This window comes from Triticum urartu, chromosome 3A (genome assembly GCF_056163025.1).
Source record: "Triticum urartu cultivar PI428250 chromosome 3A, HENAU_Tu73, whole genome shotgun sequence".
Lineage (NCBI taxonomy): Eukaryota > Viridiplantae > Streptophyta > Magnoliopsida > Poales > Poaceae > Triticum > Triticum urartu.
In genome coordinates this window covers 637,924,915-637,996,812 of record NC_141875.1, presented here as the reverse complement: position 1 = coordinate 637,996,812, position 71,898 = coordinate 637,924,915, and the positions used below count along the sequence as shown (strand labels likewise).

Genomic DNA, 71,898 nt, shown 5'->3' with positions numbered 1-71,898 from the left:
GGCCCCTCCCCCTCCTCCTCCGGCCGCCCCTCCCCCTCCTATCTCCTCCCTCCCTCCCGTGTCTCTGTTTTTGCAAATCGTAGGTAATTAGTTTATTTAGCAAGTGATTAATATAACTAGCTTATTTATATTAAGTGCTTAATGGACCTAGTTTATTTAGTAAGTGCTTAATAGAACTAGTTTATTTAGTAAATAGTTAATAAAACTAGTTTAATTAGTGTTAGGATTATATATAAGATATTTTGAATATTTTTTTCATATTTTGAACCATTGAAATGCAATGACCATCCATAAGTGGCCTATGTTTTGCCGGAGTGTTGATTAATTTCCGTTCCGGCAAATTTCAGGCGCTCAATGTGTCCTTTTTTAGCAAAGGTCATGCCGGATTTTTTGGGTTTTGCTATCGAGTTATAATCTCTGAATTTTGAACACATGAGATGTTTGATGATGATGGGATCCCGGAGTGCGGGTACTGCTATGATGATCGGGGTGTGTGCGACAGGTTTCCTCACCTGCAAAATGATAGGTTTTTCACCGTGAAGCTGGAAGAGACCTTCGATGTTTGTACGGTATGCAACGACAAGCATTTCATCATAATTAATATCATCACTTGTGCTTCTTTTGTTCAACCTGTAATTTATGGATATTTTTTCAATTCGATTAGTACATCCCGTGCCATGCTAGACCATATGTATTGGAGAAGCTTGGTTTTGGTTTAGATGACTTTGAGAATGTGGAGACGAGGAGGGCTCACTTAAGAACTAAACATGGTTACGAGTTTCTGGTTAAGTTCTATAATGCGGTCGATCGCTCCCATTTCGGTTGCTCTAATTGGGAAGCTCTCTGCAAGGCATATGGATTTGAGGAGGGAATGTGAATAAGATTTGATATTCGTCCCGAAGATTATGATGATGATGATAATATTGACATCTGGGTGGATGTGGATATGCCTCCAGTTTTGCCTAGATGTGAGTTTGTCAAACTAATTTGTTAAGTTCAGTAATTTCTGTTGTTAATTTAAAAATATTTGGTGTTCGTCCATACTAAACTTATTTATTTATAATTTTCAGCTTATTTCTTATCTTCAAGAAATACTCGGAAGGTAGTAGACAACACATACTACAGCTATGACTCCAAGCTTAATTGTGAGGAGAAAGGTTATCTTGTCTCATTCATAGAAGATGTTGAGACCTTCAAAACCAGTCACTCTATCAGCCAAAATTATACTAGATACGTGCCACTAGTCCATACATTGCTTGATGATAACTTCATTGCTAAAAACTTGGTAAGATTTTGTTAATGATGGTAACTTCATTGCATACATTATTCTTAAGTAAACCATTGCTAACTATATATGTTGCTATTTCGTTTTTGAACATAGGCTCCCGAAGCAGGTTGTGCCTGACATGCTATTTACCGAAGGTGATATGCATATGGTTAGCTTACGACCAACTCCTTCGGAGGCTTACCATACTGCATACTCGATTTGTTCAAACGATGGAAGGCTCAAAATCAAAGAATGGAGCAAAGTGATGAATGCGCACACGCAAATAATTGGAGACAAAATGAATGTGCGCAAGCCACAAGTTGGAGATAGGTTTATGTCCACTCTTCATTATGGTGAAGGACCGGTTTATCTGTTTTATAGTATTTTAGCTAGGAGAGAGGAGTAGGTCCTAAGTATTAAGAACAATTAGTTAGTGTTGATTGTATATGACTACAATGTCTTAGATTTGATGGTGATGCTGAGTAGGAGTAGTGACTATGAGTACTATGATGATGAGGAGGACGAGTTGTTATTATAACTAGTGACGAGTTGTTATATGATGTCCCATCATGGACGAAAATGATGATTATGAGGAGTTATTGTTGGGGAACGTAGCAGAAATTCAAAATTTTCCTACGTGTCACCAAGATCTATCTATGGAGAGACCAGCAACGAGGGGAAGGAGAGTGCATCTACATACCCTTGTAGATCGCTAAGCGGAAGCGTTCAAGAGAACGGGGTTGAAGGAGTCGTACTCATCGTGATCCAAATCATCGAAGATCCTAGTGCCGAACGGACGGCACCTCCGTGTTCAACACACGTACAGCCCGGTGGTGTCTCCCATGCCTTGATCCAGCAAGGAGAGAGGGAGAGGTTGAGGAAGACTCCATCCAGCAGCAGCACAACGGCATGGTGGTGGTGGAGGAGCGTGGTGATCCAGCAGGGCTTCACCTAGCACCGCGAGATATGAGGAGAAAGAGAGGGGTAGGGCTGCGCCAAGAAGGAGAGGAACTCGTGTGTTGTGGGCAGCCCAAACCTCAAGTATATATAGGGGAAGGGGAGGGGCTGCGCCCCCACCTAGGGGTGGCAGCAGCCCCCTAGATCCCATCTAGGGGCGGCCAAGGGGAGGGGAGAGGGGAAGGCGCACAAGGGTGGGCCTTAGGGCCCATCTGCCCTAGGGTTTGCCCCCCCTTCCCACTCCCTTGCGCCTTGGGCCTTGGCGGGGGGCACACCAGCCCACCTGGGGCTGGTCCGCTCCCACACTTGGCCCATGAATCCCTCCGGGGCTTGTGGCCCCACTTGGTAGACCCCCGGGACCCTCCCGGTGGTCCCGGTACGTTACCGATAAAACCCAAAACTTTTCCGGTGACCAAAACAGGACTTCCTATATATAAATCTTTACCTCCGGACCATTTCGGAACTCCTCGTGATGTCCGGGATCTCATCCGGGACTCCGAACAACATTCGGTAACCACATACAAACTTCCTTTATAACCCTAGCGTCATCGAACCTTAAGTGTGTAGACCCTATGGGTTCGGGAACCATGCAGACATGACCAAGACGTTCTCCGGTCAATAACCAACAGCGGGATATGGATACCCATGTTGGCTCCCACATGCTCCACGATGATCTCATCGGATGAACCACGATGTCAAGGACTTAATCAATCCCGTATACAATTCCCTTTGTCTATCGGTATGATACTTGCCCGAGATTCGATCGTCGGTATCCCGATACCTTGTTCAATCTCGTTACCGGCAAGTCTCTTTACTCGTTCCGTAACACATCATCCCGTGATCAACTCCTTGATCACATTGTGCACATTATGATGATGTCCTACCGAGTGGGCCCAGAGATACCTCTCCGTTTACACGGAGTGACAAATCCCAGTCTCGACTCGCGCCAACCCAACAGACACTTTCGGAGATACCTGTAGTGTACCTTTATAGCCACCCAGTTACGTTGTGACGTTTGGCACACCCAAAGCACTCCTACGGTATCCGGGAGTTGCACAATCTCATGGTCTAAGGAAATGATACTTGACATTAGAAAAGCTTTAGCATACGAACTACATGATCTTTGTGCTAGGCTTAGGATTGGGTCTTGTCCATCACATCATTCTCCTAATGATGTGATCCCGTTATCAATGACATCCAATATCCATGGTCAGGAAACCGTAACCATCTATTGATCAACGAGCTAGTCAACTAGAGGCTTACTAGGGACATGGTGTTGTCTATGTATCCACACATGTATCTGAGTTTCCTATCAATACAATTCTAGCATGGACAATAAACGATTATCATGAACAAGGAAAAATAATAATAACCAATTTATTATTGCCTCTAGGGCATATTTCCAACAGTCTCCCACTTGCACTAGAGTCAATAATCCAGTTCACATCGATATGTGATTAACACTCAAGGTCACATCCCCATGTAACTAACACCCAAAGAGTTTACTAGAGTCAATAATCTAGTTCACATTACCATGTGATTAACACTCGATGAGTTCTGGGTTTGATCATGTTATGCTTGTGAGAGATGTTATAGTCAATGGATCTGAACCTTTTAGATCCGTGTGTGCTTTACAAATCTCTATGTCATCTCCTAGATGCAGCTACTACGTTCTATTTGGAGCTATTCCAAATAATTGTTCTACTATACGAATCCAGTTTACTACTCAGAATAATCTGGATTAGTGTGAAAGTTTGCATCGGCGTAACCCTTTATGACGAACTCTTTCACCACCTCCATAATCGAGAAAATTCCTTAGTCCACTAGTTACTAAGGATAACTTTGACCGCTGTCCTGTGATCCATTCTTGGATCACTCTTGTACCCCTTGACTGACTCATGGCAAGGCACACTTCAGGTGCGGTACACAGCATAGCATACTGTAGAGAGCCTATGACAAAAGCATAGGGGACGACCTTCGTCCTTCCTCTTTCTTCTGCCGTGGTCGAGCTTTAAGTCTTAACTTCATACCTTACAACTCAAGCAAGAACTCCTTCTTTGACTGATCCATCTTGAACACCTTCAAGATCATGTCAAGGTATGTGCTCATTTGAAAGTACCATTAAGCATTTTGATCTATCCTTATAGATCTTAATGCTCAATGTTCAAGTAGATTAATCCAGGCTTTCCATTGAAAAACACTTTCCAAATAACCCTATATGCTTTCCAGAAATTCTACGTCATTTCTGATCAAAAATATGTCAACAACATATATTTATCAGAAATTCTATAGTGCTCCCACTCACTTCTTTGGAAATACAAGTTTCTCATAAACTTTGTATACACCCAAAACTTTGATCATCTCATAAAAGCATACATTCCAACTCCGAGATGCTTACTCCAGTCCTTAGAAGTATTGCTGGAGCTTTGCATACTTGTTAGCATCTTTCAGGATTGACAAAACCTTCCGGTTGTATCACATACAACCTTTCCTCAAAAATCGTCGAGGAAACAATGGTTTTTGGCATCCTATCTGCAAGATTTCATAAATAATGCAGTAATTGCTAATATAATTCCAACAGACTCTTAGCATCGCTACGAGTGAGAAAGTCTCATCGTAGTCAACTCCTTGAACTTGTCGGAAAACATCTTAACGACAAGTCGAGCTTTCTTAATGGTGATACTTGCCATCATTGTCCGTCTTCCTTTTAAAAATCCATCTGTACTCAACAGCCTTACGACCATCGAGTAGTTCTTCCAAAGTCTACACTTTGTTTTCATATATGGATCCTCTCTCGGATTATATGGCCTCGAGCCATTTTGGAATCCAGGCCCACCATCGCTTCTACATAGCTCGTAGGTTCATTGTTGTCTAGCAACATGACTTCCAAGACAGGATTACGTACCACTCTGAAGTAGTACGCATCCTTGTCATCCTACGAGGTTTGGTAGTGACTTGATCTAAAGTTTCATGATCACTATCATAAGCTTCTACTTCAATTGGTGTAGGTGCCACAGGAACAACTTCCTGTGCCCTGCCACACACTAGTTGAAGAGACGGTTCAATAACCTCATCAAGTCTCCACCATCCTCCCACTCAATTCTTTCGAAAGAAACTTTTCCTCGAGAAAGGACCCAATTCTAGAAACAATCCCATATTGCTTTCGAATCTGAGACAGGAGGTATACCCAACTGTCTTGGGTGTCCTATGAAGATGCATTTATCCGCTTTGGGTTCGAGCTTATTAGCCTGAAACTTTTCCACATAAGCGTCGCAGCCCCAAACTTTTAAGAAATGACAGCTTAGGTTTCTCTAAACCATAGTTCATACGGTGTCATCTCATCGGAATTACGTGGTGCCCTATTTAAAGTGAATGTGGTTGTCTCTAATGCCTAACCCATAAACTATCGTGGTAATTCGATAAGAGACATCATGGTATGCATCATATCCAATAGGGTGCAGTTATGATGTTCGGACACACCATCACACTATGGTGTTCCAGGCTGTATTAGTTGTGAAACAATTTCCACAATGTCTTAATTCCGTGCCAAAATCGTAATTCAGATATTCATCTCTATGATCATATCATAGATATTTTATCCTCTTGTCACGATGATCTTTCAACTTCACCCTGAAATTACTTGAACCTTTCAATAATTCAGACTCGTGATTCATCAAGTAAATGTACTCAACATCTACTCAAATCATCTGTGAAGTAAGAACATAACGATATCCACTACACGCCTCAGCACTCATTGGACTGCACACATCAAAATGTATTACTTCCAACAAGTTGCTTTCTAGTTCCATTTTACTGAAAACGAGGCTTTCAGTCATCTTGCCCATGTGGTATGATTTGCATGTCTCAAGTGATTCAAAATCAAGTGAGTCCAAACGGTCCATTTGCATGGAGTTTCTTCATGCATATATACCAATAGGCATGGTTCGCATGTCTCAAGTGATTCAAAATCAAGTGAGTCCAAAGATCCATCAACATGGAGCTTCTTCATGCGTTTTATACCGATATGACTTATGTGGCAGTGCCACAAGTAGGTGGTACTATCATTACTATCTTATATCTTTTGGCATGAACATGTGTATCACTATGATCGAGATTCAATAAACCATTCATTTTAGGTGCAAGACCATTGAAGGTATTATTCAAATAAACAGAGTAACCATTATTCTCCTTAAATGAATAACCGTATTGCGATAGACATAATCCAATCATGTCTATGCTCAACGCAAACACCAATCTCGATGGTAGAGGGAGCGTGCGATGCTTGATCTCATCAAGCTTGGAAAAACTTCCAACATATATCGCTAGCTCACCTTTAGCTAGTCTCCGTTTACTCCGCAGCCTTTTATTTCGAGTTTACTAACATTTAGCAACCGAACCGGTATCTAATACCATGGTGCTACTAGGAGTACTAGTAAAGTACACATTAACACAATGTATATCCAATATACTTCTATCGACCTTGCCAGCCTTCTCATCTACCAAGTATCTAGGGTAATTCTGCTCCAGTGGCTGTTCCCCTTATTACAGAAGCACTTAGTTTTGGGTTTGGGTTCAACCTTGGGTTTCTTCACTAGAGCAGCAGCTGATTTGCCATTTCATGAAGTATCCCTTGCCCTTGCCCTTCTTGAAACTAGTGGTTTCACCAACCATCAACAATTGATGCTCCTTCTTGATTTCTACTTTTGTGGTGTCAAACATCGCGAATATCTCAAGGATCATCATATATGTCCCTGATATATTATAGTTCATCACGAAGCTCTAGCAGCTTGGTGGCAATGACTTCGGAGAAACATCACTATCTCATCTGGAAGATCAACTCCCACTCGATTCAAATGATTGTTGTACTCAGACAATCTGAGCACAAGCTCAACAATTGAGCTTTTCTCCCTTAGTTTGCAGGCTAAGAAAATCGTCGGAGGTCTTATACCTCTTGACGTGGGCACGAGCCTGAAATCCCAATTTCAGCCCTCGAAACATCTCATATGTTTCGCGACGTTTCAAAAAGTCTTCGGTGCCTCAACTCTAAACCGTTTAACTAAACTATCACGTAGTTATCAAAATGTGTATGTCAGATGTTCGCAACATCCACAGACGACGTTCAAGGTTCAGCACACTGAGCGGTGCATTAAGGACATAAACCTTCTATGAAGCAATGAGGACAATCCTCAGTTTACGGACCTAGTCCGCATAATTGCTACTATCAACTTTCAACTAAATTTTCTCTAGGAACATATCTAAACAGTAGAACTGAAGCGTGAGCTATGACATAATTTGCGAAGACCTTTTGACTATGTTCAGGATAATTAAGTTCATCTTATGAACTCCCACTCAGATAGACATCCCTCTAGTCATCTAAGTGATTACATGATCCGAGTCAACTAGGCCGTGTCCGATCATCATGTGAGACGGACTAGTCAACATCGGTGAACATCTTCATGTTGATCGTATCTACCATATGACTCATGCTCGACCTTTCGGTCTCTTGTGTTCCGAGGCCATGTCTGTACATGCTAGGCTCGTCAAGTCAACCTAAGTGTTTTGCATGTGTTCCGAGGCCATGTCTGTACATGCTAGGCTCGTCAACACCCGTTGTATTCGAACATAAGAATCTATCACACCCGATCATCACGTGGTGCTTCGAAACGACGAACTTTCGCAACGGTGCATAGTTAGGGGGAACACTTTCTTGAAATTTTAATGAGGGACCATCTTATTTACTACCGTCGTTCTAAGCAAATAAGATGTATAAACATGATAAACATCACATGCAATCAAATAGTGACATGATATGGCCAATATCATATTGCTCCTTTTGATCTCCATCTTCGGGGCTTCATGATCATCATCGTCACCGGCATGACACCATGATCTCCATCATCATGATCTCCATCATCGTGTCTTCATGAAGTTGTCTCGCCAACTATACTTCTACTACTACAGCTAACGGTTAGCAATAAAGTAAAGTAATTACATGACGTTTATGTTGACACGCAGGTCATAAATAAATTAAGACAACTCCTATGGCTCCTGCCGGTTGTCATACTCATCGACATGCAAGTCGTGATTCCTATTACAAGAACATGATCATCTCATACATCACATCTATCATTCATCACATCCTTTGGCCATATCACATCACATAGCATACCCTGCAAAAACAAGTTAGACGTCCTCTAATTGTTGTTTGCATGTTTTACGTGGCTGCTATGGGTTTCTAGCAAGAACGTTTCTTACCTACGCAAAACCACAACGTGATATGCCAATTGCTATTTACCCTTCATAAGGACCCTTTTCATCGAATCCGTTCTGACTAAAGTGGGAGAGACAGACACCCGCTAGCCACCTTATGCAACTAGTGCATGTCAGTCGGTGGAACCAGTCTCACGTAAGAGTACGTGTAAGGTCAGTCCGGGCCGCTTCATCCCACAATACCGTCGAAACAAGATTGGACTAGTAACGGTAAGCATATTGAACAAAATCAACGCCCACAACTACTTTGTGTTCTACTCGTGCATAGAATCTACGCAATAGACCTAGCTCATGATGCCACTGTTGGGGAACGTAGCAGAAATTCAAAATTTTCCTACGTGTCACCAAGATCTATCTATGGAGAGACCAGCAATGAGGGGAAGGAGAGTGCATCTACATACCCTTGTAGATCGCTAAGCAGAAGCGTTCAAGAGAACGGGGTTGAAGGAGTCGTACTCATCGTGATCCAAATCACCGAAGATCCTAGTGCCGAACGGACGGCACCTCCGTGTTCAACACACGTACAGCCCGGTGACGTCTCCCATGCCTTGATCCAGCAAGGAGAGAGGGAGAGGTTGAGGAAGACTCCATACAGCAGCAGCACAACGGCATGGTGGTGGTGGAGGAGCGTGGTGATCCAGCAGGGCTTCGCCTAGCACCGCGAGATATGAGGAGAAAGAGAGGGGTAGGGCTGCGCCAAGAAGGAGAGGAACTCGTGTGTTGTGGGCAGCCCAAACCTCAAGTATATATAGGGGAAGGGGAGGGGCTGCGCCCCCACCTAGGGTTCCCTCCCTAGGGGTGGCGGCAGCCCCCTAGATCCCATCTAGGGGCGGCCAAGGGGAGGGGAGAGGGGAAGGCGCACAAGGGTGGGCCTTAGGGCCCATCTGCCCTAGGGTTTGCCCCCCCCCCTTCCCACTCCCTTGCGCCTTGGGCCTTGGTGGGGGGCGCACCAGCCCACCTGGGGCTGGTCCCCTCCCACACTTGGCCCATGCATCCCTCCGGGGCTTGTGGCCCCACTTGGTGGACCCCCGGGACCCTCCCGGTGGTCCCGGTACGTTACCGATAAAACCTGAAACTTTTCCTGTGACCAAAACAAGACTTCCTATATATAAATCTTTACCTCCGGACCATTCCGGAACTCCTCATGATGTCCGGGATCTCATCCGGGACTCCGAAAAACATTCGGTAACCACATCCATACAAACTTCCTTTATAACCACATACAAACTTCCTTTATAACTCCGAAAAACATTCGGGAACCATGCAGACATGACCAAGACGTTCTCCGGTCAATAACCAACAGCGGGATCTGGATACCCATGTTGGCTCCCACATGCTCCACGATGATCTCATTGGATGAACCACGATGTCAAGGACTTAATCAATCCCGTATACAATTCCCTTTGTCTATCGGTACGATACTTGCCCGAGATTCGATCGTCGGTATCCCGATACCTTGTTCAATCTCGTTACCGGCAAGTCTTTTTACTCGTTCCGTAACACATCATCCCGTGATCAACTCCTTGATCACATTGTGCATATTATGATGATGTCCTACCGAGTGGGCCCAGAGATACCTCTCCGTTTACACGGAGTGACAAATCCCAGTCTCGATTCGCGCCAACCCAACAGACACTTTCGGAGATACCTGTAGTGTACCTTTATAGCCACCCAGTTACGTTGTGACGTTTGGCACACCCAAAGCACTCCTACGGTATCCGGGAGTTGCACAATCTCATGGTCTAAGGAAATGATACTTGACATTAGAAAAGCTTTAGCATACGAACTACATGATCTTTGTGCTAGGCTTAGGATTGGGTCTTGTCCATCACATCATTCTCCTAATGATGTGATCCCGTTATCAATGACATTCAATGTCCATGGTCAGGAAACCGTAACCATCTATTGATCAACGAGCTAGTCAACTAGAGGCTTACTAGGGACATGGTGTTGTCTATGTATCCACACATGTATCTGAGTTTCCATCGATACAATTCTAGCATGGACAATAAACGATTATCATGAACAAGGAAATATAATAATAACCAATTTATTATTGCCTCTAGGGCATATTTCCAACAGTTATATGACAATGATATATTATGATGATAGGTTGTTAATGATATTATGATGATGATGAGAAGTTATTATGTCATTGGGTGAAAGAACCGCCGATTAGTTTCAAATGGATGGATCCAAAGTGACCATTGGTTACTTTGGATCCATGCACTTGAAACTAATCCAAGGTTCTTTCACCTAGTGATTTAATAACTCATTACGATGTAAAAACAATCTCTAAATTGCTAATGTATGAAAAATTGTATACATGTATATGAATACGACCTAAAATTCAAAAGAAATGGAATAGGGAATAATAGTAGTAGCGGTTGTTTTCGAAAGCGCTACTAATAATTAGCAGTAGCGATTGACTTGGAAAGCGCTACTACTAAGTAGATATAGCAGTAGCGAGTGCCAGTAGGCGCTACTGCTAAGCATTAGCTGTAGCGCCTTATCAGTAGCGCGCTTACCCACGCTACTGATAGGCCAAAAACCAGTGCTACTGCTAGGCTTTTCCCTAGTAGTGTAACGTAGCGGTGGGAGAACTACTGCGATTGTGTCCCGGTTCTTCCGGACGAGCACCTCAGTAGAGAAAGCCGAAAACTGACTGTCATGATAAGGCGAGAGACTGGTCGCTGTTCGAGAGGTCTCAAGTCCTTAAAGACTTTTTCCGCTTCGGGCGAGGAGTCGGACTTGTCCGGCTTAGGCATGTATAGCGCCCCAAATTCGGCCCTCCGAATACCAGGGGCTTCGCCAAAATATAAAATTATAGACTTCTATGGCTAAGTGAGAGTGATAAAGCATTATAGTCCGATTGCCTGGTTCATTGCACTGAACACCTCCCTTGACGGACCCAAAATTGGGGTAAAGAGTGCTCCATTTTATCTCGAACACCCCAGTACTAGTTACATGGGGGCAGAACCCAACGACTGGCCAACTCTCAGATTTTATAAACGGCCACACAGAAGGTAATATTTTAAATTAAGAAAGCGTTGCATGGCGCATATGAACTCGTTTCATATTACAGGATCACATGAGCATGTTCATTCAAAAATTACATACTTGGCACACTCATTCGCCACTAGGCAGGAACCCTTCAGGATACTCTCATAATAATTCTCGGGGCAGCAATGCTCCTTGCCCTCCGGCGGCCCCTCCTTCACCAGCTTCACGGCGTCCAGCTTCGCCCGGTGCACCTTCGCCCGGGCAAAAGCCCTGCGTGCACCCTCGATGCAGACGGACCGCTTTATGACTTCAAGCCGTGGGCAGGCTTCCACAAGCCGCCTCACCAGACCGAAGTAGCTGCCGTACAGGGGCTCGCCAAGCCACATCCGGACTATAAGGCCCCTCATGGCCTGTTCGGCCGCCTTGTGAAGCTCGACCAACTGCTTCAGCTGGTCGCTCAAGGGCACCGGGTGTTCGGTCCCAGTATACTGAGACCAGAATAACTTCTCCGTCGAGCTCCCCTCCTCAGCTCGGTAAAACTCCGCGGCATCCAGTACACTGCGGGGAAGATCTGCAAACGCTCCTGGAGAGCTCCGAACTCGGGTAAGAAAAAGGAAAGTCTCCTTCGCGTTCTTGCTTTGCATAACGAATGCCTTACCCACTGCTATCTTCTTCACCACGTTAATCTCCTGGAGGGCCTTGTGGGCTTCGGCCTTGGCGCTCCGGACGCTTTCAAGCGCCTACGCGAGCTCGGACTCTCGCGTCTTAGAGTCAAGCTCCAAGACTCGTGCTTTTTGGCGAGAGCCTCGAGCTCTTGCTGCACCTCGCCTACCCGGGCTTCTTGCTTCTGTCGTTCAATGCGCTCCTTGGCCGCTTTGTCTTCGGCATCGGACAATGCCTTCCTCAGGGTCGCCACTTCGGTCGTGGCCCCTGGCAAACCCATGATGATCCTATTACTTTACACCCGAACTTCTTTTTAAATATATAGACAAAGGTATTACTTACCTTTGTTCTCCTCGAGCTGCCTCTTGGTAAGGCCGAGCTCAGTCTCGGACCTCTCCAGGTCCTGCTTCAGTGCAGAGACCTCCGTAGTACGTGCGGCAGCGGCCAGCAGTGAAGCCTGCACATACACATAGATACATTCTGATTAGACTCCTGAGTCATCATTTGATCCTCTATTCGGCTTTTCTTTTTGAACACCGAACAGAGCATCAGGGGCTACTATCTATGCGGTAATATTTTCTTATATATGTATATTTTGATTACTTACCTCAAAGCCTGTTAGGAGGCTGGCGCAAGCTTCGGTCAGCCCGTTTTTGGCAGACTGAACCTTCTCGACCACCGCACTCATGATAGTGTGGTGCTCTTCGTCGATGGAAGCACTGCGAAGCGCTTCCAGCAAGTTGTCCGGTGCCTCTGGATGGACAGAGGACACCGGCACGGATGGTTGGCCCCCTTAACGGGGGACTGCCTACCGGAGTCCGGAACCATCGAAGGTTCCGGCGCAGTGTTCGGCTGGGGGCCGAACTCGGAGCCCGTAGGAGCCTCGCTCCCTTGGCACCCAGGGTCCGGGAAGTCGCCTCAAGGCGCCCCCAGGACCACCTCCCCTTGGCTTGGTGCCTTTTGAGACAACACCTCGGCGTTGTCCGTAGGGCGAGGGGTGGAAGCGGTCGGGAGAGAACCACTGTTCATATCCAACGAGTCCAAAGAGCCGCTCGACGAGGATACGTCGAGATGAGCTCGGGACGGACTGCATAATCATGTTCGGCATGAGGAGAGGTAGTGCAATAAAACATACCATGAAGTACTATGGTGTCCAGACACTTATGACTTCCCCAGGGGCTTGACCATGGGTAGCCACTCGTCGCCGCCGTCGGCGGCCGTCGTGGCGCAGTCCGGAGGAGGGTCCTTCCCTTCTTGGACCCTTCGGCCTCCCCGGATGGGTCGGCCTTCCTTTGCTTGTCTCCCCCGGCTGGGGGGGAACTTTTCTCCTCCTCCTCCTCGTTTTCGTGGGAGGAGTGCGCGTCAGAGTCAACGAACAATGAGTGCGATACAACCTTGCGCCGGAGACCCTTTCGGGTCCCCGCGGCCTTCTTCTTGGCCTTCTTTGCCGACACCTCGTAAGGTGACAGAGTCAACAACTTCCTTAGAAGAGCGTCTGCAGGATCTTCGGGCAGAGGGGCTGGGCAATCAAGCTGCTCCGCCGTCTTTATCCAGTCCTGTTAATGACATGGAAGCTTAGATCCTACACATAACTAAACCGGGGCAAATAAATACCCTGAGAGATATAAAAGCCTACCGAATTGGCGCGGCGCTTTGCGCTGAGTCCGCGGTCCTCGGTGAGGGAGGGAGGAATCTCGGCGCTCTTGAACAGCACCCTCCAGACATCCTCGTGCGTCGTGTCATAGAGCTCTCGCAGTGTCTGGTTCTTGGCCGAGTCGAACTCCCACAAATCAAATGCCCGTCGTTGACACGGAAGGATCCGGCGGAAGAGCATAACCTAGACCACGTTGACAAGCTTGATTTTCTTGTTCGTCATGTTCTGGATGCAGGTCTGGAGTCCGGCCAGCTCTACGAAGAACCCCAGGACATGCCCTTCTCTTTCCAGGAGGTGAGCCGCGTGGGGACTCCGGGTCGAAATTTGGTGGCCGCCACCCAGTTGGAGTCGCGCGGCTCGGTGATGTAGAACCACCCCGATTGCCACCCCTTTATGGTCTCCACGTAGGAGCCTTCGAGCCAGGTGATGTTAGGCATCTTGCCCACCATGGCGCCTCCGCACTCTGCCTGCTGGCCGACCACCACCTTTGGTTTGACATTAGAAGTCTTCAGCCACTGGCCGAAATGGGGCTTGATGCGGAGGAAGGCCTCGCACACAACGATAAACGCCGAGATGTTGAGGATGAAATTGGGGGTCAGATCGTGAAAATCCAGCCCGTACTAGAACATGAGCCCACGGACGAACGGGTGAAGGGGAAATCCTAGTCCGTAGACAAAGTGGTAAGAAAAACTACCCTCTCATGGGGTTCGGGTGTAGGGATGATCTGCCCTGCATCTGGCAGCCGGTGCGTAATGTCCGTGGCCAGATATCCGGCTTCCCGTAACTTTTTGATGTTCTCCTCCGTGACGGAGGAGACCATCCACTTGCCTCCTGCTCCAGACATGCTTGGAGTGGTTTGAGAAGAAGAACGCGAGCTTGGGCGCTAGAGCTCGAGTGTGCGGAAATGGGTAAGCAAGGAGGAAGAATGCGTGGGTGAAAAGAGTAAATCCTTGTCCATTTATAAGGGCGGAAGAGGCGATGTGTCTCCCCACTTGCCTGGTAAAACCGCTTATTCCCCAGGCGTCGTAATTGATGGCGCGGTTGGGTTACCCACGTCCGTATTGATGAGATATAAGGGGAACACGATCTCTGCTTTGACAAGACGTGTCAAGAAAACCGCCTCGCGATATGTGCGGTGCTGGTTGAGAAAAACGGTTCGAATAATGACCGGGCCGTGGCGTGATGTCATGATGTCAAAACGTGTCAGCGGATTAGATTGGTGGAAATATTATTCTCTCTATGGTGGTATGTGGAACTTGTTTTGCAGGACCGGACACTATCCGTGTGTTCAAACTCTTCCATGGAGTATTCGGAGGAGGAACCCGCCTTGCAATGCCGAAGACAATACTGCGCGTCGGACTCATCGTCATTGAAGCCTAGTTCAGGGGCTACTGAGGGAGTCCTAGATTAGGGGGTCTCCGGACTCATCCTTTGGCCGGACTGTTGGACTATGAAGATACAAGATTGAAGACTTCGTCCCGTGTCCGGATGGGACTCTACTTGGTGTGGAAGGCAAGCTAGGCAATACGGATATGTATATCTCCTCCCTTGTAACCGACCTTGTGTAACCCTAGCCCCCTCTGGTGTCTATATAAACTAGAGGGTTTAGTCCGTAGGACAACAGACAATCATACCATAGGCTAGCTTCTAGGGTTTAGCCTCTACGATCTCGTGGTAGATCAACTCTTGTAATACTCATATTATCAAGAACAATCAAGCAGGGCGTAGGGTATTACCTCCATCAAGAGGGCCCAAACCTGGGTAAACATCGTGTCCCCTGCCTCCTGTTACCATCTGCCTTAGACGCACAGTTCGGTACCCCCTACCCGAGATCCGCCAATTTTGACACCGACAGTATGCTTCTCCATCTTTCTCCCATTTATATCTGAATTTTCTCTAGCCAGTGGGTTGCATGTGTGCTTGCAATGTGTTAGGGGATCCGTCCTTATTAACCAAAGGCAACGGCTGATGCAGTGACTTATAAAAAAAGAACCATTTTTCCACTTATCGATTGCATGAGGGTAATTATTGACAACTTTGAGGGCAATCTGATGATGGAAGGGGCGAAACACTAATCCCTTTATTAGTGGGTATATAGATCATATAACTGGTGAAGCCAATATGAAATAAGGTTCTCGCCGCCTAGCCCTCATTCTGGTGGTGCTTCTAGCATCATCGGAGAGTGTATGCTTCTCCCTCTTTGTCCCATTTCTCTCTGAATTTTCTCTAGCTAGTGGGTTGCATGTGTGCTTGCGATGTGTTGGGGGATCCGTCCTTATTAACCAAAGGCGATGGCTGATGCATTGACTTGTAAAAAAAGAATTGTTTTTCCACTTATCGGTTGCATGAGGGTAATTATTGACAACTCTGGGGCAATCTGATGACGTAAGGGCAGAAACACTAATCCCTTTATTAGTAGGTATATAGATCAGATAACTGGTGAAGCCAATATGAAATAAGGTTCTCCCCACCTAGCCCCACTCTGGTGGTGCTTCTAGCCCCCATTCTGGTGGTGCTTCTAGAATCATCGGAGAACGTATGCTTCTCCCTCTTTGTCCCATTTCTCTCTGAATTTTCTCTAGCCAGTTGGTTGCATGTGTGCTTGCGATGTGTTGGGGATTCGTCCTTATTAACCAAAGGCGATGGCTGATGCATCGACTTATAAAAATAATAATTGTTTTTCCACTTATCGGTTGCATGAGGGTAATTATTGACAACTCTGGGGGCAATCTGATGACGGAAGGGCAGAAACACTGATCCCTTTATTAGTAGGTATATAGATCAGATAACTGGTGAAGCCAATATGAAATAAGGTTCCTCCCACCTAGCTCCACTCTGGTGGTGCTTCTAGCCCCAATTCGGGTGGTGCTTCTAGCGTAATCGGAGAGCGTGTGGAGATTTGTCATCTTTGTTTGTGTGTCTACAGGTTGGACCCTCCGATCTACGCATCTCTTCATCGACGGTGGTTGCTGCTCTAGTCCGCTTGTCCAATGAGGTCTTAGCACGACGACTTTTTTACTGTCTACTACAACAAGGTTTGCCCCGCTCTGATGAGGGAGGCACGATAATGGCAGCGCGCCTTCAGCTCGCTCCAGTGAATGTTTTAGCAAGTACTCCCCATGTAAACTAATATAAGATCTTTTAGGTCATTAAACTAAGCTGTAGTAAGTGATTTAAAGATCTTATTTTAGTTCACAGATGGAGTAAGTCGGAGCTTAGCCCCTCTTATATGACAAGAGGATTCTCCTAATTTTCTTGTAGCTGTCTTATCAAACGATATAAGTGTTTTGCCTGATGAATAGAAAACGCGATGAAGCCTTTCCATTTAAAAAAAACTGGTGAAGCGATATCAAATTCGGGTGCATTCTACAATGAGTAGATCACCCCCGATACACGTTCTTATTACAGAGAGCTGATTAACCATCCTATTCCTATGTTAGAAAGATGTACATATCAGTCACTCTGTTGGTGTTGGATAGGGGCAGAAGGAGGAGGGAGGCAGACATCACACCGGCATAGTCCATTATAGTTGCAACTAGCACTCCAATTGCATTGAGGGCACGCGTGCCCTTCCCCATTCACATGCTCGCGGCAAATGTGCAGGCAACCTACCTGATCACACGGTAGCGGCGTCTTGTGAAGTGACGCTGCACAATTGTCCGCCTTCACTGCAGCCTCTGCAGAAGAACAGAAAAAACCACAATACCGTGAATAATGTAAAGCGTATGATTGTTTGTCGAGTCGATGAAGCGATGAGATGCATCATCGTAAGAGGAATACCTGATGCCAGCACGAGGAAGGCGACTGCCAGGAGCAGCGTGTGTGCAGTCTTCATCTTTAGGAGAAAGACTTGGTTTGTCTGGCTCGATCTGAGTTGCGAGGAACAGACGAGATGGCAAAAGCCTTTTTATAGTGATACTGAAATGATAAACCAGGAACCGTTTCAATGCTGAATTAATAGGGATTAACGAAATTAATTTCTGGACACTAATGCATTCTAAAGAACGTTAATTAATTCTCCCTATACGCCTCGTATCATTAGTACTACGTCCGTTTTCAAATATAGTGAAGCAATATGAGTGAACATATACTCTAAAAGACCTCTATATACATCCGAATCCGAATGTAGTTCTATAGTGTAATCTCTAAAAGAAGACTTATACTTCCTCCGTCTCAAAATAAGTGTGTCAACCTTAAGAGGGTGTTTGGATACGTTTTAGTCTCATGACTAAAAGTTGTGGGACTAAAACTTGCTAGCCTCAGCCATGGTTGGATCCAAATACTAAAGAGACTAAAATCAAGTTAATGAGCATTTATTATCCTCCAAACCCTCCAATTCAGAACTCGACTGTGTTAAAGGAGGGAATTAAATAAGCAGAGAGAGACTAATCCATATTTTAGTAGGGGTACCCCTGACTAAAAAATTTAGTCTTAAGACTAGTTTTAGCCCCTCTTTAGTCGGGGATGCTTGGAACTTTAGCCTTTTAAAGAGACTATTTTTAGTCAGACTAAAATAAGTCCCTTGGATCCAAGCACCCTCTAAAGCATCTCCAGCCGTTGGCCCCCTAGGCGGCGATTTTACGCGCCTCCTGGGGGTGAGCCGGCGCTAAAATCGGCGCGGGGGCAAGCGGGTTCCCGCCCCGGACGCGTTTTTTTTATTAAAAAAACTAAATTCGGCGAAGTTCGGCAAAGTTTGGCTAAAATTCGGCAAACTTGATATTCATATTCAACATGTTCAGTGTTTTACATAAATTATTTAAAAAAACTAATCTACGGGGCGAAGAACTCGATCAGCGCGGCGAAGTCGCCGATGTCGCCGCCGTCCTCGTCGTCGTCGGCGGCCTTCTCCTTCTTGACGGCGCGGCCGCCCCTGCTGGACCCCTGCCCGGCGTCTTCATGGCGGACAGGCGGTGGCGGCGCATCGTCGTCCTCGCTGTCGTCGAGGACGACGATGCCTCCCTCGTCCCGGCCACGGCGACGAGCTTCGAACCGCGCGAAGGCGGCGCGCTGGCGCTCCCTCTCCGTCTGCACCCAGTCGTCGCGCGCCCATTTGAGGTCTGCTTCATCGTCGAGCGCCTCCTCCTTGATGGGCTCCGTCTTCACGACGGGGAGCCCCAGCTCCGGCTTGACGGCGGTGAGCCCCGGCTCCGTCTTCGGCTTGACGAAACGCGGAGGAGCCGAGGAGGTGGCACGCCGGCCGCCCTCGTTGATGACGATGTCGGCGCTGCGGGTGCGCCGGCCGAGCGGCGTCTCCGTGGCGGGCTCTGCCTTGACGCCAAAGAGTGCCGGCGAGCCGGAAGAGTGGCAGGAGGAGCGGGAGGAGGAGGAGGTGGCGAACCTCCTGGGCACCCACGGCCCGGCGCTCCGGCGAGGGGCCGGCACGGCCACCGCGGCGGGTTGTTGCCGCCCTCGAGGCGTGCGATCACCTCGTGCAAGGTGCGGGCGGGGACCCCCCACTAGACGCGGCGGCCGTCGCCGTTCTTCGTGCCGCCGACCACCGTCGCCCAGTTTGTGGACGCCAGCCTCTGCGCCTGCCGCCGATGGAAATAGTCCGTCCAGGCAGCGTGGTTGTCAGCAGCGTACTGGGGGGGCGCTGCTCCTCCGACAGAGACGCCCGCACGCGGTCGACCTCGGCGGCGAAGAGGCCGGGGCGGGCGTCGACGTCGGGCACAGGGGGGATGGGGACGCCATCGTTGCTAAGCTTCCACCCCGTCGGTCCGGCGCACATGTCCGGCGGCGCCGAGATGTTCGCCTCGAAGAGGCCACGACTCGCACTCCTGGAGCGTGCGGCAGCCGAAGCCGCTGGCCGCCGCGGCGTCGTCGGGGAAGCGTTCGGCCATGGAGAGAGAAGGGGAAGGGGAAGGAAGGGGAGAGCGGCAGAGCTCGGCGGCGGAAGGGAGTGACGGCGGCTGGTTTGGGCTCGGGGGTGGAAGGGAGGGACGGCGGCTGCTGTGGCCAGCAGCGAGGGAAGCCTCTGTTTATATAGCCCCAGACCGTGTGAACGCATGACAGAAGTGGAGGCGTCGCCGCGCCTACTCGCCCGTGACGCGTCGCCGGTGAGGAATCAATGGCAAGGCTGACCGGCGGCAGCCTTGCCATTGATTCCCCGCGGGAAACCGAGGCGTTCTGGGAAGGATGAGGCGCGTGCCGCTGACTCGGCGGGCCCGCCGAGTTTTCACGCCAAAACCCCTCGTCCCGGCGCCCCCGAGCGCCCCCTAGCGAGTCGGGTTCAGCCTCGGGCCGCCGGTGCCGATTTCGGCCCAATCCGGCGAAAAACGGATTCCTGGGGCAGGACTGAGCCGAATTTTTGGCGCCGGTGCGGCAAAAACGTCTAGGGAGGGCCTGTTGGGGCCGCGGCTGGAGATACTCTTAGTATAACTTTATACTAAAGTTAGTACAAAGTTGAGACATTTATTTTTTATTTTGGGACAGAGGGAGTAAAAATTTGGTCTCCTCCTTATTTTGACAAGACTTGCAAGATTATTTAGGAACGGAGGGAGTAAAAAATTTGGTCTACTCCTTATTTTGTCCGAGACTTGCGAGATTTTCTCTCCGGTCCAATGAAACTATGATGAGATAACCGGTGCATGATAAGGGAAATACCAGCCCAGAAAATGTGCAGAAAATGAACTCTGCTTCGGTACAATCTCCCTAGAAAAGTTTATAGATTTCAGTGCAGATTAAAGGCCAAGATCAGAGATTACACCTTCAAATAAAAAAGGAGTATTTAAATTAAACCCGAGCTCACATGCTCCCAGATAATTTGTAAAGTCGGAACAAAAATAGTAAAAAAAAAAGAAAACTGTTTTTTGTGGTAAACATTGATGAATGTTTTAACTGCCTGGAAAATTTTGTGATGAAATGACATTCTTGGAGGTCCGGGCAAAAAAATTGATGCTCCGAAAAGACTATTGTTGTAAGCATTTTAGAGCATCGATTTGGTTTTTTTTGTCCAAACCTTCAAGAATGTAATTTCAGCACAAAAATTTGCTGGTAGTCAAATCATTCATCAATGTTTATCGCAAAAATATTAGAAATTTTATACTATTTTTTGGATTTTACTGTTCATCAAAGAGCACGTGAGCTCAGGATCAAAAGAACACTTTGCTTTTTGCATCCAAATCAATCTATTCAATACATTTTATGTACGGGCTAATATGGCGATAGCATTTTTAAGTAACTTTAAGATTCGTGTATACTTTTATGGGATGTTGTACCGAAGCAAAACTCCACTGTAGTTCTTTTACAACCCCCCAAAAAAGGAGAATATTACAGAATATACCTTTGCTTCAGCACCACGCGACACACTTCATCATTCAGAGCCGTTTGCTTGGAAACACGAGATATAGCTATATTTCTTATTGGTTACCTTGGCTTACATGTTGTCCACATACTCACCTCAATCCCTCGTTGTGAAACAAAAAGATGTCCCAGTACAGCCAGAACCCGAAAAGGAACTCAGTGGCCACAAAGTAATACAACCACAATGCCTCAGCCTGACTCACTTCGTTCCACATTGGTGTCGACGAGTTTACACACTCTTCCAGAAGAGTCCACAAAGCCTAGGATTATTCTTGTATATCGACGGGTTATCAAGCGTCTGCCGCTGTTTCCCTATATGTATCCTCTCCCTGATAGATTGTTGCTCGAGGGTTCAGATAACTTATGCTCTTCAAATCCGCAAAGCTTAGAGGAAGTTTCTCCCGTAGTTGGTTCTCAGAAAGGTCCGAGGATTCCTACTTGATACTGTTTTTCCCCAATCGGTGTCGGCGACTTGGCAAGGCATTATGCATGGCCTTAATATTCTTAAAAAGGAATTCTTTGTAGGGTGGTTGATGGATCAAGTATAATTGGACAAATAATTAGATTCCAGGGAACTCTGGCCTACAAATGATGGGTAGAAGGAATAGAACAAGTCTCAACTCTCAAGTGGGTGTCTGATTTATTCATGAGTGGGTTGAGGAGTTGGGATGAGAATTTGGCTACACATCTTTTTCAACCCCATGATGCAGAGACTATTTTAAATTTGTGTTTTCTTCCTTCGGGAGTTGGAGACTTTCTTGTGTGGCACTATGAGAAGAATCATTTTGTTCGTAGTTGAAAGTGTGTACAATCTTGCTTCAAGCCTCCAGGATTCTATAGGGCAATATAGTGATGTCCTGAATGGGGAAAGGAGAATGTGGGGTATTATTTGAAAAGCCAAGGTTCCTCAGAAGATCAGAATTTTTATCCTACTGTGTCATGTCAAATAACCTTGGGGTTCAGGTTAATAGAGTTCCGCATCATCAAGTTACTTCAGGTATGTTCTTTATTTGAAAATACCTTTCATGCTCGTATAAACTGTCCTAAGGCTCGGCCTTTGCGTATGGCTTTGAGGTATGTGCAGAATATTCCGGGGCAAGAATACTCCAAGTTTTCAGGGCCAAATTGGTTGCTTATCTTGCTAGATCAGTTTAGCGTGCCGCTTGGTGAGCAAATTATATTCCTATCCAGGACAGTTTGGCATCTAAGGAATGATTTGATTTTGGGAAGAGGGAGGAATCTGTTTCAGGCTCAGCTATCTTTATCGATAATTATTGGGCGTTCTTTTCCTCTTGCTAGTCCAATGTTGAGGTTGTTCCTGATAATAAGGGTAAGGGGTGTGGATGCTGAATTGAGGCTTGTCCCCACTGCGTTGATAACTCAGGTGGTGTGGCAACCTCCCCCTGATGCATGTATTAAAATGAAGTTTTGTGGATAGTATTAGCGCCGTGAGTGTGGGGTTGGTTGCTAGGAATTCCTCTGGTGAATTCATCATTTCATCTTGGGAGTTTATTGGGTGTTGGACTAGTCTGGATGAAGCAGAATTTCGAGTGTGCCTCGCAGGCCTCTATATTGGTATATCTCTTAACAATCATATTATTTTGCAAACTGATTGTACTTTTGTGGTGTCTTTTCTTGCAAATGAGAACCTAGACAGGTCATACCTCATTGATCTGAAGAAGTAAGCGTTGAGTATCTCCAAGGTTCTACCTGGCTTACACATTTCTAAGATTAACCGTCAAGCCAATGTGGTGGTGCATCCGCTAGTGAAGTTAAGTTTTGATAATATATTGGGTGGGATCCTTGTTATAGTTTTCCGCTCTATGTGGCGTATACTATAAGAGATGATTTGTAATAACATTTTTAATTAATTAATATATGGTGTTTTTTTAAAAGAAGTCCAAGGATTCCAGCAGTACCAGGTTGCCAGTGTCTTTGGGAATATAACCAAATAGCTTATTCCCAGATAAATTGAGGTATCTCAATCCAAGAAGGTCGTTAGCCCTTTTAAGATTTCTTGTGAAAGAGAGTTACCAGATACGTCAAGACCTGTCTTGGCTGCTATACTCAGATGGTAAATATGATCCACATTCTCCCGAACTATATGAGTATGCACTTGATAAATATATTGGTGAACGTATATGCAATGCTTTCCTGTTCTTGTGACATGCCAGTAAAATACGTAAAATCGTCGGGAACAGGTTAGATGAGCTTGTTCTTTGACAAGTCCAGCACCTAGAGTTGGTGAAATTGTAACATGTGGTGGGGTGCAGGGGCATTGCTAGGCCCCGGGTTGCCAGGGCCATGGCCTAGGGAGTGGAGAGCATTTTCTTCATTGACTGTAGCTACAATGACGCTACAACAGCTACCGTATGTACAAGGTTGGCCCATGGCGTAGGTGGATCTTGTTTACGGCACTGGTCGGGTATGGTACCAACAGATATGTTTCATGATAAGCAAAGAAACATGTGTTCGGGCATGCTCATGCTTAACCAAGAAGGTATTGTACGAGACAAATTATTGCCTCCAAGATCTAGAATCCTAAGATTTTTGCATTTCTTAAGACCCAGAGGAAAGGTTTATGTGAATTGGTTATTGGTCAGGAGTAAATATTTAAGAAGGAAGCATTGAGTATCTCCAAGCTTCTACCTGGCTTACACATTTCTAAGATTAACCATCAAGCCAATGTGGTGGCGCATCCGCTAGCGAAGTTAAGTTTTGATAATATATTGGATATGATCCTTGTTATAGTTTTCCGCCCTACAATGTCATTTGTTGTGAAGTCAATATATTGTAGGGTTGAATGTTGAAGTGTATATGTGGACTACCCAACCCTTTCTTTAGTTCATACTTTTGCTTGTGTTGCCTAGTGCATGAAGCTTAACATGGTATCAGAGCCTAAGGTCTTAATTTCAAGTCCCGGCTTTCGCAATTTATTCAAAAATTGTTGATGCCCATCTTTGTGTCCACGTATAGGCCTCTTGAGCTATACCTTTGAGTCTATTCACATATTGACTTCTCGTGTCACACGTGAGAGGGGGTGTTGAAGTGTATATGTGATTACCTAGCCCTTTCCATCAGTTCGGACTTTTGATTGTGTTGGCTAGTGCATGAAGCTTAACATGGTTTCAGGGCCTAAGGTCTTGAGTTCAAGTCCTGGCTTTCGTAATTTATTCAAAAATTGCTTTTGTTGTGAAGTCCCATATCTTCCAGAGGATCGTGGGGAGCACTTCAAGCCAGGCGCAAGTGTCCATCTCGATGGGTGAGCCAGAGATCTTGAAACCTTGGTGGTGTGGTTAGGCTGAGCTGGAGCCAAATCCGAGAGGCAATCAGACAGGCGATGAAGACACTGTGAGGTTGGTTGCATGGGTGTTACTTGTCGTGCCAAGATATCCAAGGCAGTAGGGGAGTGAAGTTGTGGATTAGGTATTTGAAAGCAAACTTCATTACAAGACAATATGTTTTGTGTAGCTAGATCTTTGATGGATAGACCACCAAATTCCTTAGGTCTGCAAACGTTTCTCCATGCGACGAGGCACTTGGACCCTGCACAAGATTCCTCCCTGGTCCAAAAAGGCTCTTCTGATAGTGTTAATAGCATTATAAAAATTGGTAGTTCGAAAATATAAATAAAATATGTTGCTAGAGAGTCCAAAACCGAAGAGATCGGAACAAGTTAACCAGTGCGAGAGAGTAGTTTGTCACACCAACTAGGAATATGCTCATGCAATTGGATATGATGGGATGCAAAGCAAAAGCTGGTAACTTTGGGGGTGGGTGAACACGGTAGTCCTAGGTAGGTTTGGGGGAAGCTAGAGATAGCATAGCCTAGGTGTCGAGCAATTGAAGCTGCAGTGTCATTGTCGATATGCAAGGGGGCGAACATTGTCTTGGAGAAATTTATGTTTAGTCCAGTGGCCATAGCAAAATCATCATGCATCATGAATAGTCGAGCAGTTGCATTACAAGAGGCATAGGCCATAATCAGAGTGTCATCCGTCATACTAGAGAACGAAGAGTGGAAGGTCAGGGTAGACTAGGTGTCCTAAGTGATTATAAGGCAAATTGGCAAAGCTAAGAACCATTTATTGTAGTACAACAGTGACAATGATGAAGAGATAGGGAGAGGGGGTCTTCCTATCGCAGGCCTTTCTTGAAGGGAATCGAGTTGTCGGGAATGTCGTCAAGAGGACTGAAGTTTTTCGGTGGTGAGAATATCTTTGATTCATGAACAAAAATGGGAGGGGCGGGAGGGAGCCCGATGTCACAGATAAGGAGGAGAGTGTGTTAGGAAATAGAGTCAAAAGCTTTCCTAAAATCAAGTTTGATTACCACTAGTAGAAAACAGGGCTTTGGTCACGGCTCAATATACACATTAGTCCCGGTTGCATTACGAACCGGGACTAATGTGAGCATTAGTCCCGGTTCGAGCAGTTAAAGGCATTAGTCCCGGTTCAAATGAGACCTTTAGTCCCGGTTTGAGGCACGAACCGGGACTAAAGGGTGCGATGCCCTTTAGTCCCGGTTCGTATCTCAAACCGGGACTAAAGATTAGACCTTTAGTCCCGGTTTGAGACATGAACCGGGACTAAAGGGTGTGATGCCCTTTAGTCCTGGTTCGTGTCTCAAACTCTACCCCCCCCCCCCCCCATGTATCGCCATTTCACTTTTGAAAAAAACAAAAGAAAATGATAAAAACTTCAAAAAATAAAATCCTTCGAGATGTAGTTATATTACTACATCTACTTGTTAGGAAAATTAAAAAAACTTAAATTTGGACATGTTTTGCAAAAAAGTGTCATGAAAAAGTAAAACGGCTATAACTTTTGCATAAGAATATTAGTGTTACTAAATAATTATTTTATATTTTTTGAATTTTGGTCAAATCTGGTCAAACTACTTATTCAAGAAATATTAGTGTTACTAAATAATTATTGTTTTTTAGAATAATAGTTTCAAACTCAAACAGTGAAACATGTGACTTCAAATTCAAGCTAAACTCCTGAGGGTTAATAGGATTGACATCTTACTATTGTCAGGAAAACAACAAGTGCAGACTTGGAAACGAGGGAGAATAGAACCCGGAAGTTAAGCGTGCTCAGGCTGGAGTAGTGAGAGGACGGGTGACCGGCCGGGAAGTTACCATGGTCTTGGTCTTTCATTATGTGGCATAGATGAAGTTTTCAGTGATGCATGTGCCAGAGATGAAGCCCATTTGGTTAACATGGATGAGTAAGGGTATACATTGTTTGAGTATTTCATCAACAATTTTGTGATGCCTTTGATAGGGCGATTTTGTAAGGCTATAGGCTATAGGTCGGAAAGCATCAACTATCTGAGCCTCTTCTTCTTTTGGCAACAGACCATGATAGATCAGTTGAAACGTTCAATGGAAGAAGCAGAGTTTGGCAATTCTTGAAGAAGGGGATGATTAAGCATTTTATATTTGGGCAAAATTTTGTAGAAAGCCGGGCCAAAACCAATAGGGTCCGGGCTGGCATTTGGGTTCATGTGAAAGAACGCATCTTTGATCTCCTCAATGGAGAAAGGCAGGTCGAGATGTCTAAGCTGCGTGACTGCGTCAGGGTAAAGGGCTTGGAGGTCGAAGTTCTAGAAGATAGAGGTCGGGATGCCTAGAAGATTGTGATGGAAATATTTTAGAATGAGGGCATTGTGTTCATGGGAGAAGAATCTGAGCCTTGATCATGGAGAACTTGAATTTGGTTTTTCCAAAAGCGTTGGGAGGTCGATACGTGGAAGAATTTGGTATTTTTATCGCCAGAGATAACACATTTGATTTCAACCTATTGATTTAAAAGTATATTCTTTCGCAGATGCCTCTTTGAAGAGCAAATTTGACCACTTTCGTGAGGTTAATGACGTGTTGACATCGAGTTTCCCTAATGTGGGTTGGGTTCAGGGTTTTAGCCCAGAGTTTTAGGCGGGAAAGACATGTTCGAAGTGTTTGGGCCAAACGGGTCGAGGCTAATGATGGCTCAACATTTTGTCACTTTTATAAGAGGGTTTCGATATGGTTTTCACAGGGTTTTCGGTATTTCTCGCGTCTTTCTAATGCTAATCCTTCGGGAAAGAAGATGTGCTGGAATAAACATATTTGAAAGGAAACCAATCAATATCCTATCAAAGGAAGTCATTTGAAGCAACTTTCCTTCTGGGCGAAAATTCAACAAAGCATCCTGAGCAAAAGACATCACATGGTACTACGAGCGATCCCGCTCGTACCAGCGGTCGTGCCACGCGGGGCCAGCACCACTTCATCAACCCAAGCAATTTTCATGAAGGGACGTTGATCATCAGAGACAGAGAGGCACCGCCACACCATCCAGAACAGAGGGAGAAGAGATCCGGAGAAGAAGAACCACTAGAGATACGATCTTTCTTCAGCCCATCTCCATTTCCACTCATCGCAACATCACCGTAGAGAGAGGGATTCCAAGTTATAAGATTAGGATTTATAACTCTATTCATACTCATCTTGGGATTGAGACTTATTTAACCATTCATCTTATTATGATCTTTGTGATATTATTGAGATGATTTCCCTTTGCTTGATCTCTGAGATGTTTGTTATCCCCTCTCATGCGTGGATTTCCCTTTGCTTGATCTCCGAGAATTTCCTCCTACACTCATAAAGATTTGGAGCAATTCCTCTGAAGATGAAGTCGTTCCTGGTTGTCCAAATAGCCCAGGACGTTAGGATAATGATATCCATGAAAAAAGGCTGATGTAGGCTGTCTTTGCGGGAGTCAAGCTGTTCCTGAATGCTTGAAGTGGTAGGAGACCAATTGTGGCACGGATAACGCCAGCATAGCTTAGCAAAATCACATTCGAAAAATAGATGGTCTCTGGTTTCCAAAACATAGATAAGAGATCATATGGCCCTCTGATCATAGAACATAGATGGCTAAAATAGTTTGGGACCATGTTAAATTTCTACAGTGCAAAGCAAAAAATATAGCTCACTTCATATATAATCTCATATCACCTGTGGAGCAACAAAAATTCTACAATGAGTAGTAGATCACACTCGATCTACCATTACGGCATCGTTCTTATTACAGAGAACAAACTATCATATATCAGAAAGCTAGTACTCCCACCGTTCGGAAATACTTGTTCTAGAAATGGTTGTATCTAGACTTGTTTTAATTCTAGATACAACCATTTTTAAGACAAGTATTTTCGAATGGAGGGAGTAGCATATAGAGTACTATATATCGGTCGCTTTATTGTTGGATAGGAGCAGAAGGAGGAGGCATGCAGACATCGCACGCGCATAATCCATCTACGGTGCAACTAGCATTCCAATTGCATTGAGGGCACGCGTGGCCCATCCCATTCACATTCTCGCGGCAAATGTGCAGGCAACCTGGGAGATCACACGGTATCGGCGTCTTGTAAAGTGAGCCTGAACAAATGTCCGCCTTCACCGCGGCCTCTACAATCAAAAACCAAAAAGAAACATGAATAGACTGAAGCATATGGTTGTTTGTCTAGTTGATGAAGCGACGCGTCATCATAAGAGGAATACCTGATGCTAGCACGAGGAAGGCGACTGCCAGGAGCAGCGTATGTGTACTCTGCATCTTTAGCTAGATGAATAAGGATGAGGTTTACACTGCAAAATCTGCATATGTTTGCCAGTTCTTTGGCCACATTGATGCGCCCTCTCTGCACGCGGTTTGGAAGGTTAAAGCTGAGCCCAAGGTACGATTTTACTTATGGCTCCTGTTACAGAATCGGAACTGGACTTCCGATCGGTTGATGGCGAGGGGATGGCCTCATTCGGCACAATGCATGCTGTGTGACCAAGAACCTGAGACGACTGCGCACATTACCCTGCTGTGTCCTTATGCTCGGGAGGTCTGGTTCTCTTTCCATCGTTCTGACGGAGCCGCTGCAGAGGCCGGCTCAACGAACATCACTATCAAAGGTTGGTGGTGACAGGTATGGGCGCTACACAAGAGACCCGAGTTAGCTCCTGAGATTACCACGGGGGTTTATATTGCCTGGAACCTATGGAAAGAAAGAAATAGAAGAATTTTTGAGGGTAAGAGATGTTCTCCCGAGACTGTTGCTGCTTTAGCTAGAGAGGAGATGAGTCTGTACAGAGAGGCTTTTAGATAGTGTTTGCCTCTTCCCATCCTTTCTTCTTTCTTTTCTTTTTTGTTGAATCTGAGCGGCCACTCTTTGTATGAGACACTGGGATCTTTGATCCTTTGCTTCCTTCTTATATGAAAAGGCAGAACCACTGCCATTGCCCGTCAAAAAAAGAAGGAAGTCTCGTCGATGGTCTTGTCTGCTCTAAGTTGCAAGGAACAAACGAGATGGCAAAGCCTTTTTATAGTGCTGATGAAGTGAGACGACAAATCACGAACCATATCAATGCTAAATTAATACTGGCAATTTTTTTGCGGGAATTTCTTTTTGCGGGTGTGGGAAAAATTAATACTGGCAATTAAGGGTACATAATTTGTGGACACATACCCGTAAATGCATTTTAAGAAATATCAATGCACAACGTTTCCAAATACTACTATTGTACAGCGCCTACATGCCAATGCCCCGCAAGCTTGATGATCGAAACTAGTGCTTGGGGCGCCACCCTGAACCATATGACGCACGTTTCGCCGCACGCTAGATGACTTCATACCAATTGCATTTTTGTTCGTCTACTTATTTGTTCCAAGATTTGCGAGATTTTCCTCCAGTCCAACGAAATTATGACAAGATGACTGGTACATGAGAATGGAAATACCAGTCCAGAAATGTGCAAATAAAGAATAATATATCATTATCAAATCAGCAATGCATATATGTACAGAATTAAGATTTTCAAGCTGGTGATAACAAATTTGTTTGCTTGGTACTTGATGTGACAAAACGAATACTTGGGCGAGGGCCAAGAAGATAAGACACCCAACGCCAACTTACAGATTCCTTGCTACAGAGCGGAAAGATAAAATAAAACGACAAAGCTAAAATCCTGCCGTCCTGGTTTTTGCAACAGATCCGCACGATGTGGATTGCCTTCATTCTCCATCAAACGGCGCTCGCGATCTTTTCCGACGTCATCGCTATAATCTCGCACCATTAGTTGACTTACCGTATTAAACGGATCATGATTGGCCCGCTCGACAGAATCGCACGTGAGGCCCAACTATCGCCTACTTTTTTTTCTCTCGAAAATCTTGGTGCGAAAAATAAATAAAAGTGTTGGCGATCTTTTCGCGTTGCACTTTCCCGACATCATCGCTATAGGCATTTCCTAAACGGCGCCCTCTGCGCCCGTTACTGTTGTACTAGTAAGTGTGCACGTGCAACGCACGTCTATTTAAACTAATAAGTGTGCACATGCAACACGCGTCCATTTGGATTAACACATTATACTAAACTTAATACAAGACAATTTATTCATAAATTTTAAATTTCCCTATAATACACTATCTCTTATTGCCAACTCGTACAAATAATTTGAAATATCGTTTCTCCTTAATCAACATGTCTCCTGTATTAAAAGACCACCCAGTGTTCCCAATATATAAAACTTAAAATTATTTAGAAGACTCATCATGATTCTTCATATGCACAGATTTATGCAAGTATAATCACACATGAAAATGTCACTTAGGACAAGCTAAGGAACCGTTTCAGTGCCAACAAACTCCAGTCAAGAATTATTTTTACAATTGAGTGTCAACCACAATAGTGGGAAGAGATCTCTATGGTTTGTTGAAAAGAGGAAGCCATTGTCAGATAGAGAAGTGTAGAGATGTCTTGACTGCATAGGATCAGCTGTGAAAATAAGACAAAAAAATGCTAGCGCGGTCCCCACTTGAAGGGCGTCGGCGGTGGGTGGTTGTCAGCGTGGGAGTTGTGAACGGAGCTAAAGTCGACGCGGATGCCGGTGGTTCCCGGAGAGCATGCCAGGACGTGGACGAAGTCGTTGCAGTCAGTAGAAAAGTGATCTGGCCTCAAGGCAGAAGACGAAAGCGGCGACGGCACCTGTGTGTGTTCGGAGGAAGCCGCAGCTCCTCCTCGCGTGTCTCCCACTGTGGCTCGCGTGGGTGGTGGGCTGATGACGGCAGGCGACTCGCGATCGTGATTTCCTGATAGGAGACGATATGATGCGCTCGCAATTAGTTTCCTAGTAGTTAGATGCGTTCGTGATTAGTTATCTAATAGGATGAGTCCGTGATTAGTTTCCTAATGATTAGATGCGTCCGTGATTAATTTCCTAATAGGATGCGCGTGATTATTTTCCTAATAATAAGATCCACCCGTAATTAGTTTCCTAATAATTAGATGCGCCCGTGATTAGTTTTTTAATAGGATGTGTCCGTGATTATAATTTCCTAATTGACCATGCGTGGACTTTCATATTTTCCTTCACAGTGGAGTACGGTCAGTCAATGTAAATTGCTAAGTGCACACAGAGAATAGATTAGGTTAAGGCTAGCCGTTAGATTGAGTTTAGTGGGACTAATTATGCGGTGGTGATGTATCCGTGCAGGTTTTGTGGGGTGCACTTAGAGAAGATAATGTTTGCTCTTTTCTATGGTTTGTTGAAAAGAGGAAGCTATTGTTAGATAGAGAAGTGTAGAGATGTCTTGACTGCATAGAATCAGCTGTGAAAACAAGACAAAAAATGCTAGCGTGGTTCCCACTTGAAGGGCGTCGGCGGTGGGTGGTTGTCAGCGTGGGAGTTGTGGACGGAGCTGAAGTCGACGCGGATGCCGGTGGTTCCTGGAGAGCATGCCAGGACGTGGACGAAGTCGTTGCAGTCAATAGAAAAGTGATTTGGCCTCAAGGCAGAAGACGAAAGCGGCGACGGCACGTGTGTGTGTTCGGAGGAAGCCGCAACTCCTCCTCGCGTGTCTCCCACTGTGGCTCGCGTGGGTGGTGGGCTGGTGACGGCAGGCGACTCGCGATCGTGATTCCCTGATGGGAGACGATAGGATGCGCTCGCAATTAGTTTCCTAATAATTAGATGCGTTCGTGATTAGTTATCTAATAGGATAAGTCCGTGATTAGTTTCCTAATGATTAGATGCGTCCGTGATTAATTTCCTAATAGGATGCGCGTGATTATTTTCCTAATAATAAGATGCACCCGTGATTAGTTTTCTAATAATAAAATGTGTTTGTGATTAGTTTCCTAATAATTAGATGCGGCCGTGATTAGTTTCTTAATAGGATGTGTCCATGATTATAGTTTCCTAATTGACAAGGCGTGGACTTTCATATTTTCCTTCACGGTGGAGTACGGTTAGTCAATGTAAATTGCTTAGTGCACACAGAGAATAGATTTGGTTAAGGCTAGCCGTTAGATTGAGTTTAGTAAGACTAATCATGCGGTGGTAGATTGAGTTTAGTAAAACTAATCATGCGGTGGTGATGTATCCGTATACATTTTGTGAGATGCACTTAGAAAAGATAATGTTTGCTCTTTTATAAGTAGAAGAATAGATGTGCAGTCGGGCGCACACCCACGTTTCGCACCTGGGCCGGCCCGCCTTACTCTTTTCTTCCCTTTTTTGTAAAATGTTTCAAAAATAGTGAAAAGATGAGATTCGAACCCTCCACCAAACAGGTTCCATACAATACGTCAACCGCGCTAACCAACAAGGACCGCGTCCATTTTATGATTGATAGCATCTTTTATTGTTCTTCAATTAACTGACGTGATTCTGGTTTTTCTGGCCGGGTTTCTTTTGTTTTTTTCTTTTTTCAATTTCGCGAACTTTTCTCGAGTTCACGAACATTTTTTGCGAATCTTTTTTCAAATCTGATGAACTTTTTTTAAAAATCAATGAACTCCTTTCAAAATGTGATGAACTTTTTTTTAAATCGATCAACTTTTTTCCAAATTGATGAACTTTTTTTTGTGAACCTTTTCTGAATTCGTGAACTTTTTTCACCATCGATGAACTTTTTGCAAATCCGATGAACTTTTTTGTCAGAATCAATGAGCTTTTTAAAATTTTGATGAACTTTCTCAAATTCAATGAACTTTTTTTAAAATTCAATGAACTTTTTTCAAATTCAGTGAACTTTTTTCAAATTCAATGAACTTTTTCTTTAAATTTGATGAACTTTTTCAAATTCAATGAACTTTTTAAAATTCGATGAACTATTTTCAATTTTGATGAACTTTTTTCAAATTCGATGAACTATTTTCAATTTGGTGAACTTTTTTCTATACGGATGAACCTTTTTCCACATCAATGAACTTTTTTCAATCTGCACTATTTATGAGTTCTTTTTCGGAATTTATATTTAAAAAAATCTATACAGCATATATATGTTATCTGCAGTATTGAATGTGTTAAATAGTACAGATTCCTGGTAGCAAACAAAACGTCGTGTCTGGTCTACTGGCTGTCATGGCGGAGTATTACTCTATGGGTGCCGGGTTCGATTCCTCGTGTGCACGGAATTTTTGTTTGCGTTTGTTTTTCCAGCAAGGGTTAAATAGTACAGATTCCTCGTGGTGGGCCGGCCCACTAGGCACCGCGCGTGCGCGCCGGTTTACCTCGGCGGCGCTTAAAGCGCCAGTTAGGAGCTCCCATCGCTATAATCTCGCACCATTAGTTGACTTACCGTATTAAACGGACCGTGATTGGCCCGCTTGACAGAATCGCACGCGAGGCCCAACTGTCGCCTACTTTTTTTTCTCTTGAAAATCTTGGTGCGAAAAATAAATAAAAGTGTTGGCGATCTTTTCACGTTGCACTTTCCCGACGTCATCGCTATAATCTCGCACCATTAGTTGACTTACCGTATTAAACGGACCGTGATTGGCCCGCTTGACAAAATCGTACGCGAGGCCCAACTGTCGCCTACTTTTTTTTCTCTTGAAAATCTTGGTGCGAAAAATAAATAAAAGTGTTGGTGATCTTTTCACGTTGCACTTTCCCGACGTCATCGCTATAATCTCGCACCATTAGTTGACTTACCGTATTAAACGGACCGTGATTGGCCCGCTTGACAAAATCGTACGCGAGGCCCAACTGTCGCCTACTTTTTTTTCTCTCGAAAATCTTGGTGCGAAAAATAAATAAAAGTGCTTGGTTTGGGAATCAAGCCAAGCACCTCCCGACTTTATACCGACAGCGCTTGCCATCTCACCACCTATACAATCATCATGATATCTAGTTCCATAATGATTTTGTACCAAGTCGTCTTGAGTTGATCACACCGTGGTAATTTTCTCATGCCGGGAAGGAAGGGCGGGGGGTTGATGTCGATTAATTTTGTGTGAATAGCATGATAACTCACACATCACACACCTGATAATTTATGTAACCCGGTCCTGATAACTTTGGCATGGGGTGTGTTTGTGGGGCGGGGGGAGGGAGGGTTGATGAAATATACCACCATTCACTTTTGTGTGAATAACATGATAATTCACACATCGCAGGCCTGATTATTTATATACCCCGGTGCTGATAGCTTTCGCATGGGTGTGTGTGGGGGGGTGATGAAATATACCACCGTTAACTTTTTGTGTCAATAACATGATAACTCACACATCACACACCTGATAACTTATGTACCCCGGTCCTGATAACTTTAGCATGGGGTGGGTGGGTGTGCGGGGGAGAGGGGGGGTGATGAAATATACCACCGTTAACTTTTATGTGAATAACATGATAACTCACACATCTCAGACCTGATACCTTCTGTGCCTCGGTCCTGATAACTTTGGCGAGTGAGTTGTTTAAAAACATACCCGACAACTTTCATGTAAATATTTTGGTACTATACGCATTGCATACGTGATAACACATGCACAATCACCATAGTAACTTTAATCAGAGCTGATAAGAAGGTTACAAGGTCTATGTCTCGGTAATATCTGTGTAAACAACATGATAACATATGTAGCACATGTGTGATAACTTACTTAGCCGAGAAGTGGTAACTTTTGATCCGGAATAAAGGTCATCGGAACATATCAACATAGGATCTAGTTTCTATGCCCTCTTCGCGGCGTGTTTTTATGTGAAAATGATTTTTGGACCGGACTGAAGGTTTGAGCTACAAAACATTTTGAAGATTCAAAATAAGGGAAAATCAAGGATGACATCAACATTTCAGTCTTCTAATTCATTTGCATGTGGGAGAATTGGAAGACCACTTTTTATGTCCCGGTAATTTCTATGTAAATAAGATGGTAATTTATGTACCATAAACGTGATAACTTATTTAGTCTGGGTCTGGTAACTTTTTACCAGGAAAAAAAGTCATCGTAAGATATCAACATGGGATCTAGTTTCAATCGTCTCGTCAAGATGAGTCTTTTATGTCAAAACAGTTTTTTGATCGGATCTACAGTTTGATCTACAAAATATTTTGAATTTAGAAGTTTATAAGAATCTTTGCTGACATCAGCAACTTCGTCCTATATGCATGCTTATATATGAAAATTTAATACATGCACATGAAAGCTTCTCGTAATTCAAAAGGTCAACAAATAAAATAGAAATGCTAGGTGATTAAGCCTGACATGCGCATGCATGCATGTACACTGGGTGTTCGGATCTATTCCTTAAAAATGAAACGACAGGACGTTAGTCCAGTCCAAAATAAAAACCCAAATAAAACGGGAGGAAAATCGATACAAGAAAATAAAAAAATCAGATGAAACACATATGAAAAAAAAACCAAGAAAATCATTGACTTTGCTCGAGCGATCACTGAACTTGGGCTGGCCCATCGGCACACTTACTGTGTGTGTGCACAGCGGCGAGTCTACTAGAAGGGCTTAAACAGGCTCAAGCCTACCCTCCAAATAGCAACATTTTTTTACTACTATTACTAGTACTTTCATCCCACCTCAATAATACATCTATCATCAAGTAGCAAACACACAACACCACACATGCACAGCGAACAGGCACCGCAAACGAATGCGCAGCCTCTACTGTAATCACTAGTTCATGTGTTGTTAACTAATTTAGTGTCCAATGCAACTTATTTGTAAAAAAGAAGTGTACAAAAATGAGTATGCATGCATGTACTCCTCACACTGAACCTAAACCTATCCCAGCTAATCTGAACCGAGATACCCTTTCCTTAACTATAGTGATTGTAATCCCTCCTCCAACTTATATGGACAACAAGATGGGGGAGATAATGATTATTTTGCAAGATAAATTCAAAATTTGGTTCAAAATTTCATATATTTTTAAAAAAATCATAGAAAAAAATCTAGTTAATACTACATGCTTTAAGTAGTAATTTGGGAAATTCTGAGCTTATTTTGACAATAAGGTTAGGACATCATGTTTTTTTTTCAAAAGAGAGCTTAGTTTTTTTGCTGTTGACTTTAGCCTACCCTTCATTTTCTTTCTAGATTCGCCCCTGTGTTTGTGTGTGTGTGTGTGTGTGTGTGTGTGTTTGCTTGCTAGGTCACCACAACGAGCTGCGAATAGTGTCGACCCTATACACTACAACATCTGCTCAAAGCTACTCGATTTCGATTTTAAAAAATACTCAATATTTACCTCAAAAACAAAAACAAAACTACTTGTTTTTCATTTTATTTTATTGATCTAAAAACAGTAGGAAAGGGTTGTGCCGTGATTTTTTCTATAATTGAAGTAAAATACTAATGTATAGAGGAGGGAGAGGCGGTGGTCAAGTTACAAACAATTTGTCTCCAAGCTTTGAAACGAAGTCGGTGTTTCATCTTTATTCTATCGGCAGCTACAGTGAATCTTCTTTGAGATTCCTTAACCACCTTCCTATGATGGGATCTTCATTATTGAAAATTATTCCATTTCTTAGCCCTCCATATGTTATACTCCCTCCGTCCGAAAATACTTGTCGGAGAAATGAATGGATCTAGACGTATTTTAGTTTCGGGACGGAGGGAGTAGCATCCAAGGATGATGGTATCCATGCTAAAAGGCTTTTTGATCACTTGCCTTACCAGCTCCACTTGTGTAAAAAAGGAAATCCATTTGAACTTGTTGGGAGCAATGCGACTCGGTTTTTCTCTTCCAGAAAATATATTTTTTCAAACACCGAACGCAAACGCACACATCCACTCGCACCACCACCACATGGGCACATACACAAATTGCCTACTGAAGACTATAGTCATTGAGCTTCAAAACCCTCATACAGAAAGAATTCTTCACCTTAATGACATAGAACTACTCACCTTACCGTCCAACCCAGGTTGATTCTCTTTCTAAAATACATTTTAACTATCGGAATTAGATGTTTATTTATTATTCAACTTTAGGTGGCTTTGCATTCTCAAATACCACTGTAGAAATCTACCAACTTGGAACCTTCCACAGCAATAATAATAATAATAATAATAATAATAATAATAATAATAATAATAATAATAATAATAATAATAATAATAATAATAATAATCATTGTTGAGGAAATCGTTAACTGGTAGCTGCTCAGTGGGTTGGTGAGTAGGGGATTAATAGGCTAATCGGCAAGTTAATCGGCCATTTAATCAATTAATCGGACGATTTATCGGGTAATCGGCTACTCGGGGACCCTATGAGTAGGGATTAATCGGCAAGTTAACTGGTTAATCGGATGAATTCTTGAAGAGGGATAATAATAAGAGCAGAAAACAAAGGCGCACAACTCAACATACATGCTCTCTATTTTTCTTTCTTTCAGATTCGTTCACAGTTTTCTGTAGCAACATAAATGTGCCTGGTTGCTTTTCCATCATCATAGCAGATCACTGTAACCACCCTGCTGCGTATGGATGGTACTCATTCAGAAACAAAGGATGAAACAGATTCTGACAGAGGTAGTCTGAATATGGAGACGCTTCTACTCGTCATTCGGAGACAGAAAAAATAACTGAAGAGAAGTTCCGTCTCACTTTTATTCCTCCTGTATTTTCTTCCTTTGTGTATCTTCTCTCACGCCACGGCAATTCACCAGAGCCAACAGGGTTATTACAATCATAGTATTTTCAGATGCTATCTTCACCGGTGCTTCTACCGTACTAGTGCTTCATCTGCAGAAATGCTGACAGCACAGCATTCTGCTTTGGTTGATCAGATTGATGAGCAGCCAGCAAATTTGAAATATTACGCTTCAGTTTCTTTAACCAAATTCATAATTGATGACCGTCTGCTTGGTATTGATACGTGTGTTGGGAGCTAAAACAAATAACACTCTTATGTTTCCAGAAACCCCACAAAATGGTTGCGCAAAGAAGTGCTCAAAACAGCATGCCAAGTGTTACTAACCAAAAAACAAGCTACAGATTCAGAATTATGACTACGTAACTGATTTCAGATAACTCATTTACTTCACTCCAAATAGCCTTAGGTACCAAACAATCAAATCTGAAACCAGTAGGTTTCAGCGCCACAAAACTTGAATAACATCAAATTACTGGCAAGTACGTACTAACAAAGGAAGGGAAATATTACACACATGCTCGATATAGGACGCCATACACCATTAATTACTTCAACAAGAAGCGACACACTTCATCATTCAGGCCCTTTAACCTGGAAGCACGAAATGCAGCTTCGTATATTCTTGGTCACCTTCGCTTGCATGTTGTCCACATACTGATAGAATGAATATCTCCATGTCTCGCTGCGAAACAAGAAGCCCAAGTATAGCCAGAACCCAGAGATAAACCCAGCAGCCACAAAGCAGTAAAACCACAGCGCCTCTCTATCTTCATCCAGACTCGTTTCAGGTTGCGTCGGTGTTGACGAGCTTACGCAGTCTTCCAACGGAAACCCGCATAACCCAAGATTATTGCTGTATATTGACGGGTCATCAAGTGTCCGCAGCTGATCACCCATAGGTATCCTCCCTGATAACATGTTGGTTGAGAGGTTCAGAGCGCTTATGCTCTTCAAATCTGCAAAGCCTTGAGGAATTTCTCCCCTAAGTTGGTTCCGAGAAAGGTCCAAGGATTCCAGCAGTACCAGATTGCCAATGTCTTCAGGAATATAGCCTGACAGATGATTTCCTGATAAGTTCAGGTACCTGAGTCCAAGAAGGGTTGTGAGCCCTTTCGGGATTTCCTGTGATAGAAAGTTTCCAGACAAGTCGATACCAACCATGCGTGCTCTCGCAGTAATGTATAAATATTCCACATTCTTCCACACTATTTGCATTTGTGGTGCATCAAATTGGTACACGTCTCCTCCAAAGGATTCCTGTTCATGTTCATGTGCCATGCCAGTAAAATTCGTAAAATCACCTGGAACGGGTCCTGTGAGCTTATTTCTTGACAAATCCAATAGCCAGAGTTTCTGAAAGTGTAATATCTGGGGAGGTATGACACCTTCAAACATATTCGTTGACAGACGAAGAAATTTGAGTCCAGGTAAACTCCTGCTTATCCAAGATGGTATTGTACCTGAGAAATTATTGCCTCCGAGGTCTAAAGTGGTAAGGTTTTTGCATTTCTTAAGAGCCAAAGGAAAGGCTCCTTCGAAATGGTTATTGGCCAGGTGTAGATACTTAAGAGTATCTTCACATGTCCTTGAAAATGGAACTACACCGCTGAAAGAGTTGCTGGACAGATCCATGAATGTCACACGTGGCATCTCCCAGAAACACTTGGAGAGACCACCATGTAAGGAATTGTGTGATAGGTCCACGTAGTATAAACGAGAATGGTTGCAAATAAATACCTCGCCTTGGTCTGTCAGAAGTGTGCCATACAGCTGGTTTTGACTGAAAGCTAACACCTGAAGCTTTCCTAGAAGTGGAAGGTCACCAAAATAGTCACTTATTTCTGCAACAATATTGTTTGCCACCAAGTCAATGACCAACAGGGTTGTGCAGTTTTGGAAGGTCTGCTGGCGAATGCTTGTAAATCCATTGTATCTAGCCCAGGCCAAAGCCAGTGTTCCTCCGTCGCAAACGGATGATGGGAACACCCCGGAGAAGTTGTTACTTGCAATATTGATCATCTCTAAGTGGCTGCTATTCCCAAGCTCGGGGAAGATATGGCCTCCGAGCTGGTTCCTTGCCAGATCCAAATCCCGGAGATTTGTCAAACGAGATATGGTATCTGGTAGCTGCCCTTCCAAATAGTTGTATGATAAGTATATGATCTCCAGTTCTGTCATGTTTCCAATCTCCAGCGGGATGCTCCCTGTCAGATTATTCTTTCACAGGCTCAGCCACTGGAGCTTCACGAGCAGCCCAATGGTTGGTGGGATTGATCCAGTCAAATTAACCGAGTCCAGATCGAGGTCCACCAAGCTCGTCAAGTTAGCAATCTCTTCAGGTAGCACGCCATTGAGGCCAAAACCAGGCATTAGTAGTACCGCAAGGTGCTTCAGCTGGGCAATGCTGTGTGGAATGGTGCCCCTCAAACCCCTGTTCCGGCTGATGTCCAACTCGACCAAGCTTGTCAGATTGCCAATCCCTGCTGGAATTGTACCGTGCAGATCATTCTGGACCAAGATGAGTTTCCTCAGGTGGGGAAAGGCTGAGAAGTCGAGCTGGTCAAGTGTGCCGTTCAGACTTGCACTCTCAAGGTCAAGCTCCTCCAAGCTCGTCAAGTTAGCTATCTCTTCAGGCAGCACGCCGCTGAGCCTCAAACCCAGGCATTCGAAGTACAGCAAGGTGCTTCAGCTGGCCAATGCTGCGTGGAATGTTGCCCCTCAGATACTGGTTCCAACTGATGTCCAACTCGACCAAGCTTGTCAGATTCCCAATCCCTGCTGGAATTGTACTGTACAGATCATTATAGGACAGGAGGAGTCTCCTCAAGTGGGGAAAGACTGAGAAGTCTAACTTGTCAAGTGTGCCGTTCAGACTTGCCCTGTCAAGGTTGAGCTCTATGATGTGCCCGGCCGTGTCGCAGGTGATGTGCGTCCACCTGCAAAGGCTGGTGGAGTTGGCCATCGACCATGGCCCAAGGGACTCATCGGCATCAGCCAAGCTAGCCTTCCAATTCACAAGTGCTTCAGCTTCACGCCGGGTGTCGGCCTTCACTGGAGTGATCTCAGCGCATAGTAGGAGGCAGGTGTAAGGCAGTAGGAGAAAGCATACAGAATGCAGATGCTTCATGATGGCTTGGTACGAGTTGTGCTTCACTGCCGCAGAGGATATAAAGACTCTGAAGCTGGCCGGCCAGCCGTCCATTACAGTGGTCGTATGGCGGATCTCGTGGTTAACAAATGGCACATTCTCTGTAAATGGCGTACTTTTAGTTCAGATTAAGGAAAAGATACATGCTACGTACTGTAGTATTTTTATAGTCCCCATGACAACAGGAAACTACAAACTGCATGATGTATGCATGTGTCACTATCAGGGTGACACTTGGAAGTCATTGCTTAAGTTGAAATTATAAATAACTTTTGAACTCTGATACTTGAACGTATCACCCAATATATTGGTTGATATCTAATATATGTTGAAGACAATAAGTTACCAATTCCATATCCACGACTTAAGAACATTGCTCCTAGCCTCCTAGAGCAGCAATTCGGGCATCATTGGCAGCTGCTTGTGCCCACAAAAAGGAGAAAAATAGCTAACTAAGAAGAAAAAATAGAATAGACATCCCAAAAATATTTGGTACTGTAAAATGATTTTTGGCTGGGGTCAAAGAAAAGCATGTCCAGCGAGTTTGTTCTAAACAGCCAGTTTGGAGAGCAAATACAATGATAACAATGTGGTCGCTGTCATTAGAGAACCCAACTGACATGTTTGGAAACTGTGTGGGTACTGTCACTTGAAATGTTTCATAGATAGTGTCACTAAAAGGGCATTAGCATTAAAAACAAATTGGTTCATGGTAGTATGATACAATATTTATCTTCAATAATAGGAAAACAACAAGTTTTCCAGTTGGGCAAGATCCATAAAATATATTGAAGTAGATGGGGAGACAAATAAGCAGAAGCAGTGATTTATTTGCATGTAATAGTAGTTCCCCTGACTTCCCAGCTATTCCTTGGAGTGCTTAAACAGGATCACTAACCTTACCAGACTTGCCAATCACCATATCCTGGTTATGTTTGAAAGGGAAACAACCCATCAGCTTCTGTAACATGCTGAGAAGCTTATCTTCCAGTATGCTTTACAGGCCCGGGAAATGATCTTCTTGTATAGTGTGTCATCCTATAAGTTTCATGATCGATTGAATGCTAGAAGCCAAGGGATATGTGACCTTTGGAAGATGCCATACATCTTTCCTATGTCTACAATCTCCAGGTATTATAGCGCTCTAACTCATGCAGACCGGGGAGTTACAGTAAGATAGCTCCTTAACGAGACTATTCATCTCTGCCTTATGGTTACCTTTCCTGTCTAATGTCCAAATATCATAACTCTCCAGTAGTTGATACCAGAAACCTACAATATCTGGGCACTGGACATAAGGGACGAGAATGTTAAGGTAGCTCCCCTGCAAAATCATTCAATCCCGCTAACTGTACAGATGTCAAATCACCAGATGGCACGAGGCATTTTCTATCAACAAGATCTTAGTACCACTTGGTCTGAGAGATATTAGGAAAATGCTATACAAAAACATGATCCTGTACAGTTCAAACAGGGAGGCCTTCAAACCTGGTAAACAAAGATGAATTAATTAGACTCTAAAGAAATGAGCAAAACATGCACTCAAACACTGTACAGTTCAAACAGCACAATACGTCACACAAATGGGCAGCACTGATACAACATTTGAAGTGTCGACTGACCAATGGGCAGCACTGATACAACATTGCAACCAACCAAAGTTATAAATAAATAAAAGATACTGATTAAATCAATACAAGAAAACATGGGTTCCCACTGATGGAGGTTGTGACTTGTCAGATCCAGAACTATTGCAAGTATGTGTGAGGCTAGCTATTCCTTAACTAGGACATCAATTGATAATTTACCAGAATCGAGAGGAGAAACACCCAAGAAGACCCAAACCGTTTTGTATCTTGCTTACTAGGAGTCCAAGCAAGTGATAATTACAAATGCAAGAAGGCAACCCGCAAAGCCCACATTTAAGTATACCTAAAGCTAACCTTATGTTAATTTCAAATGGGGAATTGCACTAAGTTGACTTTAAGTATAGTTCTATATCCGTTCCAGAAAACGGTATAGCTATATGCAGGCTTGGCGGGTTGGCTGATTGCATCCTTGACGAACAAAGTAAATATAGATCCCGTAGGAGGACGAACAAATCAGTGAATTACATATCTGCTTACAGGTATCATGAGTCCAAGACAATGACTAATGGTACTTTAACTAAGAAGCAACAATGTGTGCAGACAACAAAATCAAGACTAATGTTCGAACTAAAGGGCATAATCAAAACAATACCTCATTTGAATCGCTGGAATTTCGCAACTTCTGTCAGTGCAATTGTGACCACCGCTCATCTCAACTGACATCTATCCGACTATCCCTTGTTTTGTTTTATGTTCCTCCAAAAGTCTGTGCACATGAATTCTAAGCACCAACTCTCTGACATCTTGCAGTTTGATGCTTCCATGTGGCCAAAAAATGTTTGGAGCATACACATGCCTAGAGGAGTTCACTTGTTATTGCAAAGATCTCCGCACGTGTAAGCTAACAAGAAGCCTATTGTAAGCCACAATGTTACGTATAAACCCTAAATCAAGCATTTCATCCAACACAGCCTCGCCTTCCTTCACCCTGCCCTGCCTACCAAACCCCTGCACCAGCATGCTATAAGTCACACCATCAGCCTGAAAACCCTTCTCCTTAGCCAAAATCCTCAGCAAGTTTGCATCAGAAGTCCGCCCAGCTTCACAAAGTGCCTCGAAGATACAGTTACAAGATATGGTATCTGGTACAATCCCCTCCCCAACCATCCTTCCCATCAATCGGCACACATCATCCAGCTTCCCCACCTTCATCAAGCAATCCAGAACCGTTACGCCAGCAGGGACACTTAAGCAGCATGCCCCGTTCCTCTCCAATACCATCTCCACTATTTCCACTGCTTTGTCCACCCTTCCAACATGGCATAGGGATTCAACCAGATCCAAGCAATCAAACCCTTCCGGCACCACCGCATCCACCAAAAACTCTGCAAACACCTCTGCTGCCTTCAAAGCGTCGCCTCCACCGCACAACCCACCTATCAAAATCTCCATGGAAGCAACCGACAGCCCGGCCCCAAGCTGCAGCATCTCGTGAGCAACCTTAAGGCCTTCCTTGTACCTTCCTTCTCTGAAGAACCCGCGCATAAGAGTATTGAAGCTCACATCAGTCGGCGCACAGCTCCGGTGCCGCATCTCCTCAAACCACCGCATGGCGGCATCAACGCCTTCGACACGGCAGGAGCTGTTGATGAGTATGTTGAAGGTGTAGGCATCAGGGGCGACGCGGTGGACGCTGGTCATCTCGCCGTAGAAGCGGATGGCGTCGTCGTGGCGGTGGAGACGGGCGAGGGCGTGGAGGATGATGTTGTAGAACTCGGCGGGGAGGGGCGAGTCCGCGGCGCGGCGGAGGGACGCCAGGGCCTCGGACGCCGCGGGGATGTCGCCGGAGGTGGCGAAGGCGAGGATGGCCTTGCGGAAGGTGGGGAGGAGGTCGGGGCAGGCGAAGATGGAGTCGTCGGCGCAGGGGCAGGGGCGGGAGAGGACGAGCTGGAGGAGGAGCCGCAGCGAGGGGAGGCGGCGGGAGGCCGCGAGGCGCGCGGCGAGGAGGCTGGTGAGGCGGTGGTCGGGGCGGAAGGCCGAGGAGGCGTCGGCGGCCGCGAGGAGGAGGTGGAGGTCGAGCGGCGCGAGGCGCGGGTGGTGCCGCGCGCGGCGCAGGAGGCGGAGGAGCGCCGCGGGGGAGGAGGCGTGCGCGGCGGGGAGAGCCGGGAGGGGGCTCGGCGGCGAGAGGTGGGAGACGGCGAGCGGGAGGAGCGGCAGGGAGGGGTCGAGGGGGATGGAGGCGGGCGAGGTGGAGATTTCGGGGGTCTCCTCTAGGATTTCGATCTCCGGCGAGATGAGGCGCTGGTGTTTGGAGATGATGGAGGGGAGCTTCCGCGCCAGGCGGCGGGAGGCGGCCATCGCCGGCTGCGGAAGAGAAGGGGGAGGGAATCTGAGGAGTGTGTGGCCGGGTCATGGGCTTAGCCCACTGGCAGAAATGGATATGTTTTCGACGAGTGCATGGGGCCTGGGCTACATGACAATCCACTGGCGAAGCCCAGATTATAGTACGAATACTATTCAACTTCAAATTTTCCCTCTGAAAAATACATTTTCACTTCAAAACTTCCACTGTGTACTGTCAAAAAAAATCCATTACTTAAAAAAAGGTATCCTAAGAAAATTCCAGGTTTATTTACATTTATTATATTTGTACTTTGCATGCTCTCGCATTTCACAAAGACCATCCTAAATTTCAAGGTGGGACCCGGAAGGACTTCACAAAATTGGAACCTTCCATGGAAAAACACTAATGAGAACATTGTAGACTTGTTTGAGTGTAAATTTTCAACCCTTTCATGCCCCGAGAACCATCGCGACACCGAGAACCGAGAGTCTATGATAACTAGAAGGGTTGGGCATGGTTCCCTATGTTGTTGGTGTTATTGTGATTTCATAAAAGAAAACAGATTGATTTGGTGTGTGGGTAATATGATGAAGTGTGTAGGTGTTTGATGGGCTTTCGGTGTGATTATGTGTTATCTGCTAGTCAACACATGCTTAGGTGGGGAAGTTTTCTTGTGCTAGTGACTGCATGTACTATATTGTGCTATAATGTCACATGTTAACGCCTTTTTATATGGTGAGAGGGTGCGCGGGACTAATGTGTTTTACATCTTGGTTGAGAAATCTCTGACCCATTCAAAACCGTGATCAAATTCAAAATTTAATAACTCAATTGAATGAGAGAGTTCTTTGAGAAATCTTTGACCCGATCAAAATCGTGAGCCAAATCTGAAGTTGAACACCTTGATTGAATAGAAGGATTCCAAAATTAGGGAGCATAGTGAATTACAAGACTGACAGACCCAACTAACATTTAGACCGAATCGACACTAAATTCAGAGAAAGAAAGCTTGAGCAAGGGGAAGGACTAGGGATTAATCGTTCTTAGGGGTAAATGCTTAGGCACAAACATGGTTGGTGGCGGCTAGGGTTTAACCCCATACAGTAATTGATGTCTTATGGCACTCACTGCAGAATGATGAAATTGCTAACCATGTTGGTATGTTGGGAGATCTGGAATGAGAGGAATGCTAGAGTCTTTCGTGATGAGGCTTCCTTACCTTCGAGGATCATAGTCTTTAGGAGTATTTCTCTTAGTCTTTTCGGCCTTCATGGCTCGACCTTTGTGTGTCACTTAAAAACTATGTCTCCTATTCTAAATGAATGAGATGGGGCAAGTTTTTTTTAAAGGAAGTGGATGCCTTATAGCCATTAGAAGACAAAAGTGGAGATTGAGATGAACAGTAAAAGTCGCGGGGCCACCAATCAATGGCGACAAGCGTTAGTAATCAGCACAAACCTGTATCAAGCATGGTTGGCCATTCGATCTGAGATTAGCGTTGACACGGGCGTCGGCGGTTGTGAAACGGTGACCGAAAGGGATGAACCGTGAAACAGTCTCTTTTCTTCGTATTCTTCGGAGCTTCAAATTTCTGGGCTTGACACAACACCCCCTCTTGTGCGTCGGCGGAGCGGGAGGACGCGACGATGGAGCTCGGGGAAGGTGGAATATGGAGCGCTAGAAAAGGAAGGTAGATTTCGGTTCGGCCTTTCATTGCATTGTACCACAGTGGTGCACATGCATTTTCTTTGCTCCCTCCGATAACTGATGCTTCTACTCTCTTTTTTTTGTGGGTGGATGCTTCTACTCTTTGTTGTGCAGTGTCGCCTTGTGCCGACAGAAAGGCACATCATATAGGATAATTAACACGTTCCGTGGTAACTTTGCAATGGATGGCACTCCCTCCGTTTGAAATTACTTGTTTCGGAAATGGATGTATCTAGAGATATTTTAGTTCTAGATACATCTATTTTCGAAACAAGTAATTCCGAATAGAGGGAGTATATATTAACTCCAAATCAGAGCTGGCGGGTGAAGATTGGTCCTACTAATCGGCCGCACCGGCACGTGGAGACAACGAGTGCAGCAATGAACGCAAATAAAGCTGCAAGTGGGAGGTTCTAAATCACAACGGGTGGCCGCAGACTGCAGTACAATCTGTACTGCCGTGCCGGAGGAGGAACGCTGGCTCTGGCTGCAGTACAAGTGTACAACCAGCTGTACTCGCTCTCTCCGGCTATCTCGGACATGGACGCACCGAGAATGGTACTAGTACGTACTTAGAGTACTTCACTTGTGCCTGAAAATGCAGTGCAGTACAACACCAATCTCCGTCCGTCACATCCCTCCCTCCCTCCCTTGGCGCCACCAAAAGCTACAAGTAGAATCGATCGCTACGACTTGGTTATAATAAGCCTGAAGAAGAGGATATACCGCCATATATTTCCGTCAGCAGAGCAGGAGCGTCTTTACGGTAAACAAGGGCAGGATACGCGAGGAAATTCCTGCGGGGTCGAGCTGGGAACACATGAGATATGAACCGCTTGATTGAATATCAACTCATGTGTTCTCAGGTCGCCCCCGCTGGAGCCTCCTCGCCGCAGATCGACTGCTTCATTGATGCGTACTCGGTCGTCGGCCAGGCGTGTTCAGAGGCCCCTCGGTTTCATCAGAGATCAAACTGGTAAATGTGCAACTGCTTCTCTTCTCTTGATACCAATGTGGGTCCTAAATGTAGAAAACCACCAACTCCAACCTTCCAGTTGCGCAATTCCACATTCCTTCATCATCTGATTCTCTTTCCTTTCAGATCACCTCCCCAGTTTTCATGGGTCCCTACCATTCACCGTGCGGTAGCATGCAACTAGATCCCATTACAAACGCTGCTGAGAGCATCATAGATCTGCTTGGTTGTATTCTCATCGTCGCAGTAGATCATGGTCTTTTCAGATGTTATCTTCACCAGAGCTTCTGCCGGACTGGTGATCAAAATCGAGCGCACGCAGCCCGCCGAGCTATCATCGTCGTCTGCAGGGAAAGCACAGGCGATCCCCTTCTCCTGCAACGCCGACAACAGACGGGCTGCATCCACAGCTCCCCAGTGTAGCAGCTGCCGCATCGACTGATCGGACTGATCCTTCGGAGCTGCTACCAGCACGTACTGCCCGTTGCTGAGATGGAGCTTTGCTCTCAGCCTCGCGACGGCGATGGCCTTGTCCAACTGCCTAGGCTGCAACCCAAAGGCAAAATCGGTTGGAAGCCCCACCTCGAAGTCTTCCCGTATGTTTGGGATCTCCATGGTTTTGCCCTTGGAGTAGTACAGATATGACCATGGGGCATCCTCCTTTGATGGACACCGCAACTTCAGTTCTTCAGGGAACTGCAAGGGTACAGTAGAGCGTGAGGAGATGATCACTCTCGCTCGAAGAAAAGTAGCTCCAGCAGAAGGGTGCAGAAAATAAGCAATGGCGTACCAGAACGAGCTTCGGTTTGAGAACTGACAGCAATGGATTGACTTTCCGCACCCTGTCAACAAGAAACTCGAGCCTTTAGTCTACATATTCTGATTTGCTACTATGAATTAGTGAAACATAAGCATGAGCTTTTGAATTTTCAACATACTTTATTCCAGAAAGGAAAGAACATTCAAGAACTTGGATTGCCACAGGCATGAAAGGCTTAAGAGTCAACTCAGAATCAACTCCTTCCTGCACGTAAAATAATTATGTGTTTAGCGCCACCAACAGCAGTTATAGATTATGCTAGGTTCCGTGAAAAGATTGGACACAGTGTACCTCCAAAATAAGAAGATTTCGTTTATCTGCATGCCACCGACGAAGCAAATGGACTGCTGTGCTGTGCCTAAGGCTCCAGTCTGGACAAAATACAATGCAGGGCTCCTTCCACGCTGCCCTGACAGGATTCTAGCGTTGTTACACAGCAGAAAATGCAGGAAACAGCATAAAAAAATTAACTGAAATCCAACTGTTCAAGTGAGCTCATATGAATCAAAAGCAGGATATGTCATAGTATAAATTATGCTAAAGGTAGCAACCAGATATTGATGGACCTCCATAAATTATCAAACAACCAAAACCAAAATAAGAAACAACCAGTACCAAGCTTTCTATAAGGAGAGTATAAAAGAGATGATAAAGTCAAAGTTGGTGATCCTAAACTAAACAACCTTAAGGTTACCTATCATTGTATAGTCATAAAAAGTAATAACTAGCAACAAAATTTTGATAAACTTCTTACAGCAGGCCCTTTGAATATAGATGAGGAAACAGAAATAGTCTGCCTTCCTTCAGAAGCTCCACATGGCCGAATAATGCCTCCTCCTCCCTCGAGAATAGCTGCAGGATAAATAGTGTTTCAGTAAGACCATGTTAATTAAGTTCATATGTCAAAACAACCATAGTGAGAAAGGAATGACCTTTTCTTGGCGTGGCTTACATAGCCATTCTGGCACAGCATTGGTAAAGGATATTATTTTTTCTGCTGCGCCAGAAATCATAAATATGGGTACCTGACTCAAACAGGGAAAAAATGTCAGCCCAAAACAACAGATGCAAAACATGTGAGAAGACGGGTGGTGCAGAGAAAATATAGTGATTTGGAATGGGCATAATATTTCATATAGTAGAACTAAAGGAGCTTGATATTTAAATGATTACAGTGTAGAACTAAAACACTCTTTGTACCACATGCATCTTTAAACACTCTTTAAAGCTAGTCATCTATTCATCTTACAGCCAGTTGACTGCACGTCAGGCCTTGTCAACTGGACATTTCACCATTATCAAAACCAAGCACATCCTAAGTAAAAATATATGCCGTTGGTATTAACAACATTACTACAAAGCCTGACTCACACAAAGCACAATAAAAATATATATTTACATTACTATTAACAAGAGTCCACTATACAGTAACAATGGGTCAAGAACTGCTAGAATTACCTTCATGTTGGAAGAAAGTAACGTTTCTGATATATGTTCCAAAATTAAAAGAATAACCCCAAGTCGTCCTATTGGTATTAAAACAGAACCTCCAGATTTAATTGCATCTGATATACATGAGCATATGAAACTGATTCTCTCAATCTCCTCTGCAATATCATCATTCTTAGACAGGCACTGGACGTCTTCATCCTCATCAACACCACCATCCCTTGAAGATAGTAAGTAACATTCAATGCAAAAGGTTATTTTTAACGCATAAGCAATTCATACAAACTGAAGAGCGACACACTAGCATACCTCAACACAGAGTCATCACAAAGCATTGCATTCTCACCCAGATTCTCATTATTCTCATCCATGTCATTCAAGGATGAGAAATCTGAAAACAAAATGACATCATTTTCCTTCAGAGAGTTATAGTCGCAATCTAAGGCATGGGCTGACACAAACATGGTGCTTGGCAAGTAGGTAATACTTGCTCTTGGACCCTTTATTGACCAGACACAATTGCCAAGCTCCAGGCCAGAGCTAGAGGCTTTCAGCATCAACATGCCATTGAAGCAAACCTCCTCTCCGTATTTCACAGTCTGGGTTTTTCGCATGCATTCTTCTATGTTTGGGGCACTGCAATAGGTGTAATCCAGTTAAGATAAGAAAGCAGGATGATAGAGCAGCGTTGATGTCATTATTAAGTAGTGAATCTTCTATGCAGTCGATATAATTGAATGGCAACCATATGGTCCAATCTCACATATTTCCTTGCAAGAACTAAAGTCTAGTCAGCTTTATTTGCATGCAACCGAGATACTAAGCATATGGAAGCATACACCAAGCTAGGTTACTAGGGATATAAACTTGTGTCCTATCAGATGTGTACATGAAATTACAGAGTCAAGTATGTATTTCAAGTAACTCCAGGTTAAAAAAGAACTATCATATGTTACAAACTTACCCTATATTCATGAATGAAATTTTGGTATCTATTAAACTTCTTAATTTGCTACTTGACTAGTAAAATATGGATACTATTTGCTCCTAGCACACTCCCTAAGATTATCAAATTTTAATTAACCAGTGGAAACAATTTCTAAAGGTCAAGGATAAATATGGAAAACTGGGTATATTTTGAAGCTTTCAGATATAAATTTCTTTATAGTAAAAGGGTAACTCGATATGCAATACGGCAAGTATATGGCCTATTAAATACTGTGTACCTGTAAAGGGGCATCAGAGGAGCTAAATCCATTCCCTCATCTTCAATCACTATATTCTGCAACGACGACAGGAGTTTATGGAGTTTCTCCCCTTGCATCCACTTGGGTGGCACATCCGTATCTGGCCCGTAGTACCTTACAAACTCAGAGTGCATCTCCACGAGCTCCCCCATCATTAGCTTTCCAATCCTTGCAGCTAACTCTGTAACATAAACCTATTCATAGTTTCATACAGACAGTCAACAACTGCGCTCTATATTTCATTGTATGCATTAGCACCTACCTATGGAGGTGAAGTTTTGTCTCACAGAAGATTTTACAGCCAACATAATATATTTCGATCCCTTGGTAATTGTATATGACCAAAATTTCTTACTCTAGCTTTAAGAAAAAACATGCCCAGACGTTTAGCCCCTAAGTTCCACTTTGTAGTAAAGGGACCTAAGGATATTAATTGTCTGCAATCAAGAGTAAAAAAAGCCAATGAGCATGCCTTTGGTATTCATACAGGAGTGGACTTGTTTTCATTATTTTCTTAAAATAAATCATCAAGTCCAATTGTTCTGCCCCGGTTTTCCCCATTTTACACACCTCAGTGCTACCCTGAGGAGGTTAATTATCCGCAAAGTAAAGAAAAAAATTAATGAGCTAGCCCATCTGTCTTTCAGACTATTGTTTGCATTCAGCAGGCTTCTTCTTCCAGATGATCTGAATAGCTATCAACTATTGAATGGACAAAAATCATGCACTAACATGTTAACAGCAGTTTCAAACATGTAACACACCTCTTCACTACGGCGACAAACAACAATCGTTCAAATTTCTAACCAAAGCTGCAGCCTAAACTATAGCAGTTTGCAATCTAGGGTGCTATGCATCAAGGAGTAGCAGGGATGGCAGTCACCTTGGTATTTGTGAAGCTTGGGAGCCGGGTGAGGAAGGGGAGCCCAAGCATCCCCGTGGCAGACGACACAAGCACAGCATCCACGCCACCTGCTTTGGCAGCTGCCGGTGCCGCCAGCGACCAGTAGTACGGCACCGCGCGGATGAGCTTCCCCGCGTCATTGGAGTCCGCGCCGAGTGGCACTGGGGCGAATGCTGCGAGGGCCGAGAGGTCGACGGGGCAGTCTAGGAGGAGGCGGACCCCCTCCAGCTCCAGTAAGTGGCTCGCCGGCGAGTGGTAGCCGCCGCCTCTGCCGGGGGTGGTCACGCAGGTCAGTTTCATGGCGGCAGTGGCGGATGTAGCACAGGGGCGGTCGCCCCGGGTCTCCGACGGCGGAGCAAGCACACCTGGCGGATCTAGGATTTGAAAACAGGGTGGTCCTCCTACAAAAATTGACAGCAAATATGGCATTTGAATATATTTTGACACTGCAATTTCATATTTCCATTACATTCTTGATACTAGTACATTGATCCCAATATTAAGCAGGAACAGAGCAGATCAAATAACACCGAAGAGACGATGAACATCTGCACGAACCCTAAACAAGGAATAGCTAGCATGTGAATATGTTCTAACTAACTCCCAATAGCACATAGAAATAGATCAATATGATATGTTCTTACAAACATACTAAAATTCTCACTAAGTCCCAGTTTTGCATAAAAGAAGCCTACATAGCACATAGCTTGAGAAATTCAAAGAAGGCTTATGTTTCTGGCCTACGCTTTTCAGTGGCCATGAAATTCTCAATTATATTTATATCATCTCCATTCACCTTTTAGAAAATATCCCGCTCAATGTATGTGACTAGGCAACTGGCAGACGCACAAGTTCTTCGGTTTGCTCTCCGGCCACATTCGTTATAGCCAAAAAGAGAAGCAATGTCTCCAGTCCTCTTCATCCTTCAATAACTATGCAATAATACTTTGCTTTCTATCAATCATAATGACATTGGACTGGGCATAATTATGTGTATATGTGTCCATCAATTCATCTGTATATGTACTGAAGAAATTTGCTAACCCTAAATCGAAAATTGGGGAATGGGGCCATGGGCAGTGGATGGGGTGTACCTCAGATCGGAAATAAGAAGAGTGCTGGCTCGGAAGCCAGCGCCGACTTGCGGGGCGCCAGGCAGTGGGCACCTGCCGGCTGCCGCACAAGGCAGGGGCGCAGAGCGGTGGGCGAGGAGCCGCGGGCGCGCGCTGGCGCCGGGCGCCGGGCGGGCAGGGCGGAGAGGAAGGCGGATCCTCCGCTCCTGCCTCCAGGGATGGCGAGGTAGGCAGCGACGGCGTCCGGCGTGCGGCGAGCGGACGTTTCTGGGGGAGCGACTCAGTCCCTGGATGCTGGCTGGAGAGACTGGCGAACGACCCAACTCGATTCGTTTTTCGGCTACTAGAAAGAGATGGGCCGGGACGGGATTATGGGGACTTCTAGGGCAGTTATTGGGCTTTAACTTTTTTCTGAGCCTATAAACTGGTTCAAAATCCCAAGATGGGCCGGGGACCATTCTGTCCACACTGTGGCTGGGCCAGGCTCGAGCAGGCCGAAATAACTAATTAAGGAGTACTTGTTGCAAAGATCACTCCAATTCCCCTGGTTGCGATAAGTGGCGCACATGCAGCGCGCCACTTGTTGCAACCTGAGAGTTTTTCCTTTTTTCGTATATTCGTTTATTTAAAACGTTTTATCTCTCAAACCGTGCGTTCAAATCTTAAACCGCTTTCACCGTTGGATTCCTCGCGTCAAGATCTTCAAAACTATATCCCCATGTTGATAGGTTTTGATGAACCTTTTTTTCCCGAAAAAAACTGGACGAAAAAACCGAACCGGGGGCACAGGTTTTTTCTCCGAAAGAGGCATGCCCGTGCCCTTCACGAAATCACAACCATGCCTCTCGCGGAAGGGAAAAAAAGAGAAAACGCATTTTTTTTCCGTTTTCGAAGAGGCATGGTCGTGACTCTCGTGAAAGCACAACCGTGCCTCTTGCGGAAGCAAAACCGTGACTCTCGCGAAAGGAAAAAAAACAGAAAACGCGTTTTTTTTCCTTTCCGAGAGGCACGGCCATGACTCTCGCGAAAGCATAACTGTTCCTCTCGCGGAAGCAAAACCGTGACTCTCGCAGAAAAAAACAGAAAACGCGTTTTTTTCGTTTCCGAGAGGCACAGCCGTGACTCTCATGAAAGCACACCCATGCCTCTTGCGGAAGCAAAATCGTGACTCTCGCGAAAGCAAAAAAAACATAAAAACGCGTTTTTCGCTTTCGAGAGGCACTACCGTGACTCTCGCGAAATCAAAACCGTGCCTCTCGCGGAAGCAAAACCGTGACTCTCGCGAAAGGAAAAAAAAGAAAACACGTTTTTTCGCGTAAAAATTTTTGTCCCCATTTTTTTTGATTGAAAAGCTAAGGAAGACCGGTGGAAAACCAAAACGTCGAAAAAACCCGGAAAAAACCGTTTAAAAGGCCGAAAACGCGTGCGGAAAAATAAAAAAAACAAAATCCGGAGGAAGCGCCCAAAGCGCGACACGTGGCGAATGGCTGAGAGCACGTCAAATGATGCTGATCGTTGCGAGGCTCCTGAAGGAGCGCTCGTTAACTAGTTGCTCTCCAAGCAAGTAGCAACGCTTCTCTTTTGTCTAAAAAAAGCAACGCTTCTCTTCCCCTCAAAAAAATAGAGAGAGCAACGCTTCTCTTTGTCTAAAAAAGGGGGGTTCTCTTGTATACTAAAAAGTACGAACTGACTTAAAGCACAAACATGAAGGAAAGGCTGAATTCGAAACATCTTGAATAGGATTCTCTCTTCTTGGAGAGCTTGAGACTGAAATGAGTGGGCCGGCCAAAGAAGACCACTACCCACCCCACCCCCCCACCCCCCGCATCGTCCGCCTGGACGACACGGGTGGCGACTAGGGTTCCCCCCGCGCCGCCACCCCCTTCCCCCGCTCTCCCCTCGCCGCCACCGGAGGATCTCGCCGGGCTTTATCCCGCGGACGCCCGGGAAGGTGGCGGCGAGGCCTCTGACGCTCCGTTCCTGGCAGAGGTTTCCGGATCTGCGGTGGTGGCCCTTCTTGGTGAGGCAACGGCGTCCTCCTCGGCTGGAGCCGGTTGCGGGTGATTCTGGCCGGTTTGCTCGACCACGCGGGTGGTGAGCCGCCGGTGGGGTTGTCTACGGCGCGGAGTTCCCCCTCTTTGACTCCCTCTGCACCGCTGTTTCCAATTTCTTGTGTCACGCGCGCCGGATCTGGAGCTGGTGTGTGCTTGGTGGTGAGGTCTAGGACTGCGGGAAACCGTTGGTTGGCCTGTCCAGCCCGGCGGCGGCGACGCCATTGGCACCGTTCTTCCTCCTTGGAGGTGCAGCCGTGGTCCTCCCCTCCCCACCCTCGTTCCCCCCTCCCGGGTGAAAGCCCAAAACCCGGCTAGGATTGGGCGGCAACGCCGCGTCTCGTGTCGTGCTCCTCCTTGGAGGTGCCGCCTGGGGAGGGATCGTGTTCGGGTGAGGTGGGTCAAAGGTCGGAGCTTTGGGCGGCTCTGGTTGTCTGGTGGCGGCGGTTCCGTCGGGATTTGCTTGGCTGGCATTGTCTCTGTTCCCCTCATGGGTGGAGCCCACTCGTTGTGGCGTGTTTGTCACAAGGCTGGCGGTGCAACACCTTCGATCTGGCGATAGGGGATAGGGTTCCCCTTCCCAGCAATAGCAACACGTCCCAGCTGTGGGCTCCCGGTTCTCTTCTTCAACGGCCGACGGGCCTTGCTCCTTGACGTTCTGCGGTCTTCCTTGATGTCCTTGCTGGCCTTTCCTCAACAGCTGCCCCCGGTGGCTTTCCTGTAGCTTACTGGTGTCCTAAGTTGCGGCAGTATGGTGGATGTTGTGTGCTCATTGGCCATGGGGTTGTGCTTTGCGGTTGCTCCAGGTCTCGAGGTCGGCACCTCTTTTGCTCTAGGGTGAGCGCTTCTCAGGTCCGCTGGTTCGATGCCTTTCGATCCAAGGCGAGAGGGAAGGGTCCCTCTGCGGCGCGAGAGGAGGAAGATGCTTAGATCTCTTCATCCTGGATGTCAGCCCAGTTCATGCCCACACTCTGTTTTAGCAGGTCCTCATCCTGTTTGCTGGTCACTACCCTTGGTACCAGTTTGTTGCGGTCTTCAGCTAGTGCAAGCAATGGGCTTTGTTTTATCTTTGTTTCGTGATTGTGCGCTGCGTTGAGTTATAAGCTCCCTAGAATGCTCCCTTGTATCGTTGGGCCGATGTGGTCTGTTGTGTGTCTGTAATTCCTGGCCGGTTGATGGCTTTGTTAATTCAAAGCCGGACTCTTCGTGAGCCTTCGCTTCTAAAAAAGACCACTATGGAAGTGAAAGGGGAGGGACTACAAGCCGGCGCCGGAAGCGACTCGCTTCTATTCTCGATTAGATATAGATGGGGAATCTGTATAGATTGTCTTTTTTCGACAACCTCTCTAAAACGCATATGAGAAAATTGCACTTCACGGCATGGCAAAAAAAGAGCTTCACTCGGTTGGCCCTCCTAAGCTTCCGCCTACTTTCTCTTCTCTTAAGTCTAAAACAAATGGGAGGCAGGATTCGAATCTACGTCGAAAACCTTCAACAGATTTACAGTATGTTGCTTTTGACCGCTCGTCCACTCGCCGTCATTGCATTCTTTGGTTTTGCGTAATTACTTATAATCATGTGCGCGTGCACTCGATCGTTGAGTCAAGCGGTCGGCCAAAGACCGCTCAATCAACACACATTGTGCGACCACGATTGCCAGGTGTCCCCTGGTCAGATGCTGGCCCCATGCAAGCCCCGCACACCTGGTCCGATGGCATCGTGTAGCGCACCGCGCACCCTTTGTGGTGGACCCCACCTGTCATTGACCCCTGTGGCGTGGAGAGGTATGCGGTCGGTGGTGAGCGACGACACAGTAGTGTGGGTTGGCAGTTTTGAATTTCATGCCACTCTCACCTGCATGCTTCCATCTCTCTCTCTCTCTGCTTCCCCCTCCCTCATTTCTCCCCATTCTTCTCTCCCCATGCGATTCAGCAAGGATTTGATTCATAACCGGCATCATCACCGCAACAGCAGCTGAAGGCGAGTGCAGGAAGGCAAAGGCGTAGCGGGGCGGCATCCGCTGCTTGTCGCCGGCTCAGGTATGGTCGCCGCCCACCCTCGCATCTTGTTCCCCTTGTCATTTACCCCCGAGGCTGTCTATTTTGCTAGCGGTCCTTTACTAGTGTTCGTCGACGGAGAAGCAGTGGTTACCGCGGTGACATCGAGAGGTGGCGGTGCTTACCGCGGCGCCACTCAGTGGAAGTTGCGCTTGTTTTTGGAGATGTACCACAACGGTACGTGTGATTTTGTCGTTTAGATACCGTTTTAGATAGGCGCATCCACATCACGTAGCTACCGCGAGGGGTTTCGATCCCGTTTCATTTTTTATCATCAGTAGACACTTACTTAGGAGTAAGTCTACATCCTTGTTAGCAAGTGCATCCCCCCCGAGACTGCCGCCAAGCATAATTTCACGAACCAAGTCAACAGAAGATGCACCCAAGCTTTTGCACAGAGCCAACATCAGCGTGCATCACTCATGATTGTCCTTAGTCCCTGTCAATGAATCATGTGGTGATTGATACGTCTCCAACGTATCTATATTTTTTTGATTGCTCCATGCTATATTATCTACTGTTTTGGGCAATATTGGGCTTTATTATCCACTTTTATATTACTTTTGGGACTAAGCTATTAACCGGAGGCCCAGCCCAGATTTGCTGTTTTATGCCTATTTCAATGTTTTGAAGAAAAGGAATATCAGACGGAGTCGAAACGGAACGAAATCAACTGGAGAAGTTATTTTTGGAAGGAAACACACCTGATGGATTTGGACCCCACGTTAGAAGATACGGGAGCTGTGGGCGCGCCCCCTGCCTCGTGGGGCCCCCGTGGCTCCCCTGACGTGCTTCTTCTGCCTATATAACTCCATATACCCTAAAACTTCCAGAACGGAGATTAGATCAGGAGTTCCGCCGCCAGAAGCCTTCGTACCTGTAAGTGCATCTAGTGCCACCCCTAGTTGGTTTTGGAGTATTGACGACAAACCTAGTTGAGGGACTAATGTGTTTGTGAGAATTGCAGGATAACACGGGTAGAAGTCCCTCATTGATTCGGTTTTCCTACCAGAGATGACCCCTAGAAATGTATGAAGACATTGAAGTCAAAGGTGGTATGTGAAGACATTCACCTTGAAGACTATGACAAGAGAAGACATCGCATGAAGACTATGGAGCGCGAAGACTTAGATCTTTCGTAGTTCTTTTTCTTCTTTGTTGAGTCATAGGAACCACCGTACTGTTAAGTGGGGTCCAAGAAAACCAGTCAGAATGACTGAAGTGATGCTTAACCAAAATCCTATGTCTTCGAGTGAAGACTATGAGAGCGAATCTTGTTCAGAGTTGGACAAGTCAGCTTTGCTTGTAGCCCAAGTAAAGTTGCCGTGTGTGTTTGAAATCTGACCGTTGGAACACGTGTCAGTTCCTTAGTGACCCAGGGTCATTTCGGACAAATCAGGTTGGGTTGCCTAGTGGCTATAAATAGCCCACCCCCTACAACCATAAACGGTTGGCTGCTCAGAGTTAAAGTACGGCTTTTGTCGCTTGAGAGCAACCCACCTCGAAGCCTTTGAGAGAGAATTCCTTGAGAGGATAAAGCCCTAACCACCCAGAGCCAAAGAGTGTTAGGCATCACTTAAGTCTTCTTGTCTGTGTAATCTGAAGACTTATTACACTTGAGGACTGTGAATCCTCCAAACAGTTAGGCATCGCGTTCTGAGCATCCAAGAGTCATTGTGGATCGCCGGTGAACGAAGTCTGTGAAGGTTTGGAAGTTTACCTTGAAGACTTACCAGAGTGATTGGGCGAGGTCTATGTGACCTTAGCTCAAGGGGAATACGGAGAGGACTAAGTGTTCTGAGCTGCGTGCTCAGGACTAAGTGTCCGAGACTGAGTGTCCTTAGGTTTAAATACCTATCCTCCCTAACCAGACGTACAACTGTCACAGCAGTTGGAACTGGTCTACCAAACCTTTATCTTCGTCACGCACACTGGTTCTATCCTTCTCATCTCTTTATTTACAGTTGGCTCTTGTAAAGTCAGTGCCTATTTGCTTTATCTATTTGTCTTCACTGTGTACCTGATCCTTACTGCCTAGCTACTATTAGTCATTGTGGTTTCACTTCATTGAATGCTTGACTATTGTCTGTCTAGTGTAGTCTATCTTCCACTGCATGGAAATAGATTCATTTCTATCATTTGTCTTCGAAACTTCCATGTTTTGAATACTTTCATAAAAATCGCCTATTCATCCCCCTCTAGTCGATATAACACACTTTCAATTGGTATCAGAGCAAGGTACTCCCTTGTTCTGTGTGATTTTGGTTTAACCGCCTGGAGTTTTAGTTATGTCGACCACAGGTATGAAGACTGTGTCATGCCCCATCTTTGACGGTCACGAGTATCCCAAGTGGAAGGCCATGATGAAGAAGCGCCTCATGGCAACAAACAGCAAGCTGTGGACCGTCACTGAGATTGGCCTGACCGATCTGTGCAAAATGGCGGAAGCTGATGACATTCGCAAGTACACTCTTCTCAACCTCACGGCGAAGGACGTCATCTGCTCCTGTCTATCTCAAAATCAGTTTAGGAATGTCATGCATCTCGATCATGCAAAGCTCATCTAGGACCGTCTCTCGGAGGTCTATGAGGGTCATCGAACTCGTCATGATCCTCGGTTCGAGGACTTTAAGGAGTCACTCAAAGCGATGACTTTCGAACCAGAATCATCATCTTCTGCATCATGCCTTATGGCAAATGATGCTAAGGTAATTGAATGCTATCTATCTGAATCCAGTGATGATGAATCTGGTGATGAATTTGGACCCAGCTATGCAAAACTTGCTTCCCTTGTCACTAAACAACAGAAAGCTACGGAACATATTCAAAAACTGTTAGACAAAAGCGATGACCTGTTGGACACTGAAATGACTCCATCTTAGTCCTTAATTGAAGACATAAAAAATCTTCATATTAAGTATGAGGATCTTGAAACTCGTCATGAAACGCTCTCAACAACTCATGAAGAACTCGAGAAATTAAGAGCGGCTCATGAAGATCTTCAAAAGGAAAACGAGTCACTTCGCGCCGAACAGATCAGTTCAGCTCAGGAAGGATTTGAACCACCATGTCTTAAATGCATTGAGCGTGATAACGCTACTCCTGTTGCTGAATGTTCTACTGCTGCTACTGTTGCAATATCTTCAACTGTTGCTGTGGAAACTAACCCCTCTGCTAAGGACACCACTGCTATTGCTGATGAGAATGCTAGGTTGAAGACATTGCTTGAAACAGGGATGTACAAAAGTCTCAAAGGGCATCAGACACTATGTGATGTCCTCAAAAGGCAGATCCTGAACCGAAACCCTAGGAAAGAGGGTGTTGGGTTCGTAAGGAAAATGAATGCTGATGGCTCTTACTGGAAACCTGAGCAGTACCCCAAAACCACATGGGTTGCTGCAAAGGAACCTTCAGCAGATCCATCCACTCTATCTGGCTTTACTTGTGCTAACCCCATTGTTATTGATGAATCCTTTGATGCAAACTATAAACTGTTTAAGAATCAGAATGGTGAAGTGTTTGCCAGGTATATTGGTACTAACTGTAGGAATGGACCGCCTATGAAGAAGATTTGGGTGCCGAAAAGGTGTTTGGAGAATCTTCCTGTGAATGTCATCATGACACCACAGGTGAAGAAGACAAACCCCAGACCACAGGCTTCATACGGTCCAAAGGCTTCATACAGACAGAGGACTCACCTGAGTCACACTAACGCAAATGTTTTGCAGGGAAGCCATACTCATGCCTATGAGTATGAGCGCGATTCATCAAACCACCATGTTCATAAGACCAAGAACTATTCTGCTTATTCTTATGAATACTATTGTCCACCTGCAAGACTTTTTGCTAGGGCTCCAAAGCCAAAGTTCTCAGATGCTGCACTTAGACTTATTGCTTCGAAGCCACCCCTGAAGATGTGGGTGGCTAAGAAAGCTTAACTCTCCTTTGCAGGAAAAGGTCTCCAGCCGAAAACCAAAATCGTCTGACACTATTGCTGGGGACCTTAAACATCTTGTAGGGCGCAAGATCAAATGCCCAAATGGTCTTACTATGTACTTTGTTTCTGAATCGCTTGCAACTTGCCCTATCAGTCCTAATCTCGATCTAAGCTTTAATAATCCACTGGTTCGTAAAATGTTTTTGCTTCACAATTCTCTTCGTGAAGCCTATCCCCCTAACCGCACTATAGGGTATGACACTAGCCGCTTTAGAATGGATTATTGATAGTGGGTGTACAAATCACATGACTGGCAAGCGAAGCCTTCTCATGGACTCAACTTTACGTCCATCAGACAAAAGTCACATCACATTTGCTGACACTGGTAAAAGCAAGGTATTGGGTCTAGGTAGAGTTGCAATATCAAAGGATCAACACATGGATAAAGTCATGCTTGTTGAATCCCTTGGTTTCAACTTAATGTCTATCTCAATGCTTTGTGATTTAAACATGATTGTGATGTTTGGAAAATATCGTTGCCTTGTACTAATGGAATCTGACAAGTCTCTAGTGTTTGAAGGGTATCGAAAAGATGATTTGTATGTTGTAGATTTCTCAGCAGGACCACAACTTGCAGTATGTCTTCTAGCAAAAGCTTCTGAATGCTGGCTCTGGCATCGAAGGCTAGGGCATGCTGGCATGAGGAACCTCCACACCTTGCAAGGAAGAAGCATGTCATAGGCATCGAGGGCGTCAAGTTCAAGAAGGATCACTTATGCGGTGCCTGTGAAGCAGGAAAGATGACGAGGGCCAAGCATCCCTCGAAGACAATCATGACAACGACTCAACCCTTCGAACTGCTACACATGGATCTTTTCGGTCCCACTCATTACTCAACTCTTACTACTACTGCTTGTCTCTATGGCTTTGTCATTGTTGATGATTATTCAAGATATACTTGGGTGCATATAATCCTTTACAAGACTGAAGTGCAGGATGTCTTCAGACGCTTCACCAATAGAGCAACAAACAACTATGGCGCCAAGATAAAGCACATCAAAAGTGACAATGGCACTGAATTCAAGAACACTGGCCTAGATACATACCTTGATACTTTGGGCATCACACACGAATTCTGAGCTCCGTACACACCATAGCAGAATGGCGTCGTCGAACGCAAGAATAGAACACTTATTGAGATGGCTCGGACGATGCTTGATGAATACAAGACTCCAAGAAAATTCTGGGATGAAGCCATTGACACTGCATGCCATATCATCAACCGTGTTTATATTCACAAGCTTCTGAACAAGACATCCTATGAGCTCCTTACTGGCAAGAAGCCAAATGTCAGTTACTTCAGAGTATTTGGCGCCAAGTGCTGGATCAAGGATCCACATCACACTTCAAAGTTTGCACCAAAAGCACATGAGGGTTTTATGCTTGGATATGTAAAGGATTTGCACTCCTACAGAGTCTTCAATCTCTTTCATTACAAAGTGGTTGAAACAATGGATGTGCGGTTCGATGAAACTAACGGCTCACAAAGAGAGCACTTGCCAAATGTGCTAGATGAAGTTCCATCCAGTGAATCAATCAAACTTATGGGAATTGGAGAAATCATACCTTCTGAAGCTCAACCTGAAGAAGAACTTATCATCTCCGCACCTGATCAACCGGAAGACAATGCTCAGCCTGAAGACAATCCCTCTAACAATGACAATGATCAGCAAGAGCAAAATCTTCGTCCTGTACATCCTCGTGTTGCAAATGAAGTGCAGATTGAGAGAATAATTGATAGCATCAATGCACCAGGTCCACTCACTCATTCAAGGGCAACTCAGCTAGAAAATTTATGTGGGCGCTTTGCATTCGTCTCAATAACAAAACCCAAGAAAGTTGAAGAATCCTTCATGGAACCTGAATGGATTCAAGCTATGCAAGAAGAGCTTCAACAGTTTGAGCTGAATAATGTATGGGAACTGGTCAAGCGTCCTGATCCTCGGAAGCACAATATAATAGGCACCAAATGGATATATCGCAACAAGCAAGATGAGCATGGTCAAGTTGTCAGAAACAAAGCTCGTCTCGTTTCTCAAGGATACACTCAAGTTGAAGGGATTGACTTCGATGAAACATTTGCTCCTGTGGCTAGACTTGAAGCCATACGCATACTGCTGGCCTATGCAAATCATCATAACATACTTCTATATCAAATGGATGTGAAGAGCGCTTTTCTCTATGGCAAGATTGAAGAAGAAGTGTATGTCGCACAACCACCTGGCTTTGAAGATCCAAAACATCCTGACATGGTATACAAGCTCAACAAGGCACTATATGGCCTCAAACAAGCCCCTCGGGCTTGGTATGTGTAGGATCGAAAGTATGTCTAGAGGGGGGGGGTGATTAGACTACTTGACCAAATAAAAACTTAACCTTTTCCCAATTTTAGTTCTTGGCAGATTTTAGCTATTGTAGGACAAGTCAAGCAATCATCACACAATTCAAGCAAGCATGCAAAGAGTATATTGGCAGCGGAAAGTAAAGCATGCAACTTGCAAGAATGTAAAGGGAAGGGTTTGGAGAATTCAAACGCAATTGGAGACACGGATGTTTTTCCCGTGGTTCGGATAGGTGGTGCTATCCTACATCCACGTTGATGGAGACTTCAACCCACGAAGGGTAACGGTTGCGCGAGTCCAGGGAGGGCTCCACCCACGAAGGGTAATGGTTGCGCGAGTCCACGGAGGGCTCCACCCACGAAGGGTCTGTTGGGGAACGCAGTAATTTCAAAAAATTTCCTACGCACACGCAAGATCATGGTGATGCATAGCAACGAGAGGGGAGAGTGTTGTCTATGTACCCACGCAGACTGACTGCGGAAGCGTTGACGCAACGTAGAGGAATTAGTCGTACGTCTTCCCGATCCGACCGATCCAAGCACCGTTACTCCGGCACCTCCGAGTTCTTAGCACACGTACAGCTCGATGACGATCCCCGGGCTCCGATCCAGCAAAGCGTCAGGGAGGAGTTCCGTCAGCACGACGGCGTGGTGACGATCTTGATGTTCTACTGTCGCAGGGCTTCGCCTTAGCACCGCTACAATATGATCGAGGTGGAATATGGTGGCAGGGGGCACCGCACACGGCTAAGGAACGATCTCAAGGATCAACTTGTGTGTGTAGAGGTGCCCCCTGCCTCCGTATATAAAGGAGCCAAGGGGGAGGGGGCTGCCGGCCAGGAGGAGGGCGCAGGAGGAGTCCTACTCCTTCCGGGAGTAGGACTCCCCCCCAATCCTAGTTGGACTAGGATTCCCCAGGGGGAAAGAGAGAGAGGGGGGCCGGCCACCTCTCCTAGTCCTAATAGGACTAGGGGAAGGGGGGAGGCGCGCGGCCACCTTGGGCTGCCCCCTTTCTCCTTTCCACTAAAGCCCATTAAGGCCCATATGGCTCCCGGGGGGTTCCGGTAACCTCCCGGTACTCCGGTAAAATCCCGATTTCACCCGGAACACTTCCGATGTCCAAATATAGGCTTCCAATATATCAATCTTTATATCTCGACCATTTCGAGACTCCTCGTCATGTCCGTGATCACATCCGGGACTCCGAACTAACTTCGGTACATCAAAATGCATAAACTCATAATAACTGTCATCGTAACGTTAAGCGTGCGGACCCTACGGTTCGAGAACAATGTAGACATGACCGAGACATGTCTCCGGTCAATAACCAATAGCGGGACCTGGATGCCCATATTGGCTCCTACATATTCTACGAAGATCTTTATCGGTCAGACCGCATAACAACATACGTTGTTCCCTTTGTCATCGGTATGTTACTTGCCCGAGATTCGATCGTCGGTATCCAATACCTAGTTCAATCTCGTTACCGGCAAGTCTCTTTACTCGTTCCGTAATACATCATCTCGCAACTAAATCATTAGTTGCAATGCTTGCAAGGCTTATGTGATGTGCATTACCGAGAGGGCCCAGAGATACCTCTCCGACAATCGGAGTGACAAATCCTAATCTCGAAATACGCCAACCCAACATCTACCTTTGGAGACACCTGTAGAGCTCCTTTATAATCACCCAGTTACGTTGTGATGTTTGGTAGCACACAAAGTGTTCCTCCGGTAAACGGGAGTTGCATAATCTCATAGTCATAGGAACATGTATAAGTCATGAAGAAAGCAATAGCAACATACTAAACGATCGAGTGCTAAGCTAATGAAATGGGTCATGTCAATCAGATCATTCAACTAATGATGTGACCTCGTTAATCAAATAACAACACCTTGTTCATGGTTAGGAAACATAACCATCTTTGATTAACGAGCTAGTCAAGTAGAGGCATACCAGTGACACTAAGTTTGTCTATGTATTCACACATGTATTATGTTTCTGGTTAATACAATTCTAGCATGAATAATAAACATTTATCATGATATAAGGAAATAAATAATAACTTTATTATTGCCTCTAGGGCATATTTCCTTCAGTCTCCCACTTGCACTAGAGTCAATAATCTAGATTACACAGTAATGATTCTAACACCCATGGAGCCTTGGTGCTGATCATGTTTTGCTCGTGGAAGAGGCTTAGTCAACGGGTCTGCAACATTCAGATCCGTATGTATCTTGCAAATCTCAATGTCTCCCACCTGGACTAGATCCCGGATGGAATTGAAGCGTCTCTTGATGTGCTTGGTCCTCTTGTGAAATCTGGATTCCTTTGCCAAGGCAATTGCACCAGTATTGTCACAAAAGATTTTCATTGGACCCGATGCACTAGGTATGACACCTAGATCGGATATGAACTCCTTCATCCAGACTCCTTCGTTCGCTGCTTCCGAAGCAGCTATGTATTCCGCTTCACATGTAGATCCCGCTACGACGCTTTGTTTAGAACTGCACCAACTGACAGCTCCACCGTTTAATGTAAACACGTATCCGGTTTGCGATTTAGAATCGTCCGGATCAGTGTTAAAGCTTGCGTCAACGTAACCTTTTACGGTGAGCTCTTTGTCACCTCCATATACGATAAACATATCCTTAGTCCTTTTCAGGTATTTCAGGATGTTCTTGACCGCTGTCTAGTGATCCACTCCTGGATTACTTTGGTACCTCCCTGCTAAACTTATAGCAAGGCACACATCAGGTCTGGTACACAGCATTGCATACATGATAGAGCCTATGGCTGAAGCATAGGGAACATCTTTCATTTTCTCTCTATCTTCTGCAGTGGTCGGGCATTGAGTCTGACTCAACTTCACACCTTGTAACACAGGCAAGAACCCTTTATTTGCTTGATCCATTTTGAACTTCTTCAAAATCTTGTCAAGGTATGTGCTTTGTGAAAGTCCAATTAAGCGTCTTGATCTATCTCTATAGATCTTTATGCCTAATATGTAAGCAGCTTCACCGAGGTCTTTCATTGAAAAACTCTTATTCAAGTATCCCTTTATGCTATCCAGAAATTCTATATCATTTCCAATCAGCAATATGTCATCCACATATAATATTAGAAATGCTACAGAGCTCCCACTCACTTTCTTGTAAATACAGGCTTCACCGAAAGTTTGTATAAAACCAAATGCTTTGATCACACTATCAAAGCGTTTATTCCAACTCCGAGAGGCTTGCACCAGTCCATAAATGGATCGCTGGAGCTTGCACACTTTGTTAGTTCCCTTTGGATCGACAAAACCTTCCGGTTGCATCATATACAACTCTTCTTCCAGAAATCCATTCAGGAATGCAGTTTTGACATCCATCTGCCAAATTTCATAATCATAAAATGCGGCAATTGCTAACATGATTCGGACAGACTTAAGCATCGCTACGGGTGAGAAGGTCTCATCGTAGTCAACCCCTTGAACTTGTCGAAAACCTTTTGCGACAAGTCGAGCTTTGTAGACAGTAACATTACCATCAGCGTCAGTCTTCTTCTTGAAGATCCATTTATTCTCAATTGCTTGCCGATCATCGGGCAAGTCAACCAAAGTCCATACTTTGTTCTCATACATGGATCCCATCTCAGATTTCATGGCTTCAAGCCACTTTGCGGAATCTGGGCTCACCATCGCTTCTTCATAGTTCGTAGGTTCATCATGATCTAGCAGCATGATTTCCAGAACAGGATTACCGTACCACTCTGGTGCGGATCTCGCTCTGGTTGATCTACGAGGTTCAGTAGTATCTTGTCCTGAAGTTTCATGATCATCATCATTAGCTTCCTCACTAATTGGTATAGGTGTCGCAGAAACAGTTTTCTGTGATGTACTATTTTCCAATAAGGGAGTAGGTACAGTTACCTCGTCAAGTTCTAGTTTCCTCCCACTCACTTCTTTCGAGAGAAACTCCTTCTCCAGAAAGTTTCCGAATTTAGCAACAAAAGTCCTGCCTTCGGATCTGTGATAGAAGGTGTATCCAATAGTTTCCTTTGGATATCCTATGAAGACACATTTCTCCGATTTGGGTTCGAGCTTATCGGGTTGAAGCTTTTTCACATAAGCATCGCAGCCCCAAACTTTCAGAAACGACAACTTTGGTTTCTTGCCAAACCACAGTTCATAAGGCGTCGTCTCAACGGATTTTGATGGTGCCCTATTTAACGTGAATGCGGCCGTCTCTAGAGCGTATCCCCAAAACGATAGCGGTAAATCAGTAAGAGACATCATAGATCGCACCATATCTAGTAAAGTACGATTACGACGTTCGGACACACCATTACGTTGTGGTGTTCCGGGTGGCGTGAGCTGCGAAACTATTCCGCATTGTTTCAAATGTACACCAAACTCGTAACTCAAATATTCTCCTCCACGATCAGATCGTAGAAACTTTATTTTCTTGTTACGATGATTTTCCACTTCACTCTGAAATTCTTTGAACTTTTCAAATGTTTTAGACTTATGTTTCATTAAGTAGATATACTCGTATCTGCTTAAATCATCTGTGAAGGTGAGAAAATAACGATATCCGCCACGAGCTTCAATATTCATCGGACCACATACATCTGTATGTATGATTTCCAACAAATCTGTTGCTCTCTCCATAGTACCGGAGAACGGTGTTTTGGTCATCTTGCCCAAGAGGCACGGTTCGCAAGTACCAAGCGATTCATAATCAAGTGGTTCCAAAAGCCCATCAGTATGGAGTTTCTTCATGCGCTTTACACCGATATGACCTAAACGGCAGTGCCACAAATAAGTTGCACTATCATTATCAACTCTGCATCTTTTGGCTTCAACATTATGAATATGTGTATCACTACTCTCGAGATTCAATAAGAATAGACCACTCTTCAAGGGTGCATGACCATAAAAGATATTACTCATATAAATAGAACAACCATTATTCTCTGATTTAAATGAATAACCGTCTCGCATTAAACAAGATCCAGGTATAATGTTCATGCTCAACGCTGGCACCAAATAACAATTATTTAGGTCTAATACTAATCCCGAAGGTAGATGTAGAGGTAGCGTGCCGACCGCGATCACATCGACTTTGGAACCGTTTCCCACGCGCATCGTCACCTCGTCCTTAGCCAATCTTCGCTTAATCCGTAGTCCCTGTTTCGAGTTGCAAATATTAGCAACAGAACCAGTATCAAATACCCATGTGCTACTGCGAGCATTGGTAAGGTACACATCAATAACATGTATATCACATATACCTTTGTTCACCTTGCCATCCTTCTTATCCGCCAAATACTTGGGGCAGTTCCGCTTCCAGTGACCAGTCTGCTTGTAGTAGAAGCACTCAGTTTCAGGCTTAGGTCCAGACTTGGGTTTCTTCTCTTGAGCAGCAACTAGCTTGCCATTCTTCTTGAAGTTCCCCTTCTTCTTCCCTTTGCCCTTTTTCTTGAAACTAGTGGTCTTATTGACCATCAACACTTGATGCTCCTTCTTGATTTCTACCTCCGCAGCTTTCAGCATTGCGAAGAGCTCGGGAATAGTCTTGTTCATCCCTTGCATATTATAGTTCATCACGAAGCTCTTGTAGCTTGGTGGCAGTGATTGGAGAATTCTGTCAATGACGCAATCATCTAGAAGATTAACTCCCAATTGAATCAAGTGATTATTATACCCAGACATTTTGAGTATATGCTCACTGACAGAACTGTTCTCCTCCATCTTGCAGCTATAGAATTTATTGGAGACTTCATATCTCTCAATCCGGGCATTTGCTTGAAATATTAACTTCAACTCCTGGAACATCTCATATGCTCCATGACGTTCAAAACGTCGTTGAAGTCCCGATTCTAAGCCGTAAAGCATGGCACACTGAACTATCGAGTAGTCATCAGCTTTGTTCTGCCAGACGTTCATAACATCTGGTGTTGCTCCAGCAGCAGGCCTGGCACCCAGCGGTGCTTCCAGGACGTAATTCTTCTGTGCAGCAATGAGGATAATCCTCAAGTTACGGACCCAGTCCGTGTAATTGCTACCATCATCTTTCAACTTTGCTTTCTCAAGGAACGCATTAAAATTCAACGGAACAACAGCACGAGCCATCTATCTACAATCAACATAAACAAGCAAGATACTATCAGGGACTAAGTTCATGATAAATTTAAGTTCAATTAATCATATTACTTAAGAACTCCCACTTAGATAGACATCCCTCTAATCCTCTAAGTGATCACGTGATCCAAATCAACTAAACCATGTCCGATCTTCACGTGAGATGGAGTAGTTTCATTGCTGAACATCACTATGTTGATCATATCTACTATATGATTCACGCTCGACCTTTCGGTCTCCGTGTTCCGAGGCCATATCTGTATATGCTTGGCTCGTCAAGTATAACCTGAGTATTCCGCGTGTGCAACTGTTTTGCACCCGTTGTATTTGAACGTAGAGCCTATCACACCCGATCATCACGTGGTGTCTCAGCACGAAGAACTTTCGCAACGGTGCATACTCAGGGAGAACACTTCTTGATAATTTAGTGAGAGATCATCTTATAATGCTACCGTCAATCAAAGCAAGATAAGATGCATAAAAGATAAACATCACATGCAATCAATATAAGTGATATGATATGGCCATCATCATCTTGTGCCTGTGATCTCCATCTCCGAAGCACCGTCATGATCACCATCGTCACCGGCGCGACACCTTGATCTCCATCGTAGCATCGTTGTTGTCTCGCCAATCTTATGCTTCTACGACTATCGCTACCGCTTAGTGATAAAGTAAAGCATTACATCGCGATTGCATTGCATACAATAAAGCGACAACCATATGGCTCCTGCCAGTTGCCGATAACTCGGTTACAAAACATGATCATCTCATACAATAAAATTCAGCATCATGCCTTGACCATATCACATCACAACATGCCCTGCAAAAACAAGTTAGACGTCCTCTACTTTGTTGTTGCAAGTTTTACGTGGCTGCTACGGGCTTAAGCAAGAACCAATCTCACCTACGCATCAAAACCACAACGATAGTTTGTCAAATAGACTCCATTTTAACCTTCGCAAGGACCGGGCGTAGCCACACTTGGTTCAACTAAAGTTGGAGAGACTGTCGCCCGCAAGCCACCTATGTGCAAAGCACGTCGGGAGAACCGGTCTCGCGTAAGCGTACGCGTAATGTCGGTCCGGGTCGTCTCGTCCAACAATACCGCCGAACCAAAGTATGACATGCTGGTAGGCAGTATGACTTATATCGCCCACAACTCACTTGTGTTCTACTCGTGCATATAAGATCAAACCATAAAACCTAGGCTCGGATGCCACTGTTGGGGAACGCAGTAATTTCAAAAAAATTCCTATGCACACGCAAGATCATGGTGATGCATAGCAACGAGAGGGGAGAGTGTTGTCTACGTACCCACGCAGACCGACTGCGGAAGCGTTGACGCAACGTAGAGGAAGTAGTCGTACGTCTTCCCGATCCGACCGATCCAAGCACCGTTACTCCGGCACCTCCGAGTTCTTAGCACACGTACAGCTCGATGACGATCCCCGGGCTCCGATCCAGCAAAGCGTCGGGGAGGAGTTCCGTCAGCACGACGGTGTGGTGACGATCTTGATGTTCTACTGTCACAGGGCTTCGCCTTAGCACCGCTACAATATGATCGAGGTGGAATATGGTGGCAGGGGGCACCGCACACGGCTAAGGAACGATCTCAAGGATCAACTTGTGTGTGTAGAGGTGCCCCTGCCTCCGTATATAAAGGAGCCAAGGGGGAGGGGGCTGCCGGCTAGGAGGAGGGCGCAGGAGGAGTCCTACTCCTTCCGGGAGTAGGACTCCCCCCCCAATCCTAGTTGGACTAGGATTCCCCGAGGGGGAAAGAGAGAGGGGGGGGGCGACCACCTCTCCTAGTCCTAATAGGACTAGGGGAAGGGGGGAGGCGCGCGGCCACCTTGGGCTGCCCCCTTTCTCCTTTCCACTAAAGCCCATTAAGGCCCATATGGCTCCCGGGGGGTTCCGGTAACCTCCCGGTACTCCGGTAAAATCCCGATTTCACCCGGAACACTTCCGATGTCCAAATATAGGCTTCCAATATATCAATCTTTATAT

General features: G+C 45.2%; 3 protein-coding genes across 5 annotated transcripts; all 3 read right to left on the bottom strand.

The window, feature by feature from the left end:
* Window positions 1-38,378: 38,378 nt before the first annotated feature.
* LOC125547101 (uncharacterized) lies at window positions 38,379-40,690 on the bottom strand. Its single transcript, XM_087513746.1, has one exon. It carries the CDS (start codon window positions 40,234-40,236, stop codon window positions 38,632-38,634), a length of 1,605 nt encoding a protein of 534 aa, XP_087369872.1. The 5' UTR covers window positions 40,237-40,690; the 3' UTR covers window positions 38,379-38,631.
* Window positions 40,691-41,175: 485 nt separating this feature from the next.
* On the bottom strand, window positions 41,176-45,230 carry LOC125545664 (pentatricopeptide (PPR) repeat-containing protein). Of its 2 annotated transcripts, XM_087513747.1 has the most exons (3): window positions 43,448-45,230; window positions 42,110-42,694; window positions 41,176-41,307 (listed from the first exon to the last, which is right to left on the bottom strand). In XM_087513747.1, the coding sequence occupies exon 1, from the start codon at window positions 45,151-45,153 to the stop codon at window positions 43,669-43,671; it is 1,485 nt and encodes a 494-aa protein (XP_087369873.1). In that variant the 5' UTR covers window positions 45,154-45,230; the 3' UTR covers window positions 41,176-41,307; window positions 42,110-42,694; window positions 43,448-43,668. The 2 variants fall into 2 exon arrangements, with proteins under 2 accessions (XP_087369873.1, XP_048565642.1); XM_048709685.2 differs by lacking the exon at window positions 41,176-41,307 and having other exon boundaries at window positions 41,318-42,694.
* Window positions 45,231-47,549: 2,319 nt separating this feature from the next.
* Window positions 47,550-53,652, bottom strand: LOC125545662 (integrator complex subunit). Of its 2 annotated transcripts, XM_048709683.2 has the most exons (11): window positions 53,337-53,652; window positions 52,222-52,643; window positions 51,318-51,532; window positions 50,401-50,727; window positions 50,101-50,311; window positions 49,575-49,667; window positions 49,397-49,494; window positions 48,934-49,051; window positions 48,761-48,846; window positions 48,613-48,664; window positions 47,550-48,518 (listed from the first exon to the last, which is right to left on the bottom strand). In XM_048709683.2, exons 2-11 carry the CDS (start codon window positions 52,540-52,542, stop codon window positions 48,003-48,005), a joined length of 2,037 nt encoding a protein of 678 aa, XP_048565640.1. In that variant the 5' UTR covers window positions 52,543-52,643; window positions 53,337-53,652; the 3' UTR covers window positions 47,550-48,002. The 2 variants fall into 2 exon arrangements, with proteins under 2 accessions (XP_048565640.1, XP_048565641.1); XM_048709684.2 differs by lacking the exon at window positions 53,337-53,652 and having other exon boundaries at window positions 51,318-51,519; window positions 52,222-52,353.
* Between the last annotated feature and the right edge of the window lie 18,246 nt (window positions 53,653-71,898).

Excerpts from the sequence above, each read along its gene's own strand:
- LOC125545662 (XM_048709683.2), bottom strand. The coding sequence starts at position 52,542 with ATGAAACTGACCTGCGTGACCACCCCCGGCAGAGGCGGCGGCTACCAC. Across the intron at positions 49,052-49,396 it reads CTATATTCAAAGGGCCTGCT|GGCAGCGTGGAAGGAGCCCT; the intron begins GTAAGAAGTTTA and ends GAATCCTGTCAG. Across the intron at positions 48,847-48,933 it reads GAAATCTTCTTATTTTGGAG|GAAGGAGTTGATTCTGAGTT; the intron begins GTACACTGTGTC and ends TTTTACGTGCAG.
- LOC125547101 (XM_087513746.1), bottom strand. The coding sequence starts at position 40,236 with ATGACAGAACTGGAGATCATATACTTATCATACAACTATTTGGAAGGG.
- LOC125545664 (XM_087513747.1), bottom strand. The coding sequence starts at position 45,153 with ATGGCCGCCTCCCGCCGCCTGGCGCGGAAGCTCCCCTCCATCATCTCC.